Source organism: Nicotiana tabacum, chromosome 14 (assembly GCF_000715075.1).
Source record: "Nicotiana tabacum cultivar K326 chromosome 14, ASM71507v2, whole genome shotgun sequence".
Classification (NCBI taxonomy): Eukaryota; Viridiplantae; Streptophyta; class Magnoliopsida; order Solanales; family Solanaceae; genus Nicotiana; species Nicotiana tabacum.
In genome coordinates, this window is record NC_134093.1 from 46,044,871 (window position 1) to 46,116,959 (window position 72,089).

The following is a 72,089-nucleotide window of genomic DNA, read 5'->3' on the forward strand; positions in this document are numbered from 1 at the left end:
TCGCTAAAAAAACCGAATTACAACAATTTAAAAATCGACTTACTTGGTTTGATTTATTTTTAGGAAAAAATCGATGCAAACCAAACCACTAACACCCCTAGTTTTCTTGAACTATTCTTGTTAACTCAAGATGCTCGGTAAGACAGTTGTAGAATTTGAGCTTCTTTATAGTGCCGGCTAGTATTTCGAATTCAACACCATGTGGGGAGCGATCTGGAAAATAGGAGTCCATCACTTGTATTTGTAGAGGAGGCATAGTAGTCATCCATTGAGCGTTGACAACAGCCCGTCAATTTTGCTAAAAACATGCCTATTGGTCTATGTAATATAATGTTATCAATAGATATTCTAGATATTGGTAAATTAGAAGGGAATTCTCTTTGTTGTTTTCCCTCCTTTTTGCTATGTTATATATTTTCTAATAAAGTTGAATTATTATGTTATGGAATGGTTAGACTCTTTTGTCCTTAATTAGAGATTGTAGGTTAGAGCTTTGAACATAAATTTACATTTACTGTTATCTTCAAGGTGGAATATTTCATCACGAATCCAAATTAATCAGACTCCAAAGTAAGTAGACGAGTAAAATATTTTTAAAAAATTATTATGATATTGTACTCAAAGTTGAAGATATAGTAGGATTGCATTCCACTTTTAGGATCGTTCCTTTTCTCTACTAACATTAACAAAATTCTAAGGAGCTCTTTGGGAATTTATGTGATCAAATAATTAAACACTAATTCTTTTTCTTTTTATAACTTTGTAAAAGTATATATTAAGTTTAAATTTTACGATAAGGTTGAGTTTCATTCGTCCGAAACTAGTTAGATCAACTATTTACTGTTCATCGCTTAGACTAAGAAATTTTAGTTACTAAAATTTTCAAACAATATAGGTATTTATTAGTGTCAGACCAAAATGTAATAATTATAATTATTATACAAAATGGCTATGAACGTATTGTATTAAGGGGTTAAACCTAATTAACAATAATATTTCTAGATGCGAGTTATGAAAATGTGATTAATGTTGAACAGATCTGGTAGAAAAATAGTAATGGTGTGTGACAATCACTCATAAATGAGCATTAAATAGTAATGAACATTAATAAATGGTATTTGGGTAAATAAAGAAATGATTCACCCAATAAAGGAGAAGCTAGATATTATTCCTCCTGACAATGATGAATGACAGACAAATCCTTGAATGTTCGAATTATCCTCGGATCTGGTCGGAAGTATGGAATAATGTGGATAAGAATCTTGATAAAAATGTGTTGTTTGTATCTTGGTAAGAGAGAGAATCTTTTTATCAAAGTGTGTTCTTACAAATGAGTATTACCCGCCCTACATCATTGTCTCATTTTCTATATATATATATGAGACATATCCCTAACAAACCCTAATAGTATAAGTGTAGAGAATATTCACTAGAATATTCTCTTTAATATCCTATTTTGAAAACTAGCCATTATAGCTCTGTTAACGGTACTCGACCTCGACCATTATTGACATCTCAACCACGAATCTCGCTGCTTCCTGGCCGACCTCGACTATCCCTTTCCTTAGTGCTATCTTGCGTTAAATATTCTAGGGAAGATTTTGACCTATACAGTTAGTCCCTCCGCTTATTGAGGCCGGCTTCATACGGCCTTGATGAGCGGATTCTATTTGTCGTGGTCAAGAAGACTGGATGAGTGGGTCGGGTCGTGATATTTGAGACGAGATGACAACGTGGCCTTTCGTGAGCCGCAACTTTTGGGGTTATGTCATTTATGGATCAAAGTGACGTCATGCGTCATTAAGGTGCATTTTTCCGATGCTTTGCATCGTTTCATGTGCGTCTGTTGATTGGATATGCCGCTTCGCTACCTGTGCTAGGTAATGACGGCATAATTTCTTGGTTTTAATGCCTGGATTCTTATAAATAGGGATGTGAGGGCATACACTTACGTTTTACAAATTTCCCATATCGAAACCTTGTTCCTTTTTCTTCTTATTCCATTGTTCTGTATCTTTTTTTCCTGCTCTAGCGATCCTTCTTATTTTTAACTTTTGATTACTTGAATACCCTTTCTTTCTTCAGAACTATGGTTAATGTATCTTCTGGTCCCAGCGAGGGAAATAACCCGGTTCCATTGGCGATGGTTTTACCTCCTCACGCGGAGGGCGTCTTTGTTGCCGTTGAGGATGAAAACATCCCCACGGCGGAGGAGATAATTCCTCGTGGTGAGAAAGTCAGGTCTGATTTTACAAAGGCGCCTGAAGCTGAGCCCGAGATCTCCGAGTCGACGATGAAAGAGGCTGATTTATTAGAGCTTTTGACATTCCCGCTCACATTGAGTCGGTCCCTGCAGGGCGGGATGTGAAAGTCCACCACCCCGAGTATTGTGCGTTCTACCCCTTCCCCTTTCATGTTGGATACACTCTTCCCCTTCTCCCCTTGGTCAAGGAGTTTTGTCTTTTCTATGGCTTTTGCCCGGATCAGCTCGCGCCGTATATCTACAAGCTTATTAGGATGGTTACTAAGTTTGCGGAATTGGCCGGGGTCGAGATCACGCTCTGGCAGATGCATCTCTTTTCCCCTAGTTTCTATAGGGGACAATGTTAAACCTTTGCCATCGAGGGGGCAAGTGACTAGTGGTGAAGATGGATGATAAAGCGAGCCGACAGTTCTGGCACAATTCTTTCTTTGTCAAAACCGAGGACATAGTGGCCAACGCAGACGGCTTCCCCGAAACTTGGAATTATGCTCGTAAGCGTCTAACTTCTCTTCGTTGAGGCATTTGATTTACTTGCTTAGTCGTGAGTTCTGATCTCTTGCTTATCTCTCATGCAACTAAGACTACGCCCCCTCATTTTTTTAGGGACATTTCTGATTGGATCGGCATGCTCCTCCCTCACACCGCGGGAATTCATGAGTGGTCGGGCTTTTTTAAGAAGTTTGGGCTTGCTCCATCCTTAACCGGTGAGTCTCTTCGCTTTGGCCTCTTAGTCGCTTATCATTTTATAGTTTGCTTTGGCTGACCCTCTTTTCTTTTGCGCTTCTTTTAATTCCAGCCCGAGGGCCTTCGAGGAGGCAGAGAGTTCCCCCACCTGCATTCCGTAAGAGGAAAAAGTTTTACTCTTCGGCGTCTGCACCCTCTACGACCACGGCAAAGTCTGTTTGCTCTTTGGCTTCTACCCCGTCTACGACTACGGCTAGGTTTGCTTGCTCTTCGGTCCCACCTACTGCTACTTCAACATCAATCTCTTCTCCACCTGCGGATATTCCGACAGCGGAGCCTCCGGCTTCCCTTTTATACCGTCTTGTGAGCGAGGAGGAGGAATCATCGCCAAGTGACGGGGATTTGGTGCCCCGTAAGAGGAGGTCAGTGGACGTTGGCGACGGGGCTGCCCGAGCCATGGATTCTGTGATGGATGATTTTACTCTCCGTGATACGGTGACCATAATTCTTGAAAGCAATGTCGAGCTGGCATCTGAGGTTCCGAGATCGGTGGAAGCCGTAGAAAGCATATCTCTTCCTTCTGCGATGATGGAAGTCAAAGGGCTGGCCACTAGGGTTTCTGATACTTCGCCACAAGAGGGACCATCGACCTCGCGGCCGGCTGACGATGCTTTTTCGCCAGCCGATGGGAGAGACAAAGGCGTTACCGAGGACGGCTATGAGACGGGCTCAGACCTCGATGCTGCAGAGCTGAGGATGATGGAAGAAGGATTTACTCAGCTCGAGGTGAGGTTGGAGGGGTCTACGTGGACTATCGTGATCCTCATGGATCGTGATCTGTTGAAGAACATAGAGAACGTGGTCTCTGCCCTTGGTCTCCTTTGCTCCGACGTGAAGGGTGAAACCCTCAAGGTGCTGGATGATGTTACCTTATCGTGGAGCATAGCTGGCCTTGCTCTCAGGGTAAATTTTTCAAGGCTTCTATTTCCCTGTCTGTTATATTCAAAGTTTTGGGCTTCATTTTAGTGCTTTGCCCTTGTCAGCGGAGGCGTTCTTATTTTTTATTCTCTTTCTTTTTGTGAATGGAGACCATGATCTTAGAAATTGAAAGCGCCCGAAGAGAGGAAAGGTGCAAGGCTATATTCACGAAGCTGCAACGCAAATACTTCGAGTACCGTGGCAAGTACCGGGAGATCCGTAGGCGGTTTGACAAGGGCAACAACTTGCAGGCCCTTCGGGACGAGTTGAAGCAAAACGATGACGAGCTAGTGAAGGCCATCGAGAAGTGAAGTGTCCTTGAGGGGACGTTGAGAAACAAGGAAGAAGAGCTCAAGGTCAGTAGGGCATGGAGGTCCAATGCAGCGACCTCTAGACTCAGGTGGTCGAGTTGCACAGGCAATTGGAGGAGTGTCGCCTGCAAATGGAGGTTCTTCATGGAGAGATCATTAACGTTGTGAGTAATACCTATCGTTGGAGGGAGAGAGAGTTAGTTACACTTCTCGTCCACCTGTTGTACAGTGCAAATCCTTGTATTTTGTACAACCGCGTCTCGGGCGGGCTTGTTGAGGACGCCAATTAGCGCGTCGGTTAGCCATGCTTCGAGGAGCTATTTTTATAGCTGGGGGCGTCTCTTCCCCCACAGATGTGGAGGCTCCCTTACCGAGGGATTTTGTGATGCTGCAATGAGGAGGCGGTGACCCATCTCGCCTAGGGGAGGCATTGGGCATTGCGCCTTCATCTGTTGTTTCGCAGCTTTCGTTGATGACGTTCATGAGGTTAGTTGGGAGGTCATTGATTATCCTCGCCCTTTCTTCCCTGTTACCTGCCATGTTGGGATTTGTGCACAAAAAGAACGGAGATCTTGTTCTTGCTTCCACTTTTTTTTTTACGTTTGTGATCCGCGTCAGTGATAGATCTAGAAGAAACTAAAAATTTAACTAGAAAATTCCCACAGATGACGCCAAATTATTTGACCAAAAAGTGTGGTTCTTGGCTCAAATAATTAAATTTATGTATTAAGAGGTTAAACCTAATTAATAATAATATTTCTAGATGCGAGTTATGAAAGTGTGATTAATGTTGAACTAATCTGGTAGAAAAATAGTAATGGTGTGTGACAATCATTCCAGATAACGTGAGTAATAAATGAGCATTAAATAGCAATGAACATTAATAAATGGCATTTGGGTAAATAAAAAAATAATTCACCTAATAAAGGAGAAGCTAGATATTATTCCTCCTGACAATGATGAATGACAAACAAATCCTTGAATGCTCATTATCCTCGGATCTGGTCGGGAGTATGGAATAATGACAAGAATCTTGATAAAAAAATGTTGTTTGTATCTTGGTAAGAGAGAGAGTCTTTTTTATCAAAGTGTGTTCTTACAAATGAATATCACCTGCCCTACATCATTGTCTCTTTTCCTATATATATGAGACATATCCCTAACAAACCCTAATAGTACAAGTGTAAAGAATATTCACTAGAATATTCTCTTTAAAATTCTATTTTGAAAACTAGTCATTACAGCTTTGTTAACGGTACTCGACCTCGACCATTATTGACATCTCGACCACGAATCTCGCTGCTTCCTGGTCGACTTCGACTATCCCTTTCCTTAGTGATATCTTGCCCTAAATATTTAGTATACAAAATGGCTATGAACGTATGTACATTATACTTTTTCAAAAAATTATCTTAAATTGAAATATTGTACTTTGAGAACATTTTTTTCCCTTATAGGAGTAACAATGCATGAATCAGACTAACCTTTCATATTCTCCTACCAAATCAAACCTACGTTTGAGCAATGTCGAAAAAAGAAGCAGATCCAGCCAGATTAGTGGCGGTGATAATCTAATTTTTTTGAAGTTTGGGAACTTTTAACATTATTATTATATTGATCATAGAAATGGGCAAAAGTGGGAAAATAAAAATATGTCCTACTCATCAGCACGTAAGGATGTTGAAGTCAATAGTCAACAATCAATATCCAGAAATATCAGAGGGGTATCTTTGTAACTTCAGTTTTAAAAAAGATGGAGAGCTTATCCAAAGAGCACTGATTGCGTGTCCACGAGACAGTTACTGACAAAATATTTAAATCTAGTACTCTACTATTTATATTATTGGATTGGTTAATTAACTCTTTTGTCAAAGACTATTTCCTGGAATCACTGTAAATGTGACGTGGCACCTAATATGGAGCCATTTTTCTCCCTAATTGCCTCGTTTACGAGAATTCTCTGGACAAGATGCTGGAAAAAGATCAATAGTTACGTAGATTCATGTCATGTGCACCATAAAATGATTAATGGCTGAAATTCATTTAATTTTTATATTAATAAAAAAAGAAAATGATAAAAATTTGTCTAACTCCATCATTAAGAATTCACCCAAGTTTCTCATTTTTTTTCCTTTTTTAATACATCAAAATATATCTCTTACTTTTAGCAAAATAAAACTGTATTCAACTTTTACTTTTATCTAATCCAACTTCATAAAATATTTGCAAGATTGCAAAAGTTCCAAATGAGCGTAGTCCGGCCCTAAGCGTAGGTCACAATGACTTGTACTGATGCTACAGAATGTTTATGAAACCGTTTGTGGAAAAATAAGATAAAAATCCTCTATATGTCCAATCAAGTTTACTAAAAGCAATACTTCACTTAATTTCATTTTTAAAATATCCAATATATCGAATACTCGAAAAAAAGTCCAACATAAAATAAAAACTGGCATAGATCATAATGTATTGTTATCTTAGAACTTTTGTGATCCTTAACTCTCGAAAAGGTTTGCCTGCAAGACGTAAATAATTTTGAAATATTAATAGCTAATTTTTACATTAAAGATAAAAATAAAAACTTCACCTAATAGGTACCTGATCATGAAAAAGCGAATAAGACTTTTGTGCATGTGCAAAAGTATTAAAACTAAAAGGTTCCTGCACAAATATAAATAATGAAGTTAGTTGAAAGAGAAATTATAAGTTTAACCTAGATTAAAATAAATTATTATATTACCGTCATCATTTGGGTAAAGCTAGGGTATGGCAACGAAAGTTTTTCTCTAAACTGTGGGATAAGCTAGCACAAGTCATAGTCTGAGAGGCACTTAAATCAGAATTCTCAAAAACAATTTCCTTTGATATTGGATCCTACCAATTAATAAAAACATTAGTGTAATTGCTTAAATATTATAAGAAATGATATATATGAGATACTCCAATAGTTGAAAAATAAAATGTGATATACCTGATTGAAACATTTTTCATTATCAGGTAGAGCTCTATCATCGACTCTCGGTCCATCCTGATTAGCGGACTGGTAATAAACTTCAGGCATGACAAGTGAGATGGCCTTACTCATAGCAGCATCTTGATGTGTAAAAATTATTTTTAGCTTTTTTCCAGATATCGCTCCAAGAAACGTTTCAAACAACCACTGAAAGGAATCTGCAGTCTCATCATACATTAAAGCGCCTCCGAAAACAACCATTTTTCTATAGTTGTTCAATCCAACGAAACTAGCCAAAGGTCTGTGCTCTCTATTCGTCTGGTAAGTAGTATCGAATGAGAGCACATCTCCAAAAGTATCATGGTCTATTATCATCTTTGATTCTGCCCAAAATATATTTGTGATCATATCATCAACATCCAACTGTACCGCAAAAAAGAAAGATGGATCTTCAGTTCTCTTCTTCTCAAAATACTCTAATAGTACCCCTGGACGAAATAAGAAAAAAAAAGTTACATTATACTTTATTATTTTCTAATATTAGAAAGTTACATTAAGAAGTCTAATAAAAATAAGAAATGATAATATATTTCTTACCGACATTGTATGTAAGTTTATTTACATGCTCCCCCTTGTCGCATAGCCTTTTGTCGTTTTGTTCAAAGGTAGTTTTTATGATTTAACTTGGTATAACCTAAATTTACTCGACCTCCAACTTGAAGACTCATAAAATCAAATGTTGCTTTAGAAAATAATCCACCATCCTCTGCTAAATCTATTTCATGAGCCTGAACTTCGTTTATCCTTCGGGGAGATGGCAACATATGAACCATTGTCGGTGGAACAAGTGCATGATTATGTTCCAATTCAACTTTAGTAATATGGTACTTTCCCATTGAGTGACGGGTAACAATAATATGAGCTTGACATCTTGTTCGAGTTTCTCTTCGTAATTTTTTAACTTGATCTTTTCATTTATCATCTCTACGAAAATCTTCCTTGAAACATATAATCTTCCGTGATGTTACATAACCCAATTTTTTATTTGTATTGATGTATTCTTTGGGAACACTAAAACCAACTCTTCTTGTATACTCATAATAATAATTAAGTGCATCCTCGTCACTATCAAACTCAAGGCCAAGTTTTAGTTCATAATCTACTAGCCCTTGAGGGTTACATTGTAAAACTTCTTCAGGAGTATTTTCGCACTTTCTATTCCCGAAATTCTCAACTATACTAAAAAAAAATCAAATTTAAAGCACTACGGAGTTCTGAACAATAATTCAAACCTAAAATAGGTACAAACATATTAACACCATCATAAATTAAATAATCATAATGAAATCTTTTTGTATTTGTAGTTTGTCAGATGAGGCATATGGATGAAAACATATAATATTAGATCAGACAAATATCAATTAATCAAACTAAAAATAAAAAATACAATTAAATTTAACAAGACCAAACAATAACTAATAATATATGAAAAGGTGAATAAAATGTTGTATTTCAAGAGATTGTTTGTTGTTGACGATAGCAACAATAAAACTTTTGGGTTTCGTAGGAAAAGAAATAAGATGAGATACTAGTAATACATATATTTTAATGATATGTATGATCTTTCCATAGGAGAAAATATTTTTTTGGCGGGTAAAAAAATCGGGTAGATGATTTCCGCCATCTTTAATTGCCTTTCTTGAAAAATTCAGTTGTAGCTTTATTTTGCTAAAAGTAAGAGACATATTTTGATATATTAAAAGGAGAAAAAAAAGTGAGAAACTTGGGTTAATTCTTAATGGTGGAGTTAGGCAAACTTTTACCATTTTAGTTCTTTTTTATTAGTATAAGAGTTAAATGGATCTCAACCATTAATCATTTTATGATCCACGTGGCATGAATCTACATGACTATTGAATATTACTTGAGATAATAATATTTGACTGGATTTTTTCCCAAGATGCTTATCCCTTCACAAAACAACAAAAGAAAAGAAAAAAAAAAAGGAGATCAGTATTCCTTGCACTTATGAGAAATTTTATTCTGAGTCTCACTCAACCAACAAATTTTGTGTGAGATCTTATTATTTAAGAGACACGTGGCGGTGGGTCCCATGAACCAATTTGCTCCTCCCTTTCCTCCTTTCTTCTCTTTCCAGATCTTTCCTTTTCTTCTCTATCTAGACGAGTCCATAAAATCTTCTTCAAGCACACCATTTCCAAGCAATACTTTCATTTTCATCTTTGTTTTCTTAAAACTAAATATCAATAATATCAAACTTCACTTGACCATTAAGTACTCTTGTAGAAAATGATGAAAATAACCATTAAGTACTCTTGCAGATTCATTCACATCTTATATTTTCATTTCCTCCAAAAACCAATTTAAACCTTCCAAATACCATCATTCTTACTTTGACTCTCCAAATTTTTAATGATTTTTCAACATCTCATTACACAAATCAAAATAGAGAGACAATAGAAATTATAAATGTTGTGGGTTAATTAGTTTAGGATATTGGAAATAAACTAATTTGATGATTTTACCATTTTCAAAAGAAAACAATTATGCACCTGAGCTCTCAGTGACTATGGGACAAAATTTATATGGGTCTAGCTAGTTGGATTAAGAGTTGTTGCAAATAAAAGAAGGATTTAAAAAAGAGGAATATGAAGAAAAGTGAGTGGCGGTGAGTGAGGAGAAAAGAGGGTAACGAGCAAGTGAAATGGGTCTCTTGTGTGTCATATCACAATAGACACTTGTCATACATAAAGCCCCTAGTACAACTGACATTACTTGAGTCTCATACGGAATAGAATTTCTCTGCACTTATGCTAAAGTCCGGATAGTTTAGGACTCAAAGCATGAATAAATTGTGTAAATTGAATTCTTTGTTTAATTAATATATATATATATATATATATATATATATATATATATTTTATTTTATTTTTTTTTTCATAATTACGGTCGACCACGACAGCGAACTGCATTAGAGAAGCTGTTAGGAGGTATTAGGGGTCTCGAAGGCTTACTTGGGTGGCCATAAAGGGACTGGTGGTGGAATGGGGAGGTCTAAGGAAAAGTGGAAGCTAAGAAAGCGGCGTGTTTGAAGCTAGTAGGGAGCACGAACGAGGAAGAGCGGAGGTCGTATAGGGAGTGTTATAAGAAGGCAAGGAGAGAGGCGAAGCTCGCGGTCACGGCGGCTAAGACTGCAGCTTTTGAAAGATTGTATGAGGATTTTGGGGGCAAATGAGGGGATACGAAGTTGTACAAGTTAGCCAAGATTAGGGAGAGGGAGGCTCGGGACCTGGATCGAGTGAGGTGCATCAAAGATAAAGACGGTAAGGTATTGGTAGAAGAGGCGTGTATCAGACGTAGATGATAGGAGTACTTTCATAGACTCTTGAACGAGGAAGGGGATATGAACATCGTGTTGGATGAGTTGGAGAACTCAGAGAGTCGGAGAGATTTTGGGTTTTGTAGGCGTATTAAGTGTGAGGAGGTTGATGTGGCAATACGGAAGATGAGCAGGGGTAAGGCAACTGGGCCGAACGAGATCCCGGTGGAATTTTGGAAAGAAGCGGGTAGGCTAGGCTAGGCTTGGAGTGGCTTACTAGCTTGTTTAACGTCATTTTCAAGACGAAGAAGATGCCCGGAGATTGGAGGTGGAGTTTGATGATTCCATTGTACAAAAATAAAAGTGATATCCAGAACTGCAATAACTATATGGATATCAAGCTGCTGAGTCAGATTATGGATGTTTCGAAGAGGGTGGTGGAGAAGAGAGTGAGGACAGGTGTATCTATCTCTGAGAACCAGTTCGGATTTATACTAGGATGGTCAACTACAGAAGCCATTCACCTTGTGAGACGATTGGTGGAGCAGTATAGGGAGAGGAAAAAAGACTTGCACATGGTGTTCATTGACCTTGAGAAGGTTTATGACAAAGTCCCGAGGGAGGTGCTATGGAGATGTTTGTAGGTTAGCGGCGTCCCGCTAGCGTACATTAGGGTGATTAAGGACATGTATAAGTGCTAAGACTCGGGTGAGTACTGTGGGAGGATACTCGAAATATTTTTCTGTGGAGATGGGGTTGCATCAGGGATCAGCCCTTAGCCCGTTTTTGTTTGCCCTAGCGTTGGATGTGTTGACACGACATATACAAGGGATGTAGCTCGTGTTTGTTTGCCCTAGCGTTGGATGTGTTGACATGACACATACAAGGGATGTATACAAGGGAGTTTGATGATTACGTTGTACAAAAATAAAAGTGATATCCAGAACTGCAACAACTATAGGGATATCAAGCTGCTGAATCACACTATGGAGGTTTGGGAGAGGGTGGTGGAGAAGAGAGTAAGGACAGGTGTATCTATCTTTGAGAACCAATTCGTATTTATACCAGGACGGTCAACTATAGAAGCCATTCACCTTGTGAGACGATTGGTGGAGCAGTATAGGGAGAGGAAAAAGGACATGCACATGGTGTTCATTGATCTTGAGAAGGTTTATGACAAAGTCCCGAGGGAGGTGCTATGGAGATGTTTTAAGGTTAGCGGCATCCCGGTAGCGTACATTAGGGTGATTAAGGACATGTACGAAGGTGCTAAGACTCGGATGAGTACTACGGGAGGAGACTCGGAATATTTTCCTGTGGAGATGGGGTTGCATCAGGGATCAGCCTTTAGCCTGTTTTTGTTTGCCCTAACATTGGATGTGTTGACACGACACATACAAGGGAGGATGCCATGATGTATGTTATTTGCTGACGACATAGTTCTGATTGACGAGACACAAGTGGGTGTTAACACTATGTTGGAAGTTTGGAGACAGACGCGGGAGTCCAAAGGTTTCAAGTTGAGTAGGTCGAAAACTGAATACTTGGAGTGCAAGTTCAGTGATGAGAGGCATGGAGAAGAAGTGAAAGTAAAGATTGATATTCAAGTCATTCCCATAAGAGATAGTTTCAAGTATCTTGGGTCTATAATCCAAAACAACAGGGAGATTGACGAGGATGTTACTCACCGCATTGGAGCGGGTTGGATGAGATGATGGCTAGCTTCGGGAGTGTTATACGATAAGAGTATGCCGCCTAGACTTAAGGGCAAATTCTACAGGGTGGTGGTTAGACCGGCTATATTGTATGGAGATGAATATTGGCCCGTCAAGAAGTCCCATATCCATAAGATGAGCGTAGCTGAAATAGGAATGTTGAGATGGATGTGTGGACATACCATAAAAGACAAGATCAGGAATGAAGTTATTAGGGACAAGGTGGGAGTGGCATCCATAAAAGCTAAGTTGCGGGAATCGAGGATGCGATAGTTTGGGCATGTGAGAAGGAGAGACATAGATGCCCCGGTCAGAAGGTGTGAGAGGTTAACCATGGCGGGCTTGAGAAAAGGCAGGGTTAGGCCAAAGAAGTATGGGGGAGAGGTGATTAGGCAGGACATGTCGGTGCTTCACCTAACCGAGGACATGACTAGCGATAGGAAGGTGTGGAGGTCAAGGATTAAGGTGGTGGGTTGACAGATAGTTGTGAGTTTCTCCTAGGTTTATCAGTAGTATTAGTAATATTCTTGTTGTTGGTTGAAAGTTACTTCCTTTTATTTTGTTATTATATATGGTATTTAGCAACCACGTCCATTGTTTTTGAAAATTGCTACTGAAAATTGTTGCTCCCTGATTGTTACTATTTGATGCTTCTCTTTCTCCTCTTTTACTGAAAATTGTTGCTCCCTGATTGTTACTATCTGATGCTATTTTTTCTCCTTTTTTTTCGTTATCGTCTTTTGTCTCCCTCTTCTTTCTTCTTCTTCTTCTTCTTCTTCCCTTTTCTTCCTTTCCACTTTTTCTTGAGTTGAGGGTCTATTGGAAACAACATCTCTACCTCTGCAGGTAGGGGTAAGGTCTACGTACACACTATCTTCCCCATACCCCACCTGTGAAATTATACTAGGTATGTTATTGTTGTTGTTGTTAGTCAAGCTACAACCAGGGGACCCAGTAAAGATTCTGTGGCCCAATTATCCACACCAGTGAGGCAGTGACCACTTTTGAATCTCGAAAGGAAGGGGGTGACCCATTCTAAAAAGAGAAACGAGTGTCGGGTTGTTAGAGGGCGTCTAACAACGGAGAGGTAAATTGAGTTTCTTTTACTTTATTTTATCACAAAATTAAAAAATACAAAAATATTTTCAATTTATCTCATTATATATGTTTGTCTTTATTTTATTTACTAGTTCTCGAACACGTACGTTGCACGTGTATCCCATGTTAATTAGTATAAATTAACAAGAAAGCTAATAAGTTTTAGAATCTGCAATCATGTTTGTGCAATATTAACAATTATTATGTATATTGGATCTCTCAACCTTTTGAGGGAGAAAGGAATTCCATCCAGAGAATAGAAATGAACTGCTTAGTTGTTTTTCTTTTTTGGTGTAAAGATTGCCCTATAACTCCATACTTGACAGCATAAAAATCCATGTACTTTTTTTTATCATAGAATCTCTGTAAGTTTTTGTTTTAGGGGGATTCTTATCTTTTATTTTTTCTTGGAGTATGTATATTCTCACTTCTAACTGCACAATCTTTGTGCTGTTCTATTTATAAAATTGTAAGCATCCTAAAAAAAGAAGTAGATATTACTATAAACATTTACCATTAATGTATCACGTTATATAAATTTTTTATACAGTCAACAATTCAATTTATTTTTACACTAATCTTCTTCTGTTTGCAAAGTGTCCCGCTTATTTGTTAATATTACAAATCACCACCACTCAAAGTAGTAGTATAACACAAAAGGCAACCAATCATTTTACAACAAAAATATAGTAACAAAATCAAATAAGGATGCCAAAGATTGCAGCAATCTAAATTTCAGCTTTTGGACCACTACAAAATATACCAAAATGGAACATGAATCAGACACAATAACTAAAGAGAAGAATTCAAAAATTAAACCTAAAATATGTTGCAGAATGATATCCGACAAAACCAATGAATTTTCTGAGGAAAAGAAAAATTTTGATAGAACCAAGAGAAATGAATATACTGATTAGACAATTTGATGTGCATTTTTATAGTGAAATAAATCATTTATGCAAAAATATTACACTACTATTACCCTAGAAGATGAAAGAAACAAAACTGAAATATGAAAACTATATGACTTCCCATCAATAATAATCACAATAAATAAATAGAGTAGTTAATATATCATTTAAGATTGCAAAAACTAATGTTCCCACGTAATTCTATATTTATTGTATTTTCATGTTCATATGCATTGTATGTGACAAGATGTTTAGTAGATTAATAAATTTATTAAAATATACATTTATATTTTTGTACAAAAGTGTTATAGAAATAATGTTTGTTTGAAGGATATAATGGTCATTCAATTTTTGAGAGGTATTTTGGTAATTCAAGTTTTTACTTTGGGGCTTCTTACTTATAAGTATGATGATGATGATGTGTGTGGATTATACATATATCATACGTCTGCCAATTATTTTAAGTTTAAGTAATTAAATAGACCGCTATTTAAGTTAATTCAACAATAAAGAATTAGAGTTAAATGTGATTTTACATGATGCTGATTAACAAGCTCACACGTTACAGGGTAGAGATAAATCGAGTTCAATGTGATTTTACCTTTATTGTATTTAAACTAGATGCAGTCAAATTTGATCCTAAAAGATTAATATTTTCACGAAAACCAAACATGATGAGAATTCTTTTATACTCCCTCCCTTGATCAGAATTGTTTTATACTCCCTCTCTTTTAGACTAATTAGTATACATACCCGCGGAATGCGCAGATCATTTCAAAAGAAAAAAGAACGGAGAGATAATAAAAACAGATGTATATGAATCATGTGTGACATATTGCAGATTTTATATTCTTATTGTGATATTCTTACAGACTAACATTTTCTATGGTATACGTAATTGCTACTGTTTCGTTAGGAACCCTTTCTTCAAATAAATACAGTATTTAATACTCTAGGGACTAATATCACAATAAGGGGATGCATCACAAACTCGATGATTCTTGTGGACGTACTCCAAAATTGAGGGAACCTCTAGAAAGCGATATTGTTTATTGCCTTGCTTTCAAAGAGATTTGTGAAAGTAAATAATATTCCCATCTTATAGCTGCAAAGCCGTAATAGTACAAAAATAAATTCTAAAAAGTCCAGCATAAGAAATAAAAAAATAACTATGGAAGGAAATCAACTACAAAAGTAAATGCTTAAGAACCCACAAAGTGGATATTGATAATTAATTCCACATACCTGACAGCCACTAAAACTCAGCTTCCTATCAATATATTCACATATCACATTTGATTCAAATCTTATTTCCTGCGAATAACATAATCGAAAAAATCACACATCATTTGTTTTGAGGCTAAAAACCTGACATGCCATAACGTTTCTTTTGTTTTTGGCTTTTGACTACTCTGACAAGCTTGAATTAAACTACTAAAAACTAAAACCATCTTTTTATGAATATTTCTTTCAGTTTCTTAATAACAATAATTAGTTGCATGCACCTTAAATAACATGGCATAAGTAGAAACGAATAAAAAGAGAAAACAAATAAAAATGATGATAGATACTAAGAAATACTTTTAGATTTTCTTGTTGCGTGATTATCACATCAAAGAAAAAGAGCTGGTGAAACCTATAAATGTTCAGCATTTCTCAACCTAGCTATATTGTCTATGTATTTCCACCTGAGAAAGTTAGTTACTCCTACATGTTGGGATCAATGTTGCTGAAAAAATCTCCACTAAGAGGATTCAACTCATCAATCTGTTCAAGATAATATCTTTATCTACACTGAAATACTGTGCATAAAAAAAAGGCATCCCTGCATAAAAGAAATTCCGTTGACATTAAATAATCTATTTCAGGTGTTTGTAGATTGCTTTCCGTTTGCCTCTGCATAAGGTAGGTAGTTACAATTTACCACTAAACAAAAGGCCAGTAGAACAGTAACCGAAGAGAGAAAAGCCATTAGGACAGTAACCGAAGAGAGAAAAGCCATTAGGGGCACTCATTTCTTGTACCCGAAAAACTGATTCATAAGGAAGGGGATCTACAACAGGTAAGGAGTTTATGACCAGTTTTCATATAGATACTTTAATTCACATCGTTTTGGGCGATACCCTTCTTACTAAAAAAGATTTTGAGAGTCATATAACTAAAGGAAAGCATATAGCTGCAATTGAGATGTGGAGCAATAGAACATTCTACAGGAAATATAGTAATGGAAAGGGCTCAAGAAATGGTGTCGACAAACTACCCTCATCACAACAATAACGTAAGGCTTGAGTAAGAATGTGAAACTGTAAATCTGAATGTTGCGCATAAATTTATCCATGTACTATCGAGCGCCTATTAACTCTTTTTGATGATTATATGTTATTATGTCGTCTTTGTCACTATTCAATGGTTAGTAATATATGCCATATTCAGGGCCAAAGTAGCTTCAGTGGGTACTAAAAGAATCAATATTATCCCCTTAAGAGATGAAAATTTTCTGAATTGGATAAAACAACTGAGACGACATGTCTTCCAAAGAAGCACTTCTCTTTAAGTGTAAATTTGAGCAAATAACGTGTATATTTTAGTTATAATAACAAAGTGTACTTTAAGGATAATATGATAATAAGTATATAAAGAGATCTAAAATAAAGAATAGAAGAAACAACGAAACTTGAAAAATGAAGCAATAGCAGTATTATTTTACACTTACAAATATCCAATTCTTTACTCCAAATCACTTGCTTCATCCAACAATTTAACATTGTTGTGGTCCTAGTCTCCTAGGCCTTTGTAATTTGTAGTATTCTATTGAATGAAGTATCTAACAATTTAATGATTCAATGAAGTGAAACAAACGCCTCAGACTGAATAATTCATGGACAGGATTGGATGACAACATTATTTTTAAATTTATATCTTAAAAATATTCAATGGTTAATCTTTACTTCATATTTTTTTCAAAGTTATCTAACAATGAATTTACTGGTTGATCTTTAATATATAATCAACCTTATATCTCTTCAGTTGTTGGCTAATCAAATGTTGTTCATTGTTGAAGTATAGACTCAATGTACGAATTACAAGAAAATGGATAAAATATTTACCATGGCATAGTAATTTTCTTTCAATTGATTAGGTTTCAACTGAACTTTGTACGCAATAGGCCTGCATTAAGCATATAAAATTTCAAAAATTAGCCACAACACTGCAACAAAGAGTGATGTATTCTAAGTCGCAGGAACAAACCTTGAATAAAGCAATGTATTAAGGCAAGTATAATTTATATGAAGAGGTAAGAGGAGATGAAGAGGAAGATATTATTTTTTGGTAACGGATAGGAAAATAATTGCAAACACCTATGGTTCGGCTTCATCCCTCTTGCCTTACCTTCAAGAGGATGAGATCCAACAATATCGCTCTTAACACCCTGAAGCCCAAAGTGAAACGCATCGTTCCTCACTCTCTCGATTTCGTGTTGATAACCTTTGAGTTTGGTGACCAACATATTCAAAACTCGTAGCGTCGATATTTTGAATTCGCTATAATCGTTAGCCTCAGTAATTCCCACAAGTAGCTCAAAATATGATATAAATCAAGTGCACATTCAGAAAGCCCAAAAAAAAAAAACTTCCCGAAGCTGAACTATAATATGATCAGAATGCCATAAAAGCTCACATGCAGCTCCAAGAGAATGCCATATCAATAGGGTCAAATAACTTTGTGCTCCTTGAAAAAGAAACAGAGATTTTAAGAATAAGTTTTTGTAAGCAATTTAGTATAAAATTAATAGTAAAAAGCACGTTTGTATAAATCCACTATATTAAATGTAGTTCCGGATGCTTGAGCTCTAAGATACTAAAATCAAACCTGCAAAAGTCTTCAATTAAAAAGCGCTAGTAATCTGCCAAAGTATCATTAACAAAAAAAAAGGGAAAAGGCAGTTACCTTTAGTTTACTTCTTCATGGAAAAGCATCCGTTATGGCAGCGTCGAAGTCCATTTCTCTATTTTTTTTTAGTTTTTACTCTATGTCAAAGAAGAACCAAATTTGAAATATTAGAGATTAGCTTGGCCTAATTGCTGATTAATTTTTGTCATATTACAAAAAAATAAGAGAAAAGCTAGACGTGTCAAAGAAATGAATTATTACTTGCAATAATCATAGTGAACTGCACTATGAGTCAAAATACAATTTTAAAGTTCAAGATCAGTTTTAAGATATGCATTCGCGAGAAGAACTCTATTTAAAACATGTTTTACATTATGTACTTATTCAAATATCATTCGGTGAATGAGTCAGGCATATCATCAAACATCTTGGGTGCATAGTCCACTTTAATGATTATCATAAAGACTACTCAATAAACACACGATTAAAAGAAAGAGGGAGAGAAAGTAGAGAACTTGACTGAAAAAATAGGTGCATTTTCGTTCATCTTCCGCTTTCTCTTCTGAATATAAGAGATTGTCACACAAGCAGTTGTGCAGATCATCCATCCTCATCTTTCCTTGTTTGTCTCTTCCTTTTTGGAACTGGATCTACTGATAAAGTTATTCTTACAGGAACAAATAACAATAGAGCACAAATTAAGAGACCTAATCTTACAGCAGCAATTTTGATACCTTGCAATTAGGTACGTTCACTCAAGAAATTATTCAAAACAATCGAAAACTAACACCCAAGAAATTACCAACAAAAGAAGTTCAAGTTTTGCATATCATCAAACATCTTGGATGCGTAGTCCACTTCAATGGGAATTTAGAAATTACTAACAGAAAAAGTTCATGTTTGGCATGTAAAGCAGACTACTTTGAGAATTTAGAGAGGAAATGAAGTGCTCCACAAATAGGAAATTCCGTTATACTTTGAAATCCTAATAGAAAGATATGTTGGTAGAATGGTTAGAATTATATAAAAAGTTCTGAAAATGTTACAACTGCAAAAATAACTGCACAACTGATAATGGATCGATGTTTCCGATATTGAGTCCACGTTCCCAGAGATTCTCCCTTAAATTTCCTGACGGTTCCACCGGCTTTGTACAGTTTCTGTTTACCACATCTCCGCCACAATGCACAAGAAAGGTTGTATGTATATATTATTAATTAAATCAAATATTTAATTTAATTATTTTAAATAAAATGTGCTCTATGAAGACCAATAATTAAATATTAATTTTTTAGTTTTATTTTTGCGTAAAAAGTACAATCACTTACCAAAAAATGTGGTTTTTATTTTGCAAGGGTTACGACACCACTACTTACAAACTGTTAAATTTTAAACATTAACTAATGTAACCAATTATTACTCCTAATAATTATTTTTTGTCCTAAAACTAACACATGTCATTTTCTTATTCCGCCACAATTGTCACAATTCTATGTCAAACTTTCTTCCTTTTAATAATATATAAATTTAGTGTATGTTCTCTTTTATCTGCTAACCAACTAGGTTTGTGAGGATATTTTCCTATATGAAGTATTCTTTAACAAGAGGAAGTTGCTCAGATTATCATCACCCCCATTTATAACTTTAAGGTTGTTTGAGTAACCAAAGGAGCAATAACTTCAACAAAGGGGAGGACAATTTTTTTCTTTTTTAAAAACGTATTCTTTAATCTTACCATGACTTGACACTGAAAAAGAATAATCCCCAGTCCTATTCTATGTTATGTGAAATATTTAATTAGAACATAGTTTTAAATTTTTTTTACCCATTTATACATTATAAAATTAATTACTCTTATTATAAAGGTTATCACTTAATTATATTTCATATACATAATTTTCAGTTATATACAAATTAATGATAAATGAGTATCCCTTAATAATATGGCGTTTAATTGCTAATAACCGCTACATACACCTATTAGCTACCCCCTCCTCACGTCTATCATCCAACCCACATTCCCTCACGTCTGTCAGTCATCCTCCCCCCCCCCCCCCCCTCGTAATCACCTCACATATTTTCTTTCCCTTTAGCTCCATTTCTTCGAAGCTATGTGTTATTGCAAATAATTAAAAATATTCTTTGGAGCTTATATCTCAATTTTGGTTAGATTTTCAGATTGTAACTCGAAGAAGAATACATGACATGCAAAATACTTACTAATGACATAAAAAATGTTGAAATTGTCAAAAGTCCCACATCGGTGGATGACAATTTTGAATGGGAATTTCACCCTATAAAAGGAGGCCTAATGTTTAGGATTTAAGAACACCTCTCATTTGCCTTTTTATCTTCTTAAGGCATTTGTATCTTCTCTCTTTAGTATTATTTCACTTGTAATTTTGGAGTGGAATAAAATATTGATTGTGTCCGAGGAAGTAGGCAAAATTGGCCGAACCTCGTAAATTCTGGTGTTCTTTTATTGTTGTCTTATTGTCTTATTTATTATTTAGTGGTTGTCATAATTTTTGGTATAGTAGTTGTGACTTATTCACACTATATACATTTGGCTTCCGCAACAATTGGTATCAGAGCCAAGGTACTGTCTAAGTATGCTCTGTGGTTGCAGCATAGTCTGATCTTCCACATCAGAAAAGATCTATCTTGGTAACTGAGTCAAGGTTCTGTCTGAGTATGCTCTGTGGTAGCAGCTTAGTCTGATCTTCCACACCAGAAAGGAAATAATCTTGATTTGTGTCGTCAGCTACTAAATAATATTTGTGTCAAAATGGAAGACAATAAACAAGAAGAATCTACATCAAGTGTCAATAATACGTCATTGTCGGCATCTTCGCTTATGATAAGAATTGTGTCAAATGCGAAATTTGCGGTAGAAATTTTTGACGGGTCAGGATATTTTGGGATGTGGCAAGGCGAGGTTCTAGATGTTCTTTTTCAACAAGGGCTAGATCTTGCCATTGAAGAAAAGAAGCCAGATGTTATTGGAGAAGAAGATTGGAAAATTATCAATCGTGTTGCTTGCGGTACCATACGATCCTACCTTGCTAGAGAGCAGAAATATCCATACACAAAGAAAACTTCTGCAAGTAAATTATGGAAAGCACTGGAGGATAAATTTTTGAAGAAATACAGTCAAAATAAATTGTACATGAAGAAGAGACTGTTTCGCTTCACCTATGTTCCTGGTACCACAATGAATGAACATATCACCAGTTTCAATAAGTTGGTCACAGATTTGCAAAATATGGATGCAACTTTTGATGATGGTGACTTGGCCTTGATGTTGTTGGGGTCACTTCCTAATGAGTACGAGCACCTTGAAACTACTCTACTCCATGGAAATGATGAAATTTCTCTCAGAGAAGTTTGTTCGGCTTTGTACAGCTATGAACAAAGAAAGGGAGAAAAACAGATGGGCGGAGAAGGAGAAGCACTAATTGTGAGAGGTCATCCTCAAAATCAAACGAGGACTAAGAAGGGAAGATCCAAGTCGAGATCTAGACCCAGCAAAGATGAATGTGCCTTTTGTCGAGAAAAGGGGCACTGGAAGAAAGACTGTCCGATGTTGAAGAATAAGGCTAGACATAACAATGGAAAGGCCATTATGGATTCAAATGTAGCTGATTGTGATGATTCAGACTTCTCATTAGTTACAACAGAGTTATCAACATCATCAGACATATGGTTAATGGACTCGGCTTGTAGCTATCATATGTGTCCCAACAAGGACTGGTTCGTAAATTTTCAAGAAGGAGAATATGGAGTCATCCACACAGCGGATAACAGCCCTCTTACCTCATATGGCATTGGTTCAATAAGATTAAGAAGCCATGATGGAATGATCAGAACATTAACAGATGTTCGATATGTACCGGGTTTGAAGAAGAATCTCATCTCTGTGGGAGCCCTAGAATCAAAAGGGTTTAAAATCATTGCAGAAAATGGAGTGATGAGAATATGCTTCGGTGCAGTAGTAGTAATGAAGGCCAATCGGAAGAACAATAACATGTACCGCTATCGTGGTAGTACAGTTATTGGGACAGCGACAGTGACATCCAGTGATGACAAAGAGGCAGAAGCAACTAGGCTATGGCACATGCGCTTGGGACATGCTGGAGGGAAATTCTTGAAAGCTCTATCTAATCAAGGATTGTTAAAAGGCGTAAAGACTTGCAACTTGGAGTTTTGCGAGCATTGTGTCAAAGGGAAACAGACAAGGGTTAAATTTGGTACAGCGATCCATAATACTAAAGGCATTTTGAATTATGTACACTCTGATATTTGGGGTTCTTCCAAAACACCTTCATTGGGTGGGAAGCACTATTTTGTAACCTTTGTTGATAATTTTTCCCGAAGAGTGTGGGTGTATACAATGAAGAGAAAAGATGAAGTGTTGGGAATTTTTCAAATGGAAGACGATGGTGGAGAATCAAACAGGCAGGAGGATCAAGTGTATTCGCACAGACAATGGAGGTGAATACAAAAATGATCATTTCAATAAGGTCTGTGAAAATGATGGCATCGTCCGATACTTTAGTGTCAGACATACACCACAACAGAATGGAGTGGCAGAACGTATGAACCGGACTTTACTGGAGAAGGTACGGTGTATGTTGTCCAATGCTGGCTTGGGCAAAGAATTTTGGGCTGAGGCAATTACATATGCATGCCACCTCATTAATCGTCTGCCATCTGCTGCTATTGATGGCAAGACACCATTTGAAAAATGGTATGGAAAACCTGCTGTAGATTATGACTCTTTGCACGTGTTTGGCTCAATTGCATACTATCATGTGAAAGAGGCAAAATTGGATCCGAGAGCAAAGAAGGCTATATTTATGGGGATTACTTCTGGAGTCAAAGGATACCGCTTATGGTGTCCAGAGACAAGGAATATTATATTCAGCAGAGATGTTACCTTTGATGAATCTGCCATAACAGATAAGGTGACAGTTGAAGATGTCAAACAAATTAGTGGTGCATCAAAGCAAGTGGAGTTTGAGGGAAAATTTATTTTTCCTACACAAGAAGATGAGGAGGAAACTCATGAAGATTACCCTCTGGAAGAAGAGCCAGTAGAGAGGGAGATTCCAACTCAGGAACCTCGACAACAACTTGAATCAATAGCCATCAGCAGGCCAAAAAGGACAATAACGAAACCTATTCGTCTCATAGAGACGGTTGCTTGCGCAACCTCAATTGTAGCTGATGGTGTTCCTACCACTTATAAAGACGCAATCCAAAGTTCAGAAGAAGATAAGTGGAGGATTGCCATGAATGAAGAAATGCAGTCCTTTCATCAGAATCATACATGAAAATTAGCCAATCTCCCAAAGGAAAAGAAAATAATTGGGTGCAAATGGGTATTTGCAAAGAAAGAAGGATTTTCTAACCAAGAAGATGTTCGCTACAAAGCAAGATTGGTGGCCAAAGGATATGCTCAGAAGGAGGGAATTGATTATAATGAAGTATTTTCTCCAGTTGTAAAATATTCCTCCATTAGAATTATGTTGGCTTTGGTAGCACAGTTAGATTTGGAACTAATTCAGATGGATGTAAAAACTGCGTTTTTATATGGAAACTTGGAGGAGAAAATCTACATGAATCAGCCAGAAGGATTCAAAGTTGCTGGAAAAGAAAATATGGTATGCAAACTTGAAACATCGTTGTACGGATTGAAACAATCTTCTAGACAATGGTACAAGCGATTTGACAAGTTTATGTTGTGGCAAGGGTACAAGAGAAGCAAATACGATCATTGTGTGTATTTGCGCAAACTTAATGATGGTTCCTTTGTATATCTTCTCCTATATGTTGATGATATGTTGATAACTTCCAAGAATTCGGAAGAAATTGATAAGTTGAAGATTCAACTGAAGGAGGAGTTCGAGATGAAGGATCTGGGTGAGGCAAAGAAAATTCTTGGCATGGAGATAATAAGAGATAGACGTTCAAAGAAACTCTGTTTATCTCAGAAAGAATATTTGAAGAGAGTACTACAACGTTTTGGCATAGATAAGAAGACTAAGTCAATTAGTACGCCACTTGCTCCCCATTTTAAGCTAAGTACTACTATGTCGCCAAAGGATGAAACTGAACAAGAGTATATGTCAAGGGTACCATACGCAAATGATGTTGGTAGCTTGATGTATACAATGGTTTGTACGAGACCTGACATTTCACAAGCTGTTGGAGTTATTAGCAGATATATGCATAATCCAGGAAAGGAGCATTGGCAAGCTGTGAAATGGATTCTACGGTATATTCATAGTACTGTAGATGTTGGGTTAGTTTTTGAGCAGGGAGGCAATCGGTCTGTAGTTGGATATTGTGACTCAGATTTTGCGGGTGATCTGGACAAACGAAGGTCAACTACTGGTTATGTGTTTACTTTTGCAAAGGCACCAGTTAGTTGGAAGTCTACTTTGCAGTCAACAGTTGCTTTGTCTACAACAGAGGCATAGTACATGGTTATTACAGAGGCTGTGAAGGAGGCAATTTGGCTTCAAGAGTTGCTAAAGGAGCTTGGTATTGAACAAAAAAATATTATAATTTTTTGTGATAGTCAAAGTGCTATTCAATTAGCAAAGAACCAAGTTTATCATGCAAGGACGAAGCACATTGATGTTCGGTATCATTTCGTACGAGAAATCATAGAAGAAGGTGGAGTCACGGTGAAGAAAATTCATACTACGGAGAACCCTGCTGATATGCTGACAAAGGTGGTGACTGCGGTCAAGTTTCAACATTATTTGGATTTGATCAACATTGTTGAACACAAAAGATTGAAGATGAAGACACAACCAAAATTTGTTATTGAGAGAAAATTGAAGATGTGGAATTTTGCCAAGGTGGAGATTTGTTGAAATTGTCAAAAGTCCCACATCGGTGGATAACAATTTTGAATGGGAATTTTACCCTATAAAAGGAGGCCTAATGTTTAGGATTTAAGAACACCTCTCATTTGCCCTTTTATCTTCTTAAGGCATTTGTATCTTCTCTCTTTAGTATTATTTCACTTGTAATTTTGGAGTGGAATAAAATATTGATTGTGTCCGAGGAAGTAGGCAAAATTGGCCGAACCTCGTAAATTCTGGTGTTCTTTTATTGTTGTCTTATTGTCTTGTTTATTATTTAATGGTTGTCATAATTTTTGGTATAGTAATTGTGACTCATTCACACTATATACATTTGGCTTCCGCAATAAAAAAATACATATAACTTACATAACTGTATTAAAATTGTGCATGACTACACGTTTAAAGATGTATCAAATTGTATGAAAGTTATATGATTGTTGTATGAAAATTATACGAGGTTTTATGAAAATTATATAAAAGTTGAATGATTTTGTATGAAGACATGCAACTTGTATTTGGCAATAAGTTCACTTTGGAAGATGTATAAAATTTATATGGATGTTATATGAAACGTGTAGGAAAGTTATATACTGTATGATAAATTCTTTTTTCCTGCAAGATTCGATTTTGCTTGTTGCTTTTGAATTTATTTATGTTGCAATATTTCGAAACAATATCAAATTTTCTTTTCGATGCTCGCATCAAATTGATTGTTATTTCTGAATATTTTTACGTTCAAGTTTAAGGCTTTGGAGATGAAGCATGATTTCCATTGTCGCCATTGAAGATAAATATTGAAGTTAATTCTCTATTATTTTGTGATCGGCGTTTGAAATTGTATCAGAAATACTCGTGATTTGTAGCTGGTTAATTGTGTATATGTTTTCAGATAATGTTTGCTTTTTTCAATTAGCAAATTATCTATCGTCAAATTTTGAAGTTGCATGTTGATCGTCAATGCCAGATTTCATATAGCTATGGGTAAATCCCGTAGAAACTAAAATCCCTAATCATTAGTACAAATCATGATATATTTAGTGAGCATTTGGACATAAGAATTTAAATTCAAAAAAAAAAAGTGACACTAATATTATTTTGGGTTGTTTTGAAGTTTTGTGAGTGATTTGAGTGAAAATTTTGAAAAACAGCTTTTTAGAATTTTTTAAATTTTCGAAAAATTCCAAAATTCATCTTCAAGTGAAAATTAAAAATTCTATGGCCAAACACTGATTTCAGAAATAATAATTTTTTTTATGAAATCCTCTTTGTATATACAAATAGTAAAAAAATCAATTCACTTTTGGTAAATAGCAAAATATAGTTAAATCGGGTAAATACTTGTCGAGGATGTTTGGGAGCAGCTCAAACAAAGAAGAGTCTATTGATATATTCTTATTAAATTTAAGCTAACGTTTGGCCATAGATTTTCAAATTTGTTCTAAAAAATTTGATTTGGGTGAAGTTTGGTTTGAAGATGAAAATGTGTTTGGACATCAGTTTTCAAAATATATTTCCCAAATTTATTTTGGAAAAACATGAAACATGACTTATACCCACAAGTTCTAAAAACTATCACAAATACCCAATACTACCATTATCAATAACATTCATTATATTATTGCAAACCATAGTCCTGAACATAAATAAATTTGATACAAAATTATCATTTTTATAATGAACTACATGATACACTATCAGGTGACCGAGAAGACGAAGCAACATTGTTACAAAATAATAAATGATGAGTTCTTTTATAAAATACAAAAGTTTAGGATAATTTTTAAAAAATGTAATAGTGATATTTTGGCCCAAACTAGCTATTGAGCTAGTTTTGGGATTTGAGATTTTGCCAAAATTAGACAAAATCTATGGTCAAACATGTGTTTGCCAAATAAAACCCAAATATATTTTGGCAAAATCTATGACCAAACGGATCGCAAGGAGCTTTTTCGGTAAATTTATCAAAATTCCACCATTTCATCTCTAAAAATTTAAACCCAACTTATTAGGACCCCTGCCCGGAGTTTAGCAAAACCACGAAATACTTTTTCCGGCGACTGCTCATGCCTATTAAATTCTCCGGCAAGCTTCTCATCTTCATTTCAATGGATAAAATTCAGGAAGCAAGATTCATTCATCAAACATTATCAAAGAATTAACACAAGCACATCATTCATATTTTGTCACCATTTCCTATGGAAGGATAAGCATAGAGAAGATCTCTTCTATATACAGTCACAACTTGGTTGAAGTTTATAAAAAGAGAACTTTTTTCAGAAACAATAATTTCTTGCAATTAATAATATGATCTCTGCGTTCTAACCCCACTGAAACTTGACTCTGATGCCATTATTTCATTTCAATCTAGCATCTTCTGTGGTCCTGGCTTTTTGGAGAAAGAAAAGAAAAGGATGTTGCCGCCGAACAAAATTCGCCGGAAAAGTGGGAGGAAGTGAGGACCTAGATGTGAATTTTCTTGGTACTAGTATAAAAGTGTTGTGGAAAGACAATAAAGTCCTCAGTTACAAAAAATGAACTTTTTTTGATTAAGTCAAATATACATTATTTTAAATGAGTGGGGGTAAGAATGGAGTATATTTTTTCATTTTTTTTTTTCACCTTTATAAAAGTAATGAGCTTTTATAACAAGTGAGTTCAACAAACTATGTCAATAAAAATCAGTTTAGGGAAAGAGAACATAGAAATTAAAAATGAAAGTGTGTCATCATCAAACAAAAATTAGAATTGACTAGGTAATTCTTATATCCAATACCACACCTCAACATTTTCCACTAATACAATTTTGGGAGGGGAAAAATTGAATGCCCTCAAGAGGCTTATAAAATGTGCATCACCATTGAAGGTGCCCAAAGGAAAAGATGTCGACAAGTCAGCTAAATTTACCAGCATGTTTAACTATTCAAGTATACACACTAGCAAGTCAATAGTCCGTCGCAATTAGGAGTTAGCAAATGGGCGGGTCGGGTTGGATATGGTTCGGATCAAAAACGGATAATGAAAAAATATTCGACCTGACCCATATTTAATACGGATAAAAAAACGGGTTAACCCCATATTTAATACGGATAAAAAAACGGGTTAACCAACGGATAATATGGGTAACCATATTATCCATGGCTTCATGAATATGATCACTTTTGGAAGAATTCCTAGTCGCCCAAACTTGAGAAACCCCCAATTTAAGGCTTTGCAGATGTAAAAGTTAAACCTATTAGTTATCCATTGGTTACCCGTTGGTTATCCATTTTCTAAATGGATAATATGATCCTTATTCATATTTGACCAATTTTTAAAAAGTTCATTATCCAACCCATTTTTTAGTGGATAATATGGGTGATTAACTGTTTTCTTTTAACCAATCAACCACCCTATCCATTGAACAATTCAATAGCTACCACTTTTTCCAATATTTTCCCGTGTTAAGTGTCGTACTAGGCCTGCCTTCAGATTTTTTATTCGATAATACCTAAACATGAAGGATTTTAAAAAATCCGGAACAGGAGAAAAAGACTATCCATTCGTCAAGTAATACCGCACAACTTTTACAAGTTACCGTGACAGCAGCATCGTCTTATAAATAACCAATGTTGTGAATCCATCTGAAGTACTTCTAAACGAACCATATCCATCATTCACAGAAATTTAAACCTGCTTTTGAGAATGGATCAAATCCTTTCAAATAATAACTTAAGAAAAGATGCTACAGAGGGATGCCCTTCCCTCAACTGACCAAAACAACTCAAGTTCCTGTAGAACAGAGGTGAAAAAACACTATGCTACAACCTAAATTTGTCAAACCCGGTTATAGCCAACTGACTTGCTAAACAGTTGTCGGATATACACAACCTGAAGCCCACTAGCCAATATAAGCAGCAGATATTCTCCAATTGTGTAAAATATAACACGCTTCCTTGTGCTCTCATTAGCTGTACCAGATGAACACACACATCAGATAAGCGGTAGATCACATGATGAACGAACTCTATCATTCAAGATTAACCCCATGGGCAAAGATCAAACGTAAACAGGAAGAAAGAAGCCAATGGAGATTTTACATCCATCATCATAAAGAAGTGAATATAGGTCCAGAAACATTGGTAAGGTTCAGAAGAAAGCATACTCATAACACCCACCAAACGAAATATTTGAATTTTTTGTTTTCTTTTATTGGCCATTTTGTTTATATAAGAGAACTTCACTTAACTATTTCCAGACAAGGTGCTTAATAAATTTTAAACCTCAACTTTACTCATCTTTTTACCATATCATAAGAAGGGAAGATACATAAGAAAGAGCACAACATACTTTGGAATTAGAAAAATGACACCCCTAGAGCATGGGCGTATGTAGTGTGTTACTGATGGGTTCAATTGAACCCATACATTTCGACACGGAGTAAAAATTTATATGTAAAAATTGATTAAAACTGCATAAATAGTAGATATGAACCCATAACTTTAAAAATATAATGGGTTCAACATTAAAAATCTTAAAAGTTGAACACATAGGATTTAAATCCTGGATCCACCTCTGTCCTAGAGTGCGAAGACTTACCTTAAACGCAATAGCATTCAAAAGATATTAACCTGTCTAAATAACACCATTTTATCTAAAAGTCTGCATGAATTAACACCTTGCAATATTTTAATGAAGCCTAGAGTAAGCTACAATTGGAGTGACATCAGTCATCTGATATTGCCTTTTTGTCTTCAGAAAATGCTATGCCATCACTAGGAAATACATTGTTGTTAAGTCACCACAGGGCCCATTTTTGCAGCACCATTTTCAGAAGTAGCATTAATTGGTTCAAATATAAAATAGACAGTTGCCTACTGCTGGCAGCCATCAATCCAGGTTCTATAAGCTAGTCGGTCTCAATGCCGTCAAAGCATTTACCACACAAATGACATTCGGCACACTAGGAGAAAGGAAAATCAATCAAGTTTATATCCATTTCTAATAAAAGAGCAATAAAGTCCTTATCAAAAAAAAGAATGAAGTCTTACTATGACGATGACGAGCATCACGTGCTCTTAGGTACTTCTGCTCTGAAGTAACTGACTCCAATGCCTCTCTTAGTTCAGCAATTTTGACATTAATGGGGTCCAAATGTTCTGCACAAAGGTTAGTCAATGTTAAATGAGAAAAAAAAAGGGACGTGAATAAAATATAACAGTCTGCAGCTAATCCTAGCAATGCATAAAGAACATATCAGTCAAAAAACATAATACATAATATCCCACTATCCCAGCAATACATATAAGAACATATCAGTCAATTAACATAATGCATAACAGCCTCCACAGCTACTGAAATACCATAAAGAATATATCAGTCTCTTGTCACCAATGGAACCAAATTTGTGTAAAAGCAGAAATTAAATTTCTAAAATATTAATGATAAAACAATAACATGGCAAATAAGACCAACCATCTTTAGCAAGGTCATGCTCATTGGGGATGTGTCCAATATGTATGTAGAAAGAGACAGTTTCTGGTGTTGAATAAGGATTCTTAAAACAGAACTTGTACATCCCACTCCGAGGGGCCTTGAACTCAAATTTATCCCCAGATGTTCCCTTCATTGTGTGTACAATATTTTCCCCGGGCGCTGTCACCTGCATGAGTAACAAGAATTAACAAGAAAGATTCGTGATCTCGTTTTCATTAAGAGGTTGCGGAGAAAGTAAACAAATAAGAACATCTTAACAATGAGGTAATAAGCTCCCATTAGTAGTCACATCAAGTGCAGACATGGCTAAGAGGTGGAAGCTGTCTGTTACTGTATAATAATTTTTTTGACATTAACATGTGCTGGATTCCCATGACTCGTCATCACCACCAAACAAAGACTAACTTCTGGTCCTGGAGCATCTTTCTTATACTTTACCCAAAGGCTCAAATAAAGGGGAAAAAATAAAATAAATTTGTACTTCAAGAATAATTACTTAAACCCAAACAATCATTACTAAAAAATTTGAGAAAATTTATAATTAGAAAAAATGTTTACTGTTTACTAATACGGCCCATGGGATGAGGCGCGCAGCTTAGTCCCTTGATGCAGCGCCATCTAAGCAAGCTAGGCTCATAGCCTCTTTTGCACCTAACCTCTGGGCTTAAGTGTGCCTTGAGCAAGCTTATGACAACAGTACTTCAGTGATAGGGCTGATTGATTGGAACAGGGGATTACATGTGAGTTTGCAAAGAGAAGAATAATGATTATTTGTGCATGTTGAAGAGGCTACAAGGGGAGGAAAGAGGAGAAAAAAAATATCAGGTAGAGGGAAGCAAAGGTTGTATAGTTGGAGGATAGTTGAGAAATCATGTCTGGTATTTGAAAAAGAGATTTCAGGTTTATGAATAAAATTTCTTATGACAATGAATCTGGTCAAGCACCAGAACAAAAAAGGTAAGGGCTTTTATAAAAGAAAATAAGATATCTCCGAGACAAATGAGGTTCAGCCAATTCAAATGAAAGCGGAGTACAGTGCTATGAAGCAAGCAGGGGCGGATTTATAGGCAAAAATATGGGGCACGTGAACCCATGGTCTCTCCGCAAAATTAGACATTTTATGGCCGTAGTAAATAGGAGAGAAAATCGAATTAAATTCTTCGTTTTTTACAAAAACTTTACAATTTTTTTTTTTTTTTTTTACATATTTTCTAAAATTGGTATAATATTAACTGTTGGCACCCATGCTTCAAGAAGGTTGAATGGTGCACTTGGTTGAAGGTTAAGTTAATTACTAAGAGGAATAGGGATCAATTCCCACTTAATACATTTTTTCCTCCTTTTTTTTTTAGTAGTGCATCCATGTACTAGAAATCCTAGATCCGCCTCTGGCAGGCTCTAGTAAAATTTCTCAAAACTGTATGGACTACTCAAACCCCCAGTTGAGCAATACCAAGTCTGGCGTAAAATCCTCAATAAATAGTGATCCATAAATTAGTGGTTCAGCAACGGATGGCTCCAAAGATGATGAATGAAACAATGCATGTAAGATGAGCATGATAAAGGGTATGTCTACACCAGCGAAGGCGAGAGTCAAAAGGCAATGGCTGGTTCCTTAAGAATAGGATATATACAGATTGAAAGAGCTAATCCAAGAGCTTGTCTAATTCTCTGAAGCTTGACTTTGTCTGGCCTCTAGGACCAAACAATGAGATAGTATGACTCATAATTAGACATACATTCGTTGGTCAGCCAAAGATGCTATCAAGCTAGCCGGAGGTATGAAGTATGAACATAGTTAGGAGAGTAGAAATTTGGAAATCACGAAACATTAATGAGCCCCAACTTGTATCGGATTGAGGCTTAGTTGTTGTTGTTGTATAATACTTTAGTGAGGGAAGACAATCAGTGGCGAAGCTAGGAATTTTCCCGAGGGTATTCAAATTTGAAAGAAGTGAAAAGAAATTCCCGACAAAGGGTGTTCAATATGTGTTATATACCTCTAAAACGTAATATTTTACCTACATACACAGTGCAATTTTTCGACGAAGGGTGGTTTGACCACCCTTGCGACCATGTGGCTTCGCCACTGAAGACAATAAGGCAAATCATTTAGTATTGGAGTGAAATTAACCTCAACAGATTTGGAATTGAGGCATAGTTGACTGATTGATTTTCACTATTTCATTTAAGTTAAAATGGCCGAAATTGCTGGTATTGTGGGATGATTAGCAGGTGCAAATAATAAGCAGCCAAAAGTGAGGCTAATATCTAAACAAAAAGCAAGTGATGGCAGTAAGCAGCAGAATATACAGTCTTAAAACAAAAAGCAAGTGATGGCAGTAAGTAGCAGAATGTCCAGTCATTGAAGCAAAACATTCAAACCAACTCAAGGATCCTAAAACATAATACTAGGAAGAAGTGAATAAGCAATTTTCCTCCCTTCAGTGTAAAGTCAAAATTCCTGCTCTATGCTTTGAGAATTTCAGAAAACTAAACACTTGAATCTTGATTACTGCAAAATAATTAATAGAGAAAACTATTCTCTTTCACGGAGGGACATACGTAGTGTACAAGTTATGGGTTCATTCAAGTCTAGTATGTAAAAAACAAATCACTAAATAAGTAGAAATAATAGATTTTGAACACAGTAAATTAAATAGGTTATAATAGAATTTCGAACTCGAACCCATAAAGTTCAAATCTTGGATCCGCCGCTGCCTTCACCGAGGTTCACTTCACTTAAAGATAATTCAATATTTACCTTAATTTACATTTAAAAAAGAAAAAGAAAAAGAAAAAAGAGGAAACCTTTACAGTCTATCTGAATTTCAACAACAATTCATCTTTAGATAAACAAATTTCAACAGCAATTTTATATACAGTATAAACGTTTTCCTGTGAAGAATTATACATGCAACAGCTCTAATAATTGTTATCTATCAAATCTATAAAAAATCTCAAAAGAGCTAAATCTAAAAAAAAATCAACTAAGTGAAAAGCAAGTGGATCCGATAACGATAACGTGTAATCAATCTCAAAAACAGTTCACAAGTAATGGCGTATAGTCGATATTGAGAAAAAATAAATACACAATTAAGCTAAAAGGGGAAAAAAAGAAGACATACGACGAAATCGATGCCGGGATGATCGGAGCTCCAAAAGATGTCATGATCAACGACGACGAAGTTTCCAGAAATTGTGTCATTTTCATAGAGAACGTACTCGTACACGCATTCCTCGTCGTTTACCGTTACAGATAACGCCGTTAGGTCGTTCACGAAACTGAATAGCAGAATTGCCACCAAAGCGAAGACCTTTGACCGCCTGATTCCGTCTCCGGTTGTTGTTTCCATCTCCGGCCCCGACGACGACTTAAGCTCTTTTAGGATTGTGAAAATTCGTTTTCGGAGATTTTGGGGCAGATTTTGTAATTGTAAGATACAGAAGTGACGTGCGGGTGTCTAATTTTACACTACCATCGAACCCGACATCGTTTTCTTTGGATGGATTTTTTGTTTATTTATTTTTTCTCTTTTATTTCACGAGAAAAGGCTAAGAGGGGGTAAAGGGGTAAGAGAGCTAAGGGAGCTATTAGGGTGACAGTGGGGTCTTGGAACATAGAAACTTTGACTGAAAAATTTGTAGAGTTAGCGAAGATTCTCGAGAAAAGAAAGATTAATATAACTTGTGTACAGGAGACTCGGTGGGTAGGAGATAAGGCGTGGGATGTTGGCAGTTTCAAACTTTGGTATTCTGGAAGGGTGGGGGAGGAACGGGGTACGTATCTTGATTGATAAGGACTTTCTGAACTAGTGGTGGAGGTTAGGAGGGTGAACGACAGGCTGATGACTATTAAGCTAGTTATTGGAGATTTTACTTTGAACATAATCAGTACGTACGCACCCCAAGCAGGCTTGGATGAGGAAGTCAAGAGGCGATTATGGGATGATTTGGATGAGATGGTGCGTGGTATCCCGCATACCGAGAAGCTTTTCATAGGAGGAGATTTCAACGACCACATTGGAGCGACGTCTGGGGGGGGGTATGATGATGTGCATGATGGCTTTGGTTTTGGAGATAGAAACGGAGGAGGAACGTCTCTGCTGGACTTTGCTAGAGTATTTGATTTGGTGATAGCAAACTCGAGTTTTCCAAAGAAGATGGAGCACTTGATCACCTTCCGGAGTTCGGTGGACGAGACTCATATTGATTATTTACGGTGCAGGAAGTCCGATAGAGGTCTTTGCACGGATTGCAAGGTCATCCCGAGTGAGAACCTCTCGACCCTTCATAGGCTCTTGGTCATGGACCTTGAGATCACGAGGAAGAGGAGGAATAGGGCGATGTATAGCCAACATAGGATAAAGTGGGGAGCCTTGACGGAAACTAAAGCGCAGGAGTTAGGGGTCAAGCTGGTAACTATTGGGGCTTGGAGGAGTAGTGGGGACGCAAACGCTATGTGGACCACGACCGCAGTGTAATAGGGAAGCCGCGAGAGAGGTATTAGGGGTCTCAAAGGGTTACTCTGGTGGTCACAAGGAAGACTGGTGGTGGAATGGAGATGTGCAAGGAAAAGTAAAAACCAAGAAAGCAGCGTATCTTACGCTAGTGGAAAGTGTAGACGAGGAGGAGAAGAGGGCGAATATAGAGCATTATAAGTTGGCTAAGAAAGAGGCAAAGCTAGCAGTTACGGCTGCCAAGATTGCAGCTTTTAGTCGTTTGTATGAGGAACTCGAGGGCCGAGGTGGAGATAAGAGGTTGTTCAGGTTAGCCAAGGCTCGAGAAAAGAAGGCGCGTGACTTGGACCAAGTGAAGTGCATCAAGGATGAAAAAGGTAGAGTTTTGTTGGATGAGGGGCTTATCCGTCGAAGATGGCATACCTACATCCATAGTCTCTTGAACGAGGAGGGGGACAGGAGCATTGTACTGGGTGATTTGGAACTCTCCGGGAGTCATTGTGACTTTGGGTATTGTAGGCGGATTAGAGTTGATGAAGTTGAGGGGGCTATGTGTAAGATGAGCAGAGGGAAAGCGACCGGGCCGGATGAAATCCCGACGGAGTTTTGGAAGAGTGCGGGCAAGACAGGCTTGGAGTGGCTCACTAGGTTATTTAATATCATTTTTAGAATGAAGAAGATGCCCGAAGAGTGGAGGTAGAGCACGATGGTTCCTGTATATAAGAACAATGGTGATATCCAAAATTGCAATAACTATTGGGGTATCAAGCTTCTTAGCGATACTATGAGAGTATGGGGGAGAGTGGTAGAGCTAAGGGTGAGGATGAGTGTGTCTATTTTCGAGAACCAGTTTGGGTTTATGTCGGGGTGTTCGACTACATAAGCCATCCACCTTGTTAGGATATTGATGGAGCAGTATAGGGAGAGAAATAATGACATGCATATGGTGTTCATCGACTTAGAAAAGACGTACGATAAAGTTTCGAGCGAGGTTTTGTGGAGATGTTTGGAGGCTAGAGGTGTACATGTTGCCTATGTTAGGTTGATTAAGGACATGTATAATGGAGTAAAGAACCGAGTGAGGATGGCGGGTGGGGACTCGGACTATTTTCCGGTTATTATGGGGTTCCATCAGGGGTCAGCACTCACCCCTTTCTTGTTTGCTCTAGTGATGGACGTACTGATACGCCACATCCAGGGGAGGTGCCGTGGTGTATGCTATTTGCAGATAATATTGTATTGATTGACGATACGCGAGACGATGTGAACGTGCAACTAGACAGAATACTTGGAGTGTAAGTTCAATGGCGAGACTCAAGGAGGGGAAAGGGAGGTGAGGCTGGATTCGCAGGTCAGCCCTAGGAGAGTGAGTTTTAAGTACCTTGGGTCTATTATTCAGAGGGATGGGAAGATTGATGAAGATGTCACACATCGTATTAGGGCGGGATGGATGAAATAGAAACTCGCTTCCGGTGTTTTATGTAACAAGAATGTGCCACCGAAACTTAAGGGTAAGTTCTACAAAGTGGTGGTCAGACCAACGATGTTGTATGGGGTTGAGTGTTGGCCAATCAAGATCGCTCATGTCCAGAAGATGAAGGTAGCAGAGATGAGGATGTTGAGATGGATGTGCGGGAATACCAGGTTAGATAGGATTAGAAATGAGGTTATTCACGACAAGGTAGGTGTGGCCCCTATTGAGGACAAGATGCGGGAAGCACGACTTAGGTGATTTGGTCATGTGAGGAGGAGGATCACAGACACCCCAGTGAAGAAGTGTGAGAGGTTGACATTGGAGGGTCTACGAAGAGGTAGAGGTAGGCCAAAGAAAAGGTGGAGAGAGGTGATTAGGCAAGACATGGCACAACTTCAGCTGACCGATGACATGACCCTTGATAGGAAGGTATGGAGGTCGAGGATTAGGGTAGTAGAGCATGTAGTCTGGAGTGTTCATAACAGTAGTATTGGTACGCAGTCTCGCTTTCTATTGGTAGTAGATTTTTATGACTAACTGTTATTTTCTTTCATTGTTGATCACCTTATTGTCTTATTATTTTTATTCTGCTTTTATATGACTTTTTGGTACTGTCCTTCTTGTCTATATTTTCATTAATGTGCTGCTTATGCTTTTCTGAGCCGAGGGTCTATTAGAAACAACCTCTCTATCCTCACAAGGTAGGGGTAAGGTCTGCATACACACTACCCTCCCCAAACCCCACGGTGTGGGATAATACTGGGTAGGTTGTTGTTGTATTTAAGGAGAAAAGGAAAATAGAGAGGGATTACGAGGTGGGAAATCCAATACTCACTAATCTATCTATCTATTCTATATCTATATTATTATAAAAATATGAATACAGTGTCGTTTTACAAAAATAAATTTATAATATTAAGCATAATAACTCACAATAAAATGACATAACTAGAATTCTAGATATTAGCCTTGTAATCCTATTAGTTTTAGGATATAATACTACATGTTAGGAATCCTACATGATTACCTTTAGGAATACTATTAGTATAATTAATTTCTGGCATAGACATATAATACTGCATGTTATCATGCAAACTTAATACCTATGAACAAGTTAGGTTTCCTTTTAGTATAATTACTTTCGGGATAGACACATATATTTAGTCATATAATCCTATTACTTTTAGGATATATGTCACGATCCAAAATCCAATCATGTCGTGATGTCGCCTATCTCAATACTAAGCAAGCCGACAACCTCAATAAATCACAATTTCTTTTAAGTTTGAAAATATAGTATTTAAATTCAATACAAAAATCTCACAAATACCGACATAAAATACTCCCAAAACCCGGTGTCACTGAGTATATGAGCATCTAAATGATAACAAAGTCTGACTGATAAAAAAAAATACTGTCTGAAAATATAGAACACTACAAAACTGAAAGGAAAGAGAGTCAAGGTCTGTGGACGCCAAACAGCTACCTCGATAGTCTCCAATAGATAAAGCTCCAAAAAACTAGCAACCGTTGTGCCCGAAAGTACTTGGATCTACACATGAGGTGAAGGGTGTAGTATGAGTACAACCAACTCATCAAGTAACAATACTAAATAAAAAGCTGAAGATAGTAACGAGTTTCACAGCTAAGTCCAAATGCAGTAATTTCTAACATAAGAAGGTAGACATGCTTTCAAGTTCAACATTTAAAACTCAACAGTAATTTCATATCAAATTCGACTGGAACAAAAGATAATGTCTTTCAGAAATTTTTAAAACAGTGATATATGATAGCTGAATTGCAACAATAATGAAATCAACGCATCCTCTCAGAGCAACAGTCACTCAGTCCTCCCATTCACTCCAACCTCACAATCACTCTTTTCTCACAGTCACTCATTCCTCTCAATCACACAGCACTCGGCACTCGTACTTAGTAGGTACCTGCGCTCACTGGGGTGTATACAGACTCCGGAGGGGCTCCTTCAGCCCAAGCGCTATAACAAGCCAATCATGGGATAAATTAATAAAACATGCTACGGCGTGCAGCCCGATCCCATAATTATTCTCACAATCAAGCCCTCGGTCTCACTCAGTCATCAACCTCTCTAGTCTCGGGCTCTCAGAAATCATGATAAGCATCCCAAACAGTAATGATATGATGCATCAATAATGAACAATAGAGATTGAGATGTAATATGCAAGTAAAACCATGACTGAGTACAGAATAGTAATTTAACAGATAATTTAATATGTACACGACCTCTGTGGGTCCCAACAGTGTCAACACATGGTTTAAATATGATTTATAGTTCGATTTCTCTAATACGTGAAAAAATGTACGGGTAACAACAAATTATTCGACTACACAGATCCATGGAATTGACCAAGTCACAATTCCTACGATACACGCCCACACGCCCGTCACCTAGCATGTGTGTCACCTTAAAACCAATCACATAACACAAAACCCGGGGTTTCATACCCTCAGGGCCAAATTTAGAATTGTTACTTACCTCAAACCGTGTAATTCTTTATTCTGATATGCCTTTGCCTCGCGAATCGGCCTCCAAACGCTTCGAATCTAGTCACAAATAATTCGATTCAGTCAATACAAATTATAGGAATTAATTCCATATGAAAATACTAATTTTCCAACAAAAATCCGAAATTACACTAAAAAATTGCCAATGGGGCCCACATATCGGAACCTGACAAAAGTTACAAAATATGAACTTCATTCAACCACGAGTCTAACCATATAAATTTTATCAAATTCCGACATCAACTCGACACTCAAATCTTCAAATTAAACCAAGAGGGTTTTCACAATTTTTCAACTTAAATCACTAATTAAATATTTAAAAAACCATGGATTCAGGTAATTTGACCGATATTGAGTTAAGAACACTTACCCCGTTATTTTTCTTGAAAATCTCTCGAAAATCGCCTCTTTTCGAGCTCAAATTCGTCAAAAATAGAAAATATTCGTCCCATTTTCATAACTTAAACTCTCTGCCCAGACATTTTCTCTACGCGATCGCGGACTTGTCCACGCGATCGCAAACTTGTCCAAGTAATCACGGACTTGTCCACGCGATCGCGAAGCACAATTCTCGCACTGCCCACATTAACCTTACGCGATCGCGGACTTGTCCATGCGATCGCGAAGCTCAACCTCACAGGCCTACGCGATCGCGGTCTCGTCCACGCGATCGCAAAGCACAAACGTGTGACCTCCACTTCTGCTCCACTTACTCTATGCGAACACGACCTTCTTCACGCGATCGCAGCCCTCTTCACGCGATCACGAAGAACAAAATCATCACTACCTCGAACAGGCCTGCGCGATCGCGGTCAAGTTCATACGATCGCGTATAAGGAAACCAGGTACAAACATCAGAAAAATTCTAGCAAACTTCCAAGTCCAAAATTCAATCCGTTAACCCTCCGAAACTCATCTGAGGGCCCCGGGACCTCAACCAAATACACCAACAAGTCCTAAAATATCATACGAACTTAGTCGAAACCTCAAATCACATCAAACAATGTTAAAAATACGAATTATATCCCAATTCAAGCCTAATAAAACTAATAAATTCTAACTTATACATTCGATGCCGAAACCTATCAAATCAAATCAGATTGACCTCAAATTTTGCACAAGTCATAAACGGCATAACAGACATGTTTCAATTTTCAAAATCGGATTTTGACCCCAATATCAAAAAGTCAACTCCCCGGTCAAACTTCCAAACTTAAATTTTAATTTTTAGCCATTTCAAGCCTAATTTAACTACGGACTTTCAAATAATTTTTCGGGCACGCTCCTAAGTCCAAAATCACCATACGGAGCTATTGAAATCATAAATTTTTTATTTTGGGGTCGTTTATACATAGGTCAACATTCGGTCAACCTTTTCAACTTAAGTTTTTATTTTGGAGACTAAGTGTCTCAATTCATTTCAAAACCTCACTGGACCTGAATCAATTACCCCGACAAGTTACATAACAACTGTAAAATATAAATTGAGCAGTAAATGGAGGAACGGGGTTATAATACTCAAAACGACCGTCCGGATCGTTACAATATACTTCTTAAAAAATTCTATTACTAATTTTTAGAAAAGGAGAGCCTATATATTATAGCACGAATACAATATTGATAGACCAAAATAGCTCTAAAATATTAAACAGAAGAACTCATAGGGAAAGGACATAACTGTAATAACTTATTTTTTTGGACTACAATACCTTCTATGTTAGTTTTTTTAATATATAAGATTTTAAAATTAATAATTTTTTGTCTATTAAATTCTTATTAACAATATGCAGGAAGGTTTAATAAAATCAATTTCATAAGAATCCTCCGTGTTGGAAATATATTACCACTCCATAATGCCCAATACCAAGAAACAATAAAAGTAATGTTAAATGAACTGCAAAAAGTGTGTAAATTGAGAAAAAATATCCCCATGATAATATATTTTTATCTTATATTTGAACTATTTTCCTACTCAAATAATACTTTTTTAATTAATTTTTCGTGTAATATTAAAAAATATACTCAATTATTAAACAACAACTAAAAAAATATTTAAGAATATAAATGTGTGAGAAAGAGAAAGAAAAAAGGATGATAAGAATCAATACCACTAATGATTATGTATATATAAAGATCTAAAAGTGGAACGTTAGATCGATCTTTTTACTCTTTGAAAATAAAATTTATGTGAGGATAAAATTATAATTAAGATTAAATATTCAAAACAAAATATGAACTAATATTAAGAATTTGAATCAACATAAAATAAATTATTTTTTATGTTAAGACCAAATAATTAATTCTTTCAATTAATTATTTAGCTAGAGAATTCAATTCAATTATTGTTTAAATTTATCATATGAGTAAAATTATTTTTTTAGTTAAAAAAATCTTAGGGTACATAGATTTTTTTCATAAAAAGAGCGTTAAAGATTAAAAATATTAGAACAAAAAGTAAAAAAGGTTAGTATAATATTAAGAATTAAAAGGCCATACAAGTGTTTGAAGAAGCACAATCAAAACTAAATCCTGAACAAGAACAAGCTTTCAAGACTATATTATAAGGAGTCGATTCTAGTATAGCGGGATTATCCTTTGTAGATGCCTTCGATGGAATCGAAATATATTCTGTGTCAATTACTTGCAAATGTCAGATCAAGAGGCATGATACTGTCAGCAATAATAACAAGTGGTGTACCAGCAACGATTTTATTATGAGACCACTCACTTTAGATTTGATACACCTCTTCAAATAATTGATATAACCATCACAAATATATCAAAGCAGAGCAATAATGCTAAATTTATAAGGAGGATTGATAATATGAGATGAAGCGCTTATGGGGAAGTGTCAAACGATCGAAATAATTGCTCGGAGTTCTAGATATAAATTGGATATCAATGAATAGCTTGGTGAAAAATTAATGGTTTAAAAGGTGATTTCTGTCAAGTACTACCAGTAGTTCCTATATCGACGAAAGTAGAGACTGTAAAAGCTAGCTTGCCAAAATTATACTTATGGTCTCAAATGAAAAAGATTCAAATGAGAAGAAATATAAAGTAAGAATAGATCCAGTATTCAGTGATTTATTGCTTCATGTCAAATATAAAAGATGATTTGGTTCTTCCAGAACACTTGGTTATCAGCCCAACGGTAATGATAATGCATTTAATAAGGGAAATATTTTCATCATTAGATTAAAATATAATTTGTGCAAATTGCATGATAGAAATTAAAAAGCAATCTTAGCTAGCAAAAATGAATATGTTGATCAACTAAATAAAAGGTTGATTGCAAAAATTTGTGGTATAAATAAAATATTTTTTAATTTTTGACTTAGTAGAAGATGATACCAACAATTACTACCAAGAAAAATACTTAAATATTTTAATACCAAATGGTCTTCTACCATACATATTTGTTGTCAAGTTTATTATTTCTTACATATGTTAGTGTCACTGTATATATAATAGACTAAGTTAAAATTGATCTTTCATGGCATACAGGTTGATTATGAAGAAAAATATGCATGTCATGCTACTAAAAAAACTTATGCCAAATAGCTTATGTAATAGCATACAGATAGTATATAGAAATTTTGATAATAACGTCATACATGCAAAAATTATGATACTGGTCAATATTTCTAAGTATATTTTTATCCTTGAATTCAACTTTCATCTTCTGAAACTAAAGAATAACCTTTTAAATTTGTGTGAAAATAATTTTCAGTATACTTATGTTTTGCAATTATAACAATAAATAAATTACAAAGACAAATATTCTAAATATTGGACTATATTTACCGCAATATATTTTCTTGTACGAACAACTATATGTTGCACTTTCAAAAGGGATATCAATATCGACAACAAGAGTTTTGGTCATGGGAGAGTAGCAAAATTATTAGAAGGAAACATACACAAAAAAATATCGTGTTCAAAGAAGTGCCCGGTAAGATACCATCACATTAAATACTTTTAAACTATGATACATAATTATCTAAGTAATATGAGTAAATTGATCATTTGTGTAAGTTCTGATGATGTCATTTCAATTTGAATTCACGTATTATGCTAATGTAATAATATTTTTCGGTATTTAGATAATTATTGTATTATTATCAGTGTTTTAAATGGCTTTTCTAGGACTCGCCTCGGGTGGGGCACTATCAAAGTGCTTTGAGACTCGTGTGGGGATTAGTTATGTGAGACTTACGCCCTCAAGCGTCCGATTGTGCGCCCTAAACACGCCTAACACTCAACGCTCGAGACTTGCCCCACAATTCCTATGCAAATCATGTGTTGAATTCACTAATTAGCACTATTGACTCTCAAAATTCTTCAACAAATGAATAATTAAAGTTCTTTTTATCTATAGGAATATGAAAAATGTGAATAACTCAAAAAACAAATGATCGTATTGCATATTTATTAATTGAGTACATCGTGAGGGTGAATATCATTTGAATATCTCTTCTGTAATAGTTAACCAAAATTTATATCTTTACTTGATAAATCTTCATGTCTTAGTTCTATGTCTCACTAAATTATCATATATTTATTATTTTACTCTTTAAAAATTATTTTATATTTCTCGTGAAGGGGTAATAATTTAAATTACAATGTTGATAAAATTTATTGAGTATTTACTTTTAAGGAGGTAAAATATGCAGTTTGATAATATTTTTTAAGAAATTATGATTTTTAATCGTATAAAAGTTAAGAGATTGTAGTAAATTTATATTTCATAGTAACTTTAACAGTATTGCATTATTTATACTTGTAAAACACACTAGATATTTTATTTTATAAGAGTTTCTTAAATTCTTTTTAGTTTTCATGAACTTTTAATGTATCTTATATATGTTTTTTTTTTGGTTATAATGCTATATTATTAATTCATAAATTTAAAAAATTAAAGATCCATGGGGCTTACGCCCCATGTCTCGAGACTTTCGCCTCGCCCCGTATTAAGTAAAACGCCCCGCCTCACACCCTCGCCTTTTAAAATACTGATTATTATATATAAATTTTCTCTCATTAATTAAATTTTGATGTTCATTTATATAAATAAATATTTAAACCATCACGTGCACGTTCATAGATACTAATAACATAAAAAGATGAGGTAGGTAATAACTAAACTACTAAGATTTTCCATTGTTTGTTTTAAATATTTCTTATAACCATCTAGTACCTAGTATCCAATGGTCCTAGTAATTCAAATTTACGCTACATAAACTCATTATATAAGAAAGCACACTAAACTCATTACTCCGGGAAAGAGAGATAATTTGTCTTCTTCTTAATTTTTAACCTTTTCATTATATAGGTAGATTGAAAGGAGAATAGCGCAAATCACACTAGGTGTAAAAGACTCCCATGGATATCACTTATAGGTCGTTTGGTTCGAAACACATTATACATGGATTAATAATGTAGGAATTAGTAATGTATTAGTAAAATATGCCTTTGACACGTGGATAGATCACATGATGGCACGATATTGCTTGGAATAGATTTTATCCCAGAGATAAAACAGTAGCAAAACTTTGTCCGTGCAAGAAGTATTTTTGACCCGGTAATTCCTTCCCGAGAACACGAGAGCCATGTCTCAATGGAGCGCCCCAAAGAAGGTTCTGGGGATCCATTGGTGAAGTAATAGCTCGGGATCTAACTTGCTCCTCAACCATCCCCGAAATATTAGGGATTCACTCATATCCACTATGTCAGATACTTCTCCCACAATCGGCGAGTATCTCAGTGATTACCAACCACCCAGAGCGACGTACAGAAGTGGGGATGAGCATGTGAATGTTAGACTTAAGATATAAATACCCTCACTCCTTGTACTTGTAATTCATTCAATTTTCTCTCGAACTTACTAGTTGCTCAAAGCTATTGTATCCTGTCTAGGCTAGGCAATCAATTTCTCCTTACTAAATTCAGGAGTACGGACTTTTGTTTATGTCTCGTTATATATACATATACAGTATTATAGCATTTTTACCACCATCGAGCTATAATCGGTAGGCAGGCCCCTATTGGGCAATCTCTGATAAGATGGTAAGTTATATACCAAGCCTACTGTGGCCGAACGCCTATGAGCGAGCCTAGAATGACCGAGATACATAGCCTAATATGGCCGAGTACCTATGAGCGAGCCTACTATAGCAGAGCAGTTATACATAGCGAGCTACTTTGCAAACATTGTGGCTCATAACGAAGCACAATAAAAATCATTCTTTCTTTTGTTTATTTATGTTTATTGCTTTATTCATTGCTTATGTAGCCTAATTCTACAATTCATCCAACTAAGCTTTGATTCGAACATATTGCTAGTGGCCTCATGAAATAAAAATTTAATTATTTTATCCAAAAAATATTTTTGAGTTAAACTGGCACTCACCATGAGGCCTAACAATTAAGCGTTTGACTCAGAGTTTTATTCTCATCATTGAACCTGCCTCTCACCTTTTTGTCAATTTCCTTTCTATTTTATAACTCAGAATGAATGGAAAGAACGTTCAACCAGCTGATCATAGCAAGTCATCACAACCTAGTGGGCGACCGGGGAACTCCGTGAATCCCCAAGAAAAGCAGGCTTACGCCTACGTGTAAGGAGATATTGGCTAGCAAGCTACACCCAATAAGGATGCGTCGCATCACAAGGATTTTCCTTCCCATAAAGACTTGCCAACCTATAGCTTGTAATGTACTTGAATCGAAATTAAAGAATTAGGGAAGAAATGAGAATTTTATTACTTGTAAGATTCAATACAGCAATAACTACAATGAAAGAGTAAAATGAAAGAGAACTAATTCAAAGCTAAAACTCAATTAATGAGCTTCAAGCTCCTCTGTTGAATTCTGAAAGAATTAGAAAGAAGAAGAAGAAGATGAGAAAGATAGAGAGAGAGGGAAAGAGTAGAGAGAAGACATTTTGGATAGTTGGAATTTTGCCAAATCTTGCGTAACCTTTCAGCCAGGTCGATGTGTGCATATATGAGAATGCACTGGTAGTCACGTGCTTCTCATATGCTCTAATAATATTTGGATTCATGATAATCAATATTGCAGTGTTTGCCCTTTGGCTAGAAAAGTTTAGCGCACAACCGTCGGGGACGACAGATGTAGAGTGTGGTAGTTTATTATGGTCCATTGCAAGGTATGAGACTTGAGTCCCACATCGGTATTGCAATATGTTGATGTGGGGTTTATATAGCCTTGGGCTCTCCCACCTTAATAGCTAGCTTTTGGGGTGTGGTTCTCCCTGGGTTGTATCAATGGTATCAGAGTCACTCACCGCCCTCCGTCTCCATTATTCCATGGATGATGACGCCGGTATTGCAGTATTCGTCCGGGGATAGAAAAGTCTAGCGCACATCCATCGGGGATGACGGATGCGGAGCGTGGTAGTTTGTTATGGTCCATTGCAAGGTATGGGACTTGAGTCCCACATCAGTATTATAATGTATTGATGTGGGATTTATATAGCCTTGAGCTCTCCTACCTTAATAGCTAACTTTTTGGGTGTGGTTCTCTCTAGGTTGTATCATAGCTTCACCAAATAGAGTGGCGAATCCTCACCACCAGATTCCCAGCGCACGATGCCTCAAAGAGATTCCTTGGATCATCCTAGTTTAGAGGAAACCTTGAAGTCCTTTATGGCTCAGCATCAGAGTTTAAATGTGTAACGACCCGACCGGTCGTTTCGAGATCTAGCATGTCGTTCGGAGGTTTACTACCTCTACTTATCCTATTAAGGGCTGGTGATTCCCCATACCGTCATATCCTCCATGGATGTGATGGTCACAGGAAGAGGAGCAACGACAACAACCTCAATGGAGGAGGTTATTTCTTGAGCACTAACTGAAGCATTTGGAGAAGCCATTGGTGGTTGTGATAGGAATATGAGGAAAGATAAGAAGTGAAAATGTCAAAAGTTTCTATAAAAAAGCAACAATAGAGTCTCCAGAATTCCAAGAAGGATGTTTGAGAAAAAGATAATAAGGACAAAGGAAGAAGACGGTTCTTATAGGCGAAGTAATCATGATCGCGATGGAATCAGAACCTGTTGATGCCCGCCACGTGTCTGGAACTTTAAATAGAACCGACTAGACATCCTTTCAGATTTACAAATAATGACGATTGTTTGGGATCCACGCATATCCACTACGTCAGATACTTCTCCCATAACGGGTGAGTATCTTGGTGATTACCAATCATCCAGAGCGACGTGCGAAAGTAGGGACAGGCGTGTGAACGTTAAACTTAAGCTATAAATACCCACCCCCTTACTTCATTCAGTTTTCTCTCAACTCACTCTTTACTTAAAAGCTGTTGTATTCTGACCAGGCTAAGCACTCAATCTCTCCTTACTTTGCAAATACTCTGGCCCATAAAGAAGCTCAATAAAATCATTCTTTCTTTTGCTTATTTATTTATTTATTTATATTGCTTTATTCATTGCTTATTTAGCCTAATTCTACCATTCATTCAACTAAGCTTTGATTCGAACCGATTGCTAGTGACCTTATTAAATATAAATTTTATTATTTTATTCCGAAACTATTTTTGGGTTAAACAAGTAATACATAAATTAGTAATGCAAGAATTATTTCTTGTTGTGCGTTTGGTTCATTGTATTAAAAATTGGATATAAAAGATATTATTTAAAATATTAATTAATTTTTTGAACTAAAAGGCTATCAGTTTATAATTATATCCATGGATAATTTACTTTCATAGGCTTCTAGGAAAAAGACAAGGATACTTTTGTCCTTTTGTTGTTTCATTTATGTATAAATTATACATGGATTAGTTATTCCATATTGATAGTGGTATAAAATTACGCGGAATAACTATAACAACTCCCTTATACCCTGATTATTTCTTCCTATACACCAGGACCCCTTAGGCTATATGCCTTGATGATGATGGGTTATTTATTTTACATTGTAGTACGGACTCATTTTAGTTAGGGGAAAACATTTCCAATTGCCAAGTGGTCATTTATGACATAGTTGTTGATTTTAATTGGGTGAGATGTGTATTTTAACCTAACCTACTCATTAGAGAGTTGTGAGGGAATAATTCAATAACTAAGATACTAGTAGGTGCTAGTGTTTTGCTCATGCCAAAAATAAAATAAAGTGCAGTGTCCAGTGTTGAAAAACCAGAAAAGTAAAGTGTGATATCTGAAGTATATTATTCCCAAAACCATTTCTGAGTGTCCAGTACTGTTCATCAGTATGAAGGACATTGAAGTCGAGTGACAAATGAGTGAAGATGAACAAAGGGGTAAAAACATAGAATAGTTTTATTTGTCTACCTAGAACTAGAAAGTAAAATCAAGCAGCAAAACCAAACAAATTTTTGAAGAATCCAATTTGTCATATATAATCCTTGAAACCGCTCTAAGCACTTTCTGCAAATCCAATTTGTGAATTGCCAAAGTCGAAAACTGTGTGATATGCTCTCAAGAATGCATCTCCAAGAACCCTGCAAAGTAGAGTAGAATATATATCATATATATAATATATTATAACTTATGGCAGTAAAAATAGTCTTACCAGAGGGGACGTCGCGGATGCGCGTTTAAAGTTGTAAATCCACTAATACAGTGGACACCTTGACTGTCATCAACTCTGATAACATACTATTACAGAAAGGAATAATTAAGATAGTAAAGTTAGAAGCTTATATATAATTGCTGCAGCTGAACTTGCTACCATAGTTTCAGATAACATAACAACAAACCTGATCTGGAGAAAGGGGAAAAGATTTTTTCCCAATGGTAAATGTTATATGTGGCAGGGCAAAGACATCACAGTTGATAAATGACTTTCCCCCAGGATTCGGAAGCGTCTCACACAGCTTCAGCACAAAATACATACATGTATTAGTAGTAGTAACTAGTTACGATACGAGAATTCGGAAAAGGAAAATTAAGTATAAAAGCATACCTGATTGGCATATTGAAAAGCTTTTTCTTTTGATCTCTCTTTTCTAATCTCTACTTGTATCCAGAACACTATCATCTCACAAGAAGAACATAAACCACCTCGAATTCCCATTCGGTGTTCATGACTGAACATATAATTAGATTAAACATTTTGGATCATCGCTCGGATTGGACAGCCAGCCAAGATGAAGGAAAAGGATTCAAAATTCTAACCTTCCACCTAAAGATCCATTATTTGTACAGAGTCCAATTCTGTTGCAAATCTTCTCCGGTTGTATCTGCATGCATGCAGGCAAACAAAAGGATGATAACACCTAAAATACCTGCACTCAACATTTAGAGCTAATCCTACAAACAAGTTAAAAAGCACTTACCCCTGATATCAAGCGTTCCCAGATCGAATCCCCATAATTTGAGACAACTTTTTTGCATTCCAAACTAACAATTCCTTCAGCTCCGATGGCATGATTTATTTGAGTTAAAATAGTCTGAAATGGAGATGGCTGAGAAGAAACAGATCTTGCAAATAAGAATTAAAATCAACAATGGTTTAAATACAGACAGTTGGACCAGCAATAAAAGATGTTCCAGTATCCACAATAGCTTGACATCCATCCTTACAAAGACCTGAAAGGGAAAGAGCAGAAATTACACCTAGAGATGCATTATTTTTATATTGTAAATCACATATGTATATGAAGATATTACCTGTTGAATTGTTTCCTATAAAAAGATCCCCTATCTCAATCTGGAATGTTTGACAAAAACTCAGTTTTTTCAGGTTACAAATACAAATAAAGTTCCATTAAACAGAGACGCAGATTACCTCCCAATAACCATTTTGAGCAACTGGTACGTATGTATGCTGACCCCTGAAGTGAGTCCAATCCATGCCTCCAAAGAGAATTTCACCCGCTATCCTAGACGTAGGATCTCGATTTAGCCAGAATGAGAAGATTGACTTGGTAACCATATGCTGAAGCAACATGTTATACCTGAAAACAAAATTAAGAATGTGGATTTCAATTTCAATGATACAGATAAGAGTCTCATTAAAACTATGTCAGAAAGCATAATTAACTACTACGCCAAAAGTTATTATAATATGAAGAGATAATAATTTACCATACTGGTGTGACATTCCTTGAAGCCGTGTCCTGAAATCCAAGCCCTAGTACTCCATCAAATCGTGCACGCAAGAATGTGAAGTATCCCTCCCGTGTTACCTCAGTGAAAACCTGTACGTTTAATTAATTTTATTCAACATATATATATATATATATACTGCAAATTAGAAACAAGACCGGCACCTGCTGCTTTAAGATAGCATCTCCAACTTTCAAATTGTCTTGGCTGAAGAATCCATGCACTGAACCAGTGCCAAAAGGGATTTTGCAAGACTTTCCTATATATCATAAAATTAAGCCCACGTATAGTACAAGTGATAATTAGCTATTCAGTGCTTAAAATCAACAATGCAAATAAATTAGGTTTGGAGGTCCATACCAATTTTTGTATACGTATTTGATAGTCTTGATTTGTACCTGGGACGAAGATAACATGCAATCTGCATTGGATAAATCCATTCAAAAGTTAGTTTCATGTTGTGAAAATTATTAATCCACAACTTCACAAAGACTAACCGAGAAAAAGCATCTTGAAGAAGGGACCCAAAGATAGGAACTTGCAGTATCAAACACAACAATGAATCGTTGGGGCGGTGAACCAATACCAATCTCCGCAAAGTAGTGGACATCACGATAACTTTTTAGGTAAATTATCTGGTCATTCAGATCAGAATTACCCAATTTTCTATTGAGATCTTTAGCGTACATTGTTGCATCCCTTATACTAGAAAGGTCCAAGGGTCGCCTTTTTAGCTCAATCCTAACCATATCATCAGCATATACATTGAAGCCGAAACCACAGGTTATATACCATATCCATATTACAACTGATGCAACAAGATTTTTCATCTCCATTCTGTTCACACATATACAGAAACAACTTCAATTAGGACAAAAGATAAAAATATATACTTATATAGTATTCCCTTCATTTATGATAACTCCATTTGGTTACTTCTCTTCAATCAAAATACATGCTTGTTTACTGTTAAAATCTTACTTTTAAGTTTTAATACTATGAATCAATCTATCAATCAACTATATTAGTTGGAATTTGGCTATATGAATCCATTTTACTCTATTCATGTGGAGTATTTCTTTCTAATTTACTACTCCATAGTATTTAACATTTCAAACGATCTTTTTTAGATTTTAAACATGAATGCATAAAGAAGGTAAACGAAAACTAAGAAAATGAAAAGGCTATATACATAAACTAGCAGTCAAGTATCCAAATAATAGCAAGCAGCTAGCTAGTACCTGACTTAAATTAAAGTGACAAACTCCAAGGTTCATGCAAAACAAATGCCACAAAACGGTTTTTTATATGTGGCAAAAACTCACCAAGTCATCATAGGCAGTGAATGAGTCCAAATTTTGAGGAAACCTCCTTGTAGTTTCGATTGAACTACATTATATAATTAAGCACAAGAAAAAAAAAGTACAGTTTGCACTTTCTGAAGTGAGCAGAGGTTATTTTTTCCTACCATCTATCCATTTAGCTAAAGTGGTCACAGGTACATTTACTGTAGAGCATAAAGAGCAACATTGCATAAAGATGGGATTTCATTGGGAGTTAGAATTAAAAATTTAATAATTATAGAATGTTGCCATACAAATTCACTGAAGTTATAGTTGCATTATTGCCAAAAAAAATAAACATCAGCATTTCATGACCTAAACGGAAGCTAATGGACTATAATTCTGATTAACCTTTTGGTATATTTAAAATAGTTTTGCAAACTTTAATATTTTAACCAGGAAAAAAAAGAGGAAAAGAAGACAAAGCCATTCCCAATTAACCCAATTTTGTTTATCATCCTCGAAAGGAAGCAACATCTATTGGCCAGCATACGTGTTTCCTAATTTCTGGATTTGGGGTTCGAGAAATTTCGCCCGTCACACTCATGCAAATATTTAACATTTTTATTTTTGTTTTTGATAAGCTTAAAGGAATCCTAAAGGGTATATGGATTTTGGAGGCGCATGGAGGTTCTAACTTCTAAGGATTTGTTTGGTACGTGAGATAAAGGATAATTAAATCTGTGATTAAATTTGAGATGAGTTTATTTCATATTTAGTTGAAATAAAGTTGCAGTATAATTAATTCTTGAATTAGTTATACCGGGATTATAGTATTATTTTTATCCCTATGGAAGAATGAGATAACAATCCCAAAATAATCCTGAGATAACTTGTTTACCGAAATAATTAATCCTGAGATCACTAGCAATCGTATTGATTAGTTGAAAGAACTTTTTTAAAAAAAACATTTCTAGCTGATGTTTGGTCCAATCGTATTGATTAATCCTGAAACTTTTGTTTAAGTTTGAAAGAATATATATATATAGGAATTTTTTTCTTCCTATACAATATTTGAAACTTATTTACTAAAATTGTTCTAATTTTGTATATTACCCGCCCTAAACAAGGATTACTTACAAATTATATACAATCCATTATTAATGCATTAAATTAGGAGATTCTTTGCTTGGAAAAAGGCATAACTGTAAGGAACAATCGTGTTAACCACATTTGAGTATATGATGGTGGCAATAGCAACTTCCGTTTTAGTTTCTTCCTAAGCTTTATGTTTCCTGAACCCGTTGGGGCAGGCATCTCAAAGAAATTTTCACTTCTAGGCCCTTATTCAGACAGAAATAGTAAGCAGCAAATTTAGCCCAATTTGTAATTGAAATTAAAACAAATAATACGAATAAATCAACTCCATGATAATGAAGCACGAGAGTATTATAATTAACAATAAGAACAAATTCAACTCTATAATTATGTAGCACAAGAGTATTGAAATTAATATAGAGAAACTGCACTAATAAAGCCAATTACCAAATAAAATGACAGAGACACAAAACGGCCCCTGAACCCTATAATATTTGCACAATATATTCTGATAAAGCTACTAAAAGTCGGACAATAGCAAAATGAAGAAGAAATGGTACATAACCTTATTCTTGGTGTTAACCACCAAGCCAATGAAAACCTACAATTACATATTGGACAATTCAACCTCTAGTGAAGCAGAGTCTCTGTATGGAAGAATTGACCCCAACACTTTTGGGGATCGAGTTTATAGGAGTAAGCCTCCCAAGAAAATTCAGGAGAAGGAACAGAAACATCCACTTGTCTCTGAGCCCACTGAAAAGAGACGGAGGATTCATGAAGAAAGTGTTCTTACTTTGGAAACAAAGGAAGGAGGAGGAGTTTACCAGCCAAAAACAAAGGGAACTAGGGCTGCTTATGAAGCCATGCTCTCTATAATTCAATACCTTTTATGTGGAGGACAACCCCTCAACATTGTGATTGTGGCAGCTAATGAGATCTTAACTGTGCTAAAGAATGAGAAGTAGTATTAACTTCAACATAACATTGACAAGAAAAAGCTGCTAATTGAGAAGTTGTTGAATACATTATACTCTTCTCTCTCTTTGTCATAATTAGCTATTTTTAATAAAAGAATAATGCATGGTACAATATCATATAAATTAAAAATAAATTTAATACAAATTTAATACAAAATTTGATATATCTACAACAACATACATAATAAAAATAAATTTCATACAACTAATTATGCAATATACAACTTATCTACAACTTTCATACATCCTTACCTAGTTAAATACAACTACAACATTATACAACTTAAATACACACAAATATGATTTGTATATATTTTATATCTGATTTGTATATATTTTGTATGTGGTGTGTGCTTCTTCCTCTCTAAAATTCAAATCAAAACTTACTCTTTTAAAATAATTTTGATACATATCAACAACTTTATGTAAAAAGATAGTATTGATAACTTAAATACAAATTTTATACAACGATTCATATATTATACAATTATTTTTTAACTTTCATACAACATTCAAATTAAAAATATATATATAACTACAACAGAATATAATTTACATACAATTATAATACAAATTTACTATAATTTCGTAAATATATTGTATGTCATGTGTTCTTCTTCTTCTTCTTCTTCTTCTTCTTCTTCTTCTTCTTCTTCGAGTTTCAATATGAAATTCAACCAAAATCAAGTCTAATCTTCACCAAACACCCTAAAAAATGAGATATAAACTCCAAACAATATTCCCAATTGTTTGCAACAACACCCAATCCAAACAAATAATGATTTTTGAAAACCCAAATTCGATTTCAAAGCTTCAAAGCTTTTTAATGGTTGTCAATGGTGGAGAGTCAAACACCTTCAAAATTTATTGATTGGCAATTTTAATTTGAACACCAATTATGCACACATGAAAGGAAATTGATAAGTTAAAAATCTATAGTAAAACGATTGAAATCCATTGATGAATTCTATTAAAAATATTACAACATGAAAGGATAAAAAGTAGAGAACATCAGATGAAGAAAAATTGGGGAAATAATAGAGAATGAGAGATAGAGAGACGGAGAGAGAGAGAGAGAGAGTAGGAGAGAGAGGACAATAATGAGAAATAACTGATTTCTTATTCAATTTCTAATTTAAAGAGATACTCATTTAAAATTAATTTGTATATAATTGATAAATTATATATGAACATGTAATTAAATTAAAACTTGATTAGAAAGGATAATAAAGTTTCGTATTTAGTATAGGAAGTTAAAAATCTCATATATATTACTACTATTAATAAGAGGGTATCGAGAGGAGCTTCTGGTCAATGTGCATTGACTAGAAAACCAATACATTCCAATACTATCCTTTGTTTGTCCAAACACTTTTTCGTAAATATCACCACTTCTTAGGACTTTAAACATCCACAAAAGCTGATGATGTCATGGGTATGCGTGGTAGAACGAAAGCCACACAAAAATTTAACTCTAGTCAACTACCTATATGAGCCTGAGTATTCAGTGCACATGTGCAAGTGAAGGGTCCACCCTGCCATGTTTTGCTATTCACTATTAGAAGTTACACTCCCTATAAATAATAACTAATGCTCTTACGATTAGTATCATGTCATGATTTAGTTCAAAACGTTAATACTAATGGTACAATATTAATTATTGCAATATAACACTATTTTCATGTAATCAAACTGCATTTTGTTACATAATGTAATGGATTCTTCAATGTTTTATAACAAATTCAGTTTTTTAAAAGCAAACTACGGATTCATCAAAAGAAAAAAGAATAATTAAAAAAAATAATATGCACAAATTCAAATATCTTATTCAGTTAAATAACATTACGGGTTTTTTGGAAGGAAAAAAGAAAAATTAGAGGAAATGATTTATACAAATTCAAAAAAATATCATATCTTTTTGGAATAAACCAAAATTACAAAAGGAATTTGTGATTAATTTGTTCGCAAAGTTCGCTACACTATATGTCTTGAGGATGTGAATGGACAACGAATTACTGTAAGTTGTAACGATACAATAATAATAATAAAAAATTTACATCAAATTCATTTTTGTTAATATATCGTTAGTATGGTATTAACGACATACATAAACTGTTTGGAGTTCATATAGTGATACTTGAAATCAAATGGTTAAGTCCGGCATAGAGTTAATTCTTATTAAATAAATATGTATGTGAAATTTCAATCTTAAAATAGGTTACTTAAAATATGTTAATTATGTAAACATAAATGCTCTTTGTAAAATAATTGGAGTAATACAGTTAAAAAATGTTTTTATAATCACATGTTGGTCCTATGGTTTATATATAGAAGTAAAAAGAAGCATAATATTAACTACTATAACAAAGCAGAATACAAATTGTTTACAAAAGGCTAATCCTTAAATATAACCGCGTCATTTCAAACCAAAACATTGAATTACTTTTATTAATTATTAATTCAGCTATTCTCATTTAGAAAAAAACTTTGCTCCGACTTAATTTTAAATATTAATATAAACTTATATTTTTTGTATATATAACAAAAAGAGTAATATGATTAGGAAATAACACGGATTCATATTATTGTTCAAACTTTAATAATTTTATTATCTTCATGATATTTGAATGTCAAGTAAATATTTCAAGGTGCAATTGCTCAAACAAGTGTCTTAATTCAAGCACTTAATGAGAAAAGTCAATAAAAGGAAAGAATAGAATTGGTACTCCTTAATTTAGATATATTTGTTTCTATATTTTTAGGTCCACTTTAATGTACCACATGTTTTTCCTTAATGCTAAAAGTAGGCTAATCCTTTTCAAGATAATAATAACTTTATTATCTTTATGATATTTGAATGTCAAGTAAATATTTCAAAGTGCAATTGCTCAAACATATGTCTTAATTCAAGCACTTAATGAGAAAAGTCTATAAAAGGAAAGAGCAGAATTGGTACTCCTTAATTTAGACATATTTGTTTCTATATTTTTAGGTCCACTTCTAATATACCACATGTTTTTCCTTAATACTAATAGTAGGCATCTCGTTTTATTTAAAACTATTAACAAATGAAATATCAACGAAGAAAGTATAAACTCTTTAGTTATTCATAAATTGACGAGGTTTAAATAAATTAGGGACTTTGTTTTCTTAACTTTAACGCACGAAAAAACTATCAAAATGTGATGCCTATGAATTTTTGTGCTACCAACAAGTCTACTCATTATTTTGCTAAAAAAAACTTCATTGTAAATTTCATGTTACAATATGAGGAAAAAAACAACACACAAACACAAAGAAAAAATAAGTTAATGAAATATTGGAACCTTTTTATATCTTTTTCCTTTGATGTTTAATTCCCACAAAATAAATTTAAAACCAGATGTTTAGCTCGGAAATTCAATAGTTTTTATTGAACAAAGCTGCATAGAAAATTTTCATCTTTAAATGTATTATTTAAATTAACATGAATGATTTACAGAGCTTTTGTATCTATACCCGATTTTGATATTACAATTGAACTTATACTCACTTTGCAAAAATATTTGTAAGCCTACCCACTTAACGATCAATTTCAAACTTATCGGATATGAAGTTAGGAAAAAATTAGTCTGAAGTGAAAAAATTTCACTTTATATGCACTTAAGGCCAAATAGGTTTGAAGTGCAATTAATGATTTCATGCATTTAAGGTCAATAAGTCTGAAGTGAAAAATTGCATTTAAGATGCACTTAAGGCCAAAAGGTATGAAGTACAATAAATGTTTTGCTACACTTAAGGCCAATAAGACTAAAGTGAAAAATTACATTTCAGATGCACTTACGGCCAAGTAGGTTTGAAGTGTAACTAATGGTTACATGCACTTAAGGCCAATAAGTCTGAAGTGAAAATTGAACTTTAGATGCACTTATGGCCAAAAAGTCTGAAGTGCAACAAACATATTCCTACACTTAAGGCCAATAAGTTTGAAATAAAAAATTGCACTTCAGATGCACTTAAGGCCAAAAGGTCTAAAGTGCAACTAGTATTTTTATGCACTTAAAGCCAAATAGGATTGAAGTGCAAATTGTCCAGAAACAAAAATTTGTTCTTCGAATTTTAACGATACAATATACGATTTAATACCTAAATCTACTCCAAATGAGCTCAAATTTGAAACATAACCTCATCATCAATTTGTCAAAACAACAATAAATCTAATGAACCCATTTTGCAATTAAGAAAAAAAGAAGAAGAAACCCTAAATAATAGTAAAAAATAATACGCCACAACAGCTCACCACTGTAAAATATCATAAACTATCTTAAAATATGTTCACAAGAAAAAGGAGGAGGAGGAGGAGAAAAAAGCTTGAAGTTGTTTAAAAAGTGGGTACAAGTTAAAAACAATTTAAAAAGTGGGTACACGTTTTTTACATTATTTACAAAACAATTAAAGTAATACAATTAAAGAATTATTTTTGTAACTAAGTATTGAGCCCATGGTCAGCATGAGCCATCTTTAATTTAATCTAATATATATATATATATATATATATATATATATATATATATATATATATATATATATATATATATATATATATATATATAGAGAGAGGCTAACCTACTGTACAGTTATAGTAAGTTAGCATTGTATCCAAAGTACCTCTAACAATACATGCCACCATAATAAACATAAGGACTTTTTGGTCCTTAATCCAAATCCCTAATTCCATCTCCTCCCTTTCCGTTTCCCTTTCATTTTGCTCCCCGATTTGAACTCCAACAAACCCAATCCTAATTTTCTGCTCCTTTCTCCTTCTCAATCTTCTGGATGCAATTCTACACTACATTCCAGGAACACAAAGATTATGACATCAAATCGAATTATGATTAAAAAATGAATTTTGGCAAAAGTTTTCGATGAATAACGGAGTCCTAAATAGTGCATCATCATAAGAAGAGATCTCCAACCTTCACCGCCTTCTTCCTCCGTTTCAAGGGGAAGAATAAAATGTTGAATTCCAACAAATAAACCAATAATAACATGTGATTCTATATCTATCTATATCTATATCTATCTATATTACTATAAAAGTATGAATACAATGTCGATTTATAAAAATAACCTTATAATATTAAGCATAATAACTCATAATAAAAGGACATAACCGAAATTTTAGATATTAGCCTTATAATCCTATTAGTTTTAGGACATAATACTACACGTTAGGAATCCTACATGATTACCTTTAGGAATTCTATTAGTATAATTACTTTCGGGCTGTTTAATTCGTATAAAATTGAACAAGTAAATATCTTTAGTCATGTAATCGTATTACTTTTAGGGTATACTTCTTAAAATTTTCTATTACTAATTTAATTTGAAAACGTATTATAATGTCCTATTACTAATTTAATTTAAGAATGTATTATATTATCCAAATTTATTTAGAAAAAGGAAGCCTATATTATTATAAAAGTATAAATACAAAATTAATATACCAAAATAACCCTAAAATATTAAACGGAAGAACTCATAGGGAAAAGACATAACTACAATAACCTATTTTTTGGACTACAATACCTTCTATGCTAATTTTTTATATTTAAAATTTTAAAATTAATTAGAAAAAATTCTATTAAATTCTTATTAAAAATATGTAGGAATGTTTAATAAAATCAATTTCATAAGATTTCTCTGTATTGGCAATACATTACCACTCCATAATGTCCAATACTAAGAAAGAATAAAAACAATATTAAATGGACTGCATAAAGAGTTAAAATTGAGAAAATAAAATACCCCCACGATAATATATTTTTTTAATTATTTTTTTGTATAATATTAAAAAAAAATACCCAATTATTATACAACAACTAAGAAAATATTTACGAATATAAATGTGTGAAAAAGAGAAAAAAAATGGTTGGTAAGAGTCAATATCACTAATGATTCTACATGCATAAAGATCTAAAAGTGAAATGTCATATCAATCTTTTACTCTTTGAAAATAAAATTTATGGTAGATAAAATTATAATTAAGATTAAATATTTAAAACAAGAGATGAACTAATATTAAGATCTGAATCAACATAGAATAAATTTGTCACGACCCGAAATTCCCACCTTCGGACCGTGATGGCGCATGACATTTCACTTGCTAGGCAAGCCAACGTTAGAATAATATTATCCATTTTAAAATAATTTTTAAATTTATTAATAACAAAGAAACCAATGCGGAAGTAAAGTCTGAAATGTAGTGAATAATCCATAAAAATAACGGAATCTAAATACCATCCCAGAATTGGTGTCACAAGTGCACGAGCTTCTAGAATAATACAAATAAAGGTCTGAATAAAATAAAGTTGTTTGGAAACAAACACACAGCTAAAGTAAAGTAGACGGAGACTTCAGAACTGCGCATATTTATCACAACCCAATTTCACTTATAGGTCATGATGGCGCCCAACACTATAGCTAGGCAAGCCAACCAATAAATTAAACATATATCGATAAAATTTAAATCCAAGAAAAATAATAAGACACCAAATTCTACCAATGTGTGTGCCAAGACCTGGTGTCACAAGTGTATGAGCATCTAGTAGATTATACAAAAATTCAAATACTGTCTGAAATGAAAATAGACAGAATTAAAAATACAAGAAGAGGCACTGGTAGCTGCAGGCCGGCTCAGAAAGGCAGCTCACCACTACGCCCCTGGATAACGAGATGTGCTATGATAGGTCCTCTACTAGTATCTGTCTCAGATCCTGCACAAAAAGTGCAGCAAGTGTAGCATGAGAACGTAAACAACATGTACCCAGTAAGTATCAAGCCTAATCTCGAAGTGGTAGAGACGAGATGGCTGACTTTGACACTCACTAAGGGTCAATACTAATAAATAAAATAAATTATAATTATTCAAATCAGCATGATTCACAGAGTTAACAATAATTTTATTCATTTAGCAGAAATAATAAAAATCCTTCAAATGCAACAATTTCCAATCTATTAATTAAATCCTTCAATTTCAATAAAAATTCCAATTTATCAAATAGCTATACAAGCTGCAATTCAATTTCAATAAATTTCCAATTTATCAAATAGTTTTACAAGCTGCAATAAACTGTCCAAGTATCGTGAAAATTTTATTATCAAGCACGATTTCTGTCGAGGTCGTACGACCCGATCCAGAGTTTTGTGTACACTGCCGAGGGACGTGCAGCACGATCCATAGATGCATCTATCCTGCCGAGGCGTTCGGCCCGCTCCACAAGAAAGGAGGACATTTTCTTATGTACCTCCGGAATGAGAGTATATTTGTTATAAGATAAATTCAGGAGGAAGAACAATTTCTCTTAACAATTAATTAATTTAAACAGAAAAATCAAGTATATGAGATTTTCATCCTTTAATATTTTTATCTAACAATTCACAATATAAATATATATATCAAATAATATTAATTAAATAATATTAATTAAATAAAGAATACAATTTACACAAGTAATTCATGCTTTGAGTCCTAAACTACCCGGACTTTAGCATTAATAGTAGCTACGCACGGACTCTTATCACATCGTGCGTACGTAGCCCCAGCAACAATTATTTAATTTTAATCGAGTATGAGGTAATTTTTCCCTCACAAGATTAGACAAGAGACTTACCTCGTCTTGCTCCAATTTAATCCACTAAAAGGCCTTTTCCACGATTATCCACCGCTGTCTGGCTCGAATCTAGCCAAAATAATTCGATACAATCACTAAAAATTATAGGAATCAATTCTATAAGAAAATACTATATTTTTAATAAAAATTCTGAAATTAATTAAAAATTCATCTATGGGGCCCACGTCTCAGAATCCGGCGAAAGTTACGAAATCCGATAATCCATTCAATTACGAGTCCAACCATACCAGTTTTACTCAAATCCGACTCTGAATCGATACCGAAATCTCAAAAATTCGTTTCTATGTGATTTCTAAAAAATGTCCCAAATTTCAATCTCAAAGCACTAACTAAATGATGAGAACAATGATATATTTGTGTTTATAGACCAAATCCAAGTTAGAATCACTTACCCAATGTCTTTTCCTTAAAAATCTATCAAAGATCGCCTATGCTCAAGCTCCAATTTGTTAAAAATGGCGAATGAGACGAATACCCTCTTTTATAATTCTGCCCAGGCAGCCCTCGATCGTGGTTTCGAGCATGGCCTCGATCATGGCCTCGGTCATGGTCTCGAGCATGGCCTCGATCATGGTCTCGAGCATGGTCTCGATCATGGCCTCGATCTTGGGCTCGAGCATGGTCTCGATCATGGCCTCGATCTTGGGCTCGATCTTGGCCCAGAATTTCCAACAGAAAGGAAAAATTGCAGCAGCTGTTTTAAGTCCAACTTTTGATCCGTTAACCATTCGAAACTCACCTGAGGCCCTCGGGACCTCAACTAAATATACTAATAAGTACTAAAACATCATACGAACTTATTTGAAACCTCAAATCACATAAAACGGCGCTAAAACCACGAATTATGCTCTCATTCAAGCTTAATGAAACTTAAAATTTCCAATTTCTACATTCGATGTCGAAACCTATCAAATCAACTCCGATTGACCTCAAATTTTGCACACAAGCCATAAATGACATAACGGAGCTATGAAAATTTTTGAAACTGGATTCCGACTCCGGTATTAAAAAGTCAACGCCCCGGTCAAACTTCCAAACCTAAATTCTTATTTTTAGCCATTTCAAACCTAATTTAACTACGGACTTCCAAATAAAATTTCGAACATGTTCCTAAGTCCAAAATCACCGTACGGAGCTGTTGGAATCATCAAAATTCTATTCCGGGGTCGTTTGCACATAATTCGACATCCGGTCACTATTTGAACTTAAACTTTTAATTTTTCCTCAAAATTCCATATCTCGGGCTAGGGACCTCGAAATTTGATTCCGGGCATACGACCAAGTCCCAAATAAAGATACGGACCTACCGGAACTGTCAAAATATTGATCCGAGTCTATTTGCTCAAAATATTGACTAAAGTCAACTCAATTGAGTTTTAAAGGTCTAATTCACATTTTAATTCATTTTTCACATAAAAACTTTTCAGAAAATTTTACGGATTGCCCACGCAAGTCAAGGAATATTAAATAGTACTTTTCTAGGTTTTAGAACACAAAATTAATTATTAAATTTAAAGATGACATATTTTGGGTCATCACAGTCATGCAGTTATACCTCAAGTCTCCTCTGGTAGCTGAAATCCGAGCAAGTCTATAGTACGTCACTCGGACCAACTCCGTAATCTGCACAAGAAGTGCAGAGTATAGTATCAGTACAACCGACCCCATGTACTGATAAGTGATGAGCCTAACCTGGACGAAGTAGTGACGAGGCTAAGGCAGGTCACTTACATTAACATGTACACAATATTAGTAACAACAACAAATAATAAAAATAAATCAGGCAACTCATTTATAATAGTTTGAAGCCAACTTAGCAGTTATAATCGATTATCATTTCAATCAATTTCCGTTGCAGCGTGCAACCCGTTTCCACAATATATGCATTTTTTAACTCTCCGATATACTTATTTAATCAAGTATATATATAGACTTTTTAATAAGTCTGTTGCGACGTGCAACCTGATCCCCTAATATGAACTTTTTAATAAGTCTGTTGCGGCGTGCAACCCGATCCCCCAATATATTCATTTACCAATTCTCATAGAAGAACTTGCCCCAATAAATTCAACAATTAATATAAAATTTTAAGACAACAAGCATAGAATAATTATGATTTAATTATGAAACAAACAATGACAAATAGCAATTTATTATGGAAATCAGGGAGAAAATAGACAGTTTAATATTTAATATGCTAAATGTCAAGTAGAAATTAATGCACATAATTCAAATAATCATGTAGCAATTATTACATGAATTCAAGAATTAATAATTGACAAAAAATAGGAGAAAAATAATTATTATAACGATTAATTCGTGTATTTAAACAAATTTAGTATTTTCAAATAATTATGCAAATAATTAATTTGACGACGTATAGACACTCGTCACCTCGCCTATACGTCGTTCACATGCATTTCACATAACAAATAATTTAAGGTTTCTATTCTCTCAAGTCAAGGTTAACCACGATATTTACCTCGCTTTGCAATTTTAATCAATTACTAGATCATAACTTTTCCTTTTGAATTTGTCTCTAAAAGCATCAAATCTATTCACAAACAATTTGATATACTTAATACGAATCATAGGAATTAATCCCATATGAATTTACTAATTTTCTAGATAAAAATCTGAAATTCATTTTAAAAATCAATAGTGGGGCCCACATCTCAAATCTCGGGAAAACTTACGAAATTTGAACACCCATTCCGAGACGAGTCCATCCATACAAAAGTTATCAAATTCCGATGTCAAATGGACCCTCAAATCTTAATTTTTTATTTTTGAAAAGTTTTACAAAAATTCCAATTTCTTGCATCTAAATTCGAAATAAGTGATGAATATAGACATGGATTTATGAAATATAAACACTTTTTGTTATAGAACACTTACCCAATTCAAAATCGTGAAAATCCCCTTTGGAATCGCCAAAATCCGAAACTTAAAACTCAAAAATGAGTAAAAATGGCTAAGACCTGATTTTATGTATTCTACCCAGCATTTTCGAATCTTCGGGCTATATTTTCGAACCTGCGGCCTCGCATTTGCGAGAAAAATCTCGCATTTGCGAAGTGGGGCTGTCATGCGAGGCCTCGCATCTGCGGAGGAAAAATGCGCACCTGCGCTGCCTTCCGCTCCTGCGGTCAAAGAGTCCGCTTCTACGGACACGCGGGTGCGTGCAAGTTTCCGCACCTGCGGAATTTTGCCAAGCTTGCCCAGGCCGGTTCTGCGATGGAATGCTCGCTTCTGCGAGCTCGCACCTGCGGTCAAAAATCCGCAGGTGCGATTACACGAGAAGGCCAAATTTCAGATTTTCCTTAAGTCCAATTCTTGATCCGATTTCAATCCGTATCACTTTCGGGGTACTCGAGACCCTGTACGAATATACCAACAAGTCCCATACTATAATACGGGCTTACTCGAGGTCTCATATTACGTCAAACAATGCTGAAATTACAATTCACACCTCGATTCGTACTTTGAATTTTAAACTTTTCAATTTGCAAATCTCGTGCCAAAATATATTAACTGAATCCGGATTGAATTCAAATTTGGCACACAAGCCCTAAATGATATAATGGAGCTATTAAAATTTCCAGAATCGGATTCTGGCTCCGATATAAAAAAAGTCAACCCCGTGGTCAAACTTAAAAAATTTTAGCCTTTAAATTACTAGTTTCCGTTAAATGGTCATAACTTGAGCTAGGGACTTCCAAATTAAATTGCGGGAATACGCCCAAGTCCCAAATCACGATATAGACCTATCAAAACTGTCAAAATACTGATTCGGGTCCGTTTTCTCAAAATGTTGACCAAAGTCAACTCAGTTGAGTTTTAAGGCTCTATTTCACATTTTAATCCATTTTTTCACATAAAAACTTTCCGGAAAATTTTACGGACTGTGCATGCAAGTTGAAGAGTGATACATAGTACTTTTAGAGGTCTTAGAATACATAATTAATTATTAAAATTTAAAGATAATATTTTGGGTCATCACATTCTCCACCTCTAAAACAAACGTTCGTCCTCGAACGGAGTTACAAAAAGTACCTGAGCTGGAGAAAATGTGAGGATATTTACTCAGCATGTCCGACTCAGACTCCTAGGCAGATTCCTCTACTGGCTGACCTCTCCATTGCACCCGAAATAAAGGATAACTCTTAGACTTCAACTGCCGGACCTGCTGGGCTAGAATAGCCACTGGCTCCTCCTCGTAAGTCAAATATTTGTCCAATTGGAATGAGCTGAAATATAACACATGGGACGGATCACCATGATATTTCCGGAGTATAGACACTTGGAACACCGGATGAACCGCTGATAAACTAGGTGGTAATACAAGCCTGTAGGCTACTTCACCCACCCTTTCAAGAATTTCAAAAGGTCCAATATACCTAGGGCTCAACTTGCCCTTCTTTCCGAACATTATTACACCTTTCATAGGTAAAACCCGGAGCAATATTCTTTCTCCAATCATGAATGCAATATCACGAACCTTACGGTCGGCATAACTCTTTTTCCTAGACTGAGTTGTGCGAAGTCGATCCTGAATAACCTCGACCTTATCCAAGGCATCCTGTACCAAATTGGTACCTAACAACCGAGACTCTCTCGGTTCAAACCAGCTAACTGGTGAACGACATCGCCTTCCGTATAATGCCTCATATGGAGCCATCTGAATGCTTGACTAGTAGCTATTATTATAAGCAAACTCCGCAAGTGGCAATGTAAGGCCCCGTAAATATTCCCTAATGATTTAAGTTTTTAAAGTGCACCAACGGTCTCTGGGAATGACGTATTTGAGTATTAAAGGAGACCTATCGGATAGATACACATCATGTTGAATTGATAATATATGTTTAAGGTGTGTTGGAACATACTAAGGAGTTTTGGGAATGGCAAGAACTTGTGTGGAACAAGTTGGACTCATTAAGTGGAAAGGAAGTTTCAATTGGCACAAGACCCAAATTTAAATGAATATAACTCCCTCAATATAATGACTTAGGTAGTGATATACCTATCAAATTAAACCCTTTTGAATCTAGTTTCCAACGCATCAAACCGTTCGTCATTTAGATATGTATACAGAAAGTTATGGCCATTTTACTGGACTTGTGTCATATGCGCGGCTAGATGCGCGGCCAAATCCGCGGCCGCGCATATTTGAGAGTTTCTGCTTCCAATCCACGGCCGCGCAAGTAGAAACCCATTAAATACCCCCAAGACCGGGTAGAGAGAGAAATAAGTCATTTCGTTGAGCTAGGGCTTGTATATCAAGGGGAATCCGCCCAATACCTCCCTCCCATGAACCAAGTTTATGTTTTTGGAGTAATTTTGAGTTGATTACTACTCCTAAACACCTGTATTAACAAGGATTAATCTTGAAGATCCATAGATTTCCATTTAAATCCCCAAATTGGTCAAGAACACTACAAGTTGGGATTCTCAAGAGTTTCACTATAAGAAGTATGTCTACCATCTATGGTGATTATTTATGTACGAAATATGTGTTAGGACTTATGGGATGGTGATTGGAAGAAATAAGTGCCCAACCTAGGCGTGTTGGTATGGTAGAGATTGTAAAATGAATTAATTGATAAGATTTGTGGGTTGGGAGTGAATTGTTAGGCATGTATCTGCTAAGGGAAGTTGTGGATGACCTAGAGATGATAGTGAGATCAATTAGTTGTGTGTAAGGTGATTGTTGGATGAAGAAACACCATTAGTAGAGGTAGTAAAATGCTATGTACTCTAGGTATTTGATAAAATGCCTAAATGACCAAAAATCTGGAAATTTGTTACTAATATTGGTGCAATTGTGTTTCATTGTTGGAGATTGAAATTTGTTTAGTATGGTGGACCATCGTAGTATTATTAAGGGACCAATTTCAGATTTGAGCCGTCCGGAGGTGGCTTCACTCATGAAGATCATTTAAAGCATTGATTTAGTTTCGTCGAGGTAAGTGTCTTGCTTAACCTCGAGTGGGGGAATTACCCCTTAGACATCGAGTCTTATGTGCCATTTGTGAAATGTGAAAAGCCGTGTACGCGAGGTGACGAGTACGTACTCGGGCTTATATGTGCAAAATTTATTGAGTTAAAGTCTTGGACATATTGTGTAGTAAATTGGATAATTGTTGGTATATGTTTAATCATCTAATTGCCATACCTCAAATAACAATTATTGAACTTGTTTTTATATGACAATTCGATGTAATTATTAGTTGTATAGTTATGTGATTTCCGTGAGTTTGATGGTTTGATATTTCTTGGAATTTGATTTCATTATGAATTTTTCCTATGCAAACAATTAATTAAGCAAGCTTAAGAAGAAGTGTTAATATAATTATTAATGAAGGTGTACCCTATGTTGATTATTTTTTTATCTCTATTGATTGTTTTTGGGTGTTATATATATTGTGTGGAACCTTAGGCTATTTGTTGTGAAATTAATTGATTTTGATATATCTTTGAAATTTGGTTGTGGCCATTGGGCAAATTGTGATATGAATTGATTTTTATTATATTGTCGTGTTAATTTCCCGTGTAAATTATTGTGTTGTGTGAGTTATTATTTTGGGGAGATAAGGGTGGCATTTCACCGTTGATATTATGTGGGTATAAGGGTGGCAATAGGAGCGATAAGGGTGGCAATAGGAGCGATAAGGGTGGCTATTGATATTGTCTGGGCGGAGCGATAAGGGTGGCTATAGGAGCGATAAGGGTAGTTATAGGAGTGATAAGGGCGGCAATAGGAGCGATAAGGGTGGCTATTGTCAGGGATGATATATGATGATGTGAGGTTGTAGTGTTGATAATTTTCATGTGATGTTTTGATTTGCTTGTGTTTATTTTTATACGTTGTGCAATTTGTCTTGTTGTTGGTAAATTGGTAACAATCTGATTTATGTTGAAATTGAGAGCATGTGGCCATGGCCAGGCAGAATATAAAATGAAATATGGGCACGAGGTGACGTGAGTAAATAATGAGGATATTTGGCACGTGAATTGTCCGTGCAGTTGTGATATAAAATGTGGGCACGAGTTGCTGTGATGAAATGATAATGATATTTGGCTCGTGAATTGTCTGTGCAGTTATGATATGAAACGAGGGCACGAGGTTCCGGAAAAATATGATGATTTAATTATGGGCACGAGGTGCCGTGGAAATATAAAAATGGGCTGAGACCCGTATTTTTATGATTATGAAATAAGGTGACACATGGTGACTTTTTAATTGAAAGAACTATATTCAAAATATTTATTTGGAAGGATTTTTATTAAAAAATAATTATATAAAATAATTGTATTTGAAAGATATTTATTTGAGGAAATTATATTTGAAAAGATTTATTGAAAGAATTATATTTGAAAAATAATTATTTGAGAAAACTACATTTGAAAGAGAGTTATTTGGAAGAATTATATGTGAAGGATATTTATTTGAAAAACTTGAATTAATTGGGCGTACGTGTATTTATTAATTGTTGACTGATATTTATGGTATTCTTGTTGCTTGTTGAGCATACCACTGGTTGTTTTGTCCTGCCCTTATTGCTATCTGTTTCCTAGTATTTTGGATATTATATTACACAGGTTATTATTCTAGTGAGTGTCTTGACTGTACCTCGTCTCTACTCCATTGAGGTTAGTCTTGATACTTACTGGGTACTGACCGTGGTGTACTCATACTACACTTCTGCAAATTTTTGTGCAGAGCCTGGTATTGGAGATATCGGACTTGAGCAGAGTTAAAGCGAGATCGTAAGGATTCAAGGTAGAGCTACTTGGCCGTCGCAGTCCCTTGTAGTCTTTTCATTTCATTGTACTGTTAATTTGTAATCAAACAGTATTGTATATCCGGTCCTCGTGATCATTTCATGTATTCAGTTAGAGTTCGTGACTCAGTACTACCAGTTTTGGGAGGTTGTATATTGTAATTATTTCCGCTGTTAGTTTAAAAAAAAATGGTTTCAAAAGGTAATTAAAATCACCTTACCTAGTCTTAAAGACTAGGTGCCATCACGACGCCCGTGGTGGGATTTTGGGTCGTGACATGCAAGAACTGATCCCAAGAATCTCTAAAGTCTATAACACAAGCGCGAAGCATATCTTCCAATATCTGAATGGCGCGCTCTGACTATCCGTCTGTCTGTGGATGAAATGTTGTACTCAACTCAACCCGTGTGCCTAACTCACGCTGTACAACCCTCCAGAAGTGTGAGGTAAATTGCGTACCTCGATCTGAAATAATAGACACAGGCACACCGTGAAGGCGGACAATCTCACGAATGTAAATTTCAGCTAACCTCTTTGAAGAATAGGTAACTGCCACTGGGATGAAATGTGCTGACTTAGTCAACCTATCCACAATGACCCAAACTGCGTCAAATTTTCTCTAGGTCCATGGGAGTCCAATAGCAAAATCCATAGTGATACGCTCCCATTTCCACTCAGGAATTTCTAACTTTTGAAGCAAACCACCAGGTCTCTGATGCTCGTACTTAACTTGCTGACAATTCAGACACCGAGCTACATATGCAACTATATCCTTTTTCATTCTCCTCCACCAATAATGTTGTCGCAAATCTTGATACATTTTGGTGGTACCTGGATGAATAGAATACCTGGAACTGTGTGCCTCTCCAAGAATTAATTCACGAAGCCCGTCAACATTAGGCACACAAATATGATCCTGTATTCGCAGAACTCCATCTTCCCCCACAACATGTTTGGCATCCCAGTGCTGCACTGTGTCCTTAAGGACAAGTAAATGAAGATCATCATACTGCCTCTCTCTGATGCACTAATATAAAGAAGACTGAGCGACTATACAAGCTAGAACCTGACTAGGTTCTGAAACATCTAACCTCATCAACTGATAAGCCAAAGTCTGAACATCTGTAGCTAATGGCCTCTCACCAACCGGAATATACGCAAGACTGCCCATACTCACAACCTTTCTACTCAAAGCATCGGCCACCACATTGGCCTTTCCGGTGTGATACAAAATGGTGATATCATAGTCTTTCAACAACTCCAACCATTTTCTCTGCCTCAAATTAAGATCTTTTGGTTTGAACAAATACTGAAGGCTATGATGATTAGTAAATACCTCACACGAGACACCGTAGAGGTAATGCCTCCAAATATTCAGCGCATGAACAATGACCGCCAGTTCTAAGTCATGAACATGACAATTCTTCGCGTGGACTTTCAACTGCCGTGACGCATATGCAATTACCCTGCCATCTTGCATTAATACTGCACCAAGCCCGATGTGAGATGCGTCATAATATACCGTATACGATCCTGAACCTATGGGTAATACCAACACTAGCGCCGTAGACAAAGTAGTCTTGAGCTTATGAAAGCTCAACTCACACTCGTCTGACCATCTAAATGGGACACCCTTTTGGGTCAGTCTGGTCAATGGGCTTGATATAGATGAAAACCCTTCCACGAACCAACGATAATAATATGTCAAACCTAGGAAACTCCGGATCTCTGTAACTGAAGTAGGTCTAGGCCAATTCTGAACAACCTCAATCTTCTTAGGATCCACCTTTATGCCTTCTGCCGATACAATATGCCCCCAAAAGACAACTGAGTCTAACCAAAATTCACATTTTGAAAATTTAGCATATAACTGATTATTTTTCAAAGTCTGAAGCACACTCCGAAGATGCTGGTCATGCTCCTCTCGACTGCTAGAGTAAATCAAGATATCATCAATGAATACAACAACAAAAAAATCCAAATAGGGCTTGAATACACGATTCATCAAATCCATAAATAATGCTGGGGCATTTGTCAACCCAAATGACATCACTAGGAATTCGTAATGCCCATACCGAGTCCGGAAAGCTGTCTTAGGGACGACAGATGCCCTAATCTTCAACTTATGGTAACCAGACCTCAAATCGATCTTTGAAAACACCTTGGCACCCTGAAGCTGATCAAATAAGTCATCAATTCTTGGCAGTGGATATTTGTTTTTGATAGTGGCCTTATTCGACTCCCGATAATCTATACACATCCGCATAGAACTATCTTTCTTCTTTATAAATAATACTGGTGCACCCCAGGGAGAGACACTGGGTCTAATGAATCCCTGATCAAGCAAGTCTTGTAACTGCTCCTTCAATTTTTTCAACTTTGGCGGGGGCATACGGTATGGTGGAATAGAAATGGGCTGAGTGCCCGGAGCCAAATCAACACAAAAGTCAATATCTCTCTCGGGTGGCATCCCCGGCAGATCTGTAAGAAATACTTCTGGAAATTTACGAACAACTGGTACTGAGTCCATAGAAGGAACATCCGCACTGGGATCACGAATATAAGCCAAATAGGTTAGACACCCTTTCTCTATCATACGCCGAGCATTCATATAAGAAATAACCCTGCTGGCAGAATGACCAGGAGTTCCTTTCCACTCTAACTAAGGTAACCCCGACAAGGCTAGGGTCACTATCTTAGCATGACAATCCAATATAGCATGATAATGGGACAACCAATCCATACCCAAAATGATATCAAAATCTACCATATCAAGAAGTAGAAGATCCACACTAGTCTCAAGACTATGAATAGTAACCACACATGAATGATAGACATGATCTACTACAATAGAGTCTCCCACCGGTGTAGATACACACACAGAAGATCTCACAGAATCACAAGGCACAACCAAATATGAAGAAAAATAGGAGGACACATAGGAATAAGTAGATCCTGGATCAAATAGAACTGAAGCATCTCTATGGCAAACTGGAATAATACTTGTGATCACAGTCTCAGGCCTAGCTGGAAAAGCATAAAATCGGGGCTGAGCCTCACCACTCTAAACTGCGTCCCTGGGACGACCTCTAACTGGCTGGCCTCCACCTCTAACGGTCTGACCTCCGCCTCTAATGGCCTGATCTCCACCTCTAGCTGCCTGACCCCTACCTCTAGCT

At 35.4% G+C, this 72,089-nt stretch overlaps 3 protein-coding genes and 1 long non-coding RNA gene across 4 annotated transcripts; 1 reads left to right on the forward strand and 3 right to left on the reverse strand.

Annotated features, from left to right (window-relative positions):
* The first annotated feature begins 11,515 nt into the window (after window positions 1–11,515).
* On the forward strand, window positions 11,516–11,944 carry LOC142168923 (secreted RxLR effector protein 78-like). Its single transcript, XM_075230099.1, has one exon. The coding sequence runs from the start codon at window positions 11,516–11,518 to the stop codon at window positions 11,942–11,944; it is 429 nt and encodes a 142-aa protein (XP_075086200.1).
* Window positions 11,945–15,051: 3,107 nt separating this feature from the next.
* On the reverse strand, window positions 15,052–19,307 carry LOC107799737 (uncharacterized). Its single transcript, XR_001651195.2, has 4 exons — window positions 18,202–19,307; window positions 17,361–17,421; window positions 15,499–15,567; window positions 15,052–15,358 (listed from the first exon to the last, which is right to left on the reverse strand). It is a non-coding gene; the product is annotated as an uncharacterized LOC107799737 (long non-coding RNA).
* Window positions 19,308–28,707: 9,400 nt separating this feature from the next.
* On the reverse strand, window positions 28,708–33,980 carry LOC107832723 (transmembrane emp24 domain-containing protein p24beta3). Its single transcript, XM_016660585.2, has 4 exons — window positions 33,626–33,980; window positions 30,477–30,663; window positions 30,053–30,160; window positions 28,708–28,972 (listed from the first exon to the last, which is right to left on the reverse strand). The coding sequence occupies exons 1-4, from the start codon at window positions 33,851–33,853 to the stop codon at window positions 28,839–28,841; spliced, it is 657 nt and encodes a 218-aa protein (XP_016516071.1). The 5' UTR covers window positions 33,854–33,980; the 3' UTR covers window positions 28,708–28,838.
* Window positions 33,981–48,165: 14,185 nt separating this feature from the next.
* LOC107832722 (cyprosin-like) lies at window positions 48,166–51,441 on the reverse strand. The gene is made up of 14 exons (XM_016660584.2): window positions 51,333–51,441; window positions 50,589–50,928; window positions 50,452–50,512; window positions 50,256–50,350; window positions 50,071–50,183; window positions 49,772–49,940; window positions 49,654–49,693; window positions 49,508–49,572; window positions 49,320–49,433; window positions 49,159–49,223; window positions 48,947–49,070; window positions 48,741–48,857; window positions 48,554–48,639; window positions 48,166–48,482 (listed from the first exon to the last, which is right to left on the reverse strand). The coding sequence occupies exons 2-14, from the start codon at window positions 50,925–50,927 to the stop codon at window positions 48,398–48,400; spliced, it is 1,473 nt and encodes a 490-aa protein (XP_016516070.2). The 5' UTR covers window position 50,928; window positions 51,333–51,441; the 3' UTR covers window positions 48,166–48,397.
* Between the last annotated feature and the right edge of the window lie 20,648 nt (window positions 51,442–72,089).

Excerpts from the sequence above, each read along its gene's own strand:
- LOC142168923 (XM_075230099.1), top strand. The coding sequence starts at position 11,516 with ATGGAGGTTTGGGAGAGGGTGGTGGAGAAGAGAGTAAGGACAGGTGTA.
- LOC107832722 (XM_016660584.2), bottom strand. The coding sequence starts at position 50,927 with ATGGAGATGAAAAATCTTGTTGCATCAGTTGTAATATGGATATGGTAT. Across the intron at positions 50,351-50,451 it reads AAATACGTATACAAAAATTG|GAAAGTCTTGCAAAATCCCT; the intron begins GTATGGACCTCC and ends TATGATATATAG. Across the intron at positions 49,224-49,319 it reads GGGAACGCTTGATATCAGGG|ATACAACCGGAGAAGATTTG; the intron begins GTAAGTGCTTTT and ends GCATGCATGCAG.
- LOC107832723 (XM_016660585.2), bottom strand. The coding sequence starts at position 33,853 with ATGGAAACAACAACCGGAGACGGAATCAGGCGGTCAAAGGTCTTCGCT. Across the intron at positions 30,664-33,625 it reads ATCCCGGCATCGATTTCGTC|GTGACAGCGCCCGGGGAAAA; the intron begins GTATGTCTTCTT and ends TTACTCATGCAG. Across the intron at positions 30,161-30,476 it reads GCATGACCTTGCTAAAGATG|AACATTTGGACCCCATTAAT; the intron begins GTTGGTCTTATT and ends ACCTTTGTGCAG.